The sequence below is a fragment of the Abramis brama genome, assembly GCF_963993115.1.
Source record: "Abramis brama genome assembly, chromosome: 9".
NCBI lineage: Eukaryota > Metazoa > Chordata > Actinopteri > Cypriniformes > Leuciscidae > Abramis > Abramis brama.
In genome coordinates, this window is record NC_139971.1 from 8,664,107 (window position 1) to 8,719,064 (window position 54,958).

The window sequence follows — 54,958 nt, forward strand, 5'->3', positions numbered from 1 at the left end:
GCTGCTTTGATACAATCTGTATTGTGAAAAGCGCTATACAAATATACTTGATTTGATTTGATTTAGTAGCCTACATATTTTGCGTTTTGCAAAAATATTGCCTCAGGTAGCTACGTTTTTCCAATGAGCCATGTGTTTCATTACTTAGCTTAATGTAGGCTACGCCTTCATTAGTGGTCAGAATCGATTTCCAAATGTAGTTTAGTGAATCACAATTCATCTTGGGTGCATATACAATGACCCTTTAATACGGTCAAGGGATCTGATTGTTATCCAATCACAGCAAACACATTAATGGAAGGTGAATAAATTTGTGGCCTGTGAATTACACAAACAATAAGCCCTTCTGGGATTGTCTATGCTGACTACTGAAACATGAACCACTTCAAAAATCACCCCAGAATGGCCCTTATCTCCTGTAAAATCATACCGTAAAGATTTGTATACACCCCTACACACACTTATTATTATATTCATAGCCTACTGTACTGTAAATACGTGGCACTTCCCATTGGATAGACAGAGCTGGCCATCCACGTGTCCAGTTGCGGTAGTGTGGATTTCCATTACATTGCTCCCACTGGGAGGTTAAAAGCAGTTGTGTGTTTGCCCAGAAAGTTCAGCTTTGTAAAACAATGAGGTGAAGGCTGACTGACTCACACTTGCTCTTATTTGTTCGGTCTGTTGTTTTCGGGTTTCTCTCTCTCTCTCTCTCTCTCTCTCTCTCTCTCTCTCTCTCTCTCTCTCTCTCTCTCTCTCTCTCTCTCTCTCTCTCTCTCTCTCTCTCTCCCGACCTTTGAGGTCTTAGTTCAGTATTTAAATGACCCTACACCTCTCAGCAGCATTTGATTTACATATTTTAAATCCTTGACTTTTCATTTATACATTAATGTGACTATGATCAGACATGTTGTGGCAAATTTATTCAAAATGAATCAAACCCCGGTTTTTCATTTAAGCTTTTGAAACATTCCTACTAAATATTCACTTTTCTTTTAAATCAATTTAACATCCAATAAATGACTTCACCTTTATGGACAGATTTGAAGGAAGAGGAGGTGAGGAGTGGTATTTCTGATCCTTGGTTTATCTTCTACAGAAGCTGGAGAACACTATTTATCTCCCTCTTTCCCTCCTCCAGCTCCTAAACAATACACATCCCAAAAAAAACGGATCCCTTATCAGCACACAAACCCTAAAAAGAGTGACAGACACAGTGCAAACACAGTCAAGATGAGGGGCAGACTTTCCCCGACAGTGATCTGCAGACAGTCCTGGTTTTCCTCCTAATTATCCTGAAGGGATGTCTTGCTGTTTGAACACCTCTCACTAATGCCATGTTTTAGAGCAAGTTAACTGAATTGCAAAATTCTATTTGTAAACATTCAAAAATTAGCTTCAGTTGACACCAAAAGAATCTCTGTTGGTATCTTACCACCCTTTAAAAGAACAGCTCACCCCAAAATGTCAATATTTAGTCACCCTCATGTGGTTCCAAAACTGTATGACTGTATTTCTTCGGTGGAGCAGAGTAATTGTGCAAAATTCCGTCCCTTTTGTGAAAAAGAAGTACACTTCAGCAAATTCTTCATTTTTTTTAGAAAAAGTACTAATTACAAAAATAACATATTTTAAAAGAATATACTTAAGTATACTTAAGATGTACATACTTAAGATGTTTTTTTTTTACTGTTATTTGCATGTTACTTGCAGATAAATGAAATTGTATGATACTTTAAATTTATATTAAATGTAATTTGCTGAAGTTTAGTGCTTTTTTGACCCACTTACGTACATCTTTATGTAATTGCATAGTTATTTTGAATGTTTTTAAAATATGGTTAATTTGTTCTGCTGAATGTAAGCATGAAGCATGACAAGAATTTATGCTAAACTAAAAAATACTTTAATGTTGTTTCTATTGAAATTTTATGTAATGCATTGGAACATATTTGTAATTACAAATTTGTAATAGTGTAATGATCGAATACCACACTACAGTTAAAATTAGATTACACTTTATTTTAAGGTGACATTGTTACAGTGTAATTATTAATTATATATTTAAGTACTGAGTAATATTAATTAACAACATATACTTACTATAGAATTTGGGTAGGATTAGGTTTTGGTTGAGAGTTAGTTGCATGTAATGTGCATAATTTAATGTTATATGGTAACATGTAAAATATGTAACAAGGACACTGTAAAATAAAGTGTTACCAAATTATAATCAAGCAATTTACATGTGCTTTAGTATGTAATGCTTCAGTATATTACAAAATTGGTTTATAGCTACACTTTATTTGGATGGTCCCATTTGATGGTGATGGTCCACGTTTTTTCCACCACGGGTTTAAGCATCCGCCCTGGACGGGAACCAACCCCAGAATATTTTTGAATAGCAATTGGGCTGATTTGTTTTTTTTTTGTTTTTGTTTTTGCACAAACCTGGCAACCCTGCCCTCTTCTGTTGACTATAAATAATGTTGCACCTATAACTCTCATTATTGAGTATTAGTAGACTGTTAGGGATAGGGTTAGTAGAATAAGGGGTTAAGGTTAGTAGAATAAGATGATTTTAGTAGATTTTATTCTGTTAGTAGAATGTACTTGCAAATTTACTTATAGTCAGTAGAATGTCTGTTGGGTGTAAAATTCACATTTTAAAAGTGTACTTACGTGTTTTATAAAATCATAGTCATGAAATTGGACTCTCTTTATGTACATTTAAGTGGCCTTTTATTTCACTATTATTATATTAACTGCAAGTACAGTTGTTTTTATAAATATTCTTTTAAGATTTTAAGTACACTATAATACAATTAAGCACACGTCTTTTTCACAATCCTTTCCTCCAACTCTCTGCCACTAGCTTAGGAACAAAAGTTCCTTGACGTTCACCTGGAAGCATGTCACAGCATCCAGACTACACAATTTATACTGCAAGACAGTGTGACTAGCAGGCAATTACATAATGCTAGCTCAAACAGTGTTAGCATTGTGCTTTGTGAGTGAGTGAGTGAGTGAGTGAGTGTGTGTGTGTGTGTGTGTGTGTGTGTGTGTGTTGACTCCAGATGTGAGAGAGCAGCTCTCCTGTTACACTCAGTTTTAATCACGGTAATCCATCAGGCCTTGCCACACTCCTCCACGTGTTGTCTTACTCTAAGAGGAAAAGAGAGACATATGGGACAGGGTGCAATTACAAACACACTTCTATTGTCTTTGTATTTGTACTTGACACCAGAACAGCTGTGAAATCAAATCCCTGTTTTTCTGATGAGAAGAGCAAAGTCATAGTTGACTTGAATATGAATACTGCCTTTTATTTATGGGAATTAATGCAGTGGAGCTGGGATGACAGCATATTTGCTGGTACATGTGTTAATTAATAGTGTTTCTATTATGACATAAGAGTGTAAACATGGGTGAATCTCAGAAAACCTGTATTCGGATCACATTTCACCTTAAAATCAGAAGACACAAAATATATTGCATAGTTTATTTTAATTGTGACATGAAAATAAAGCACATTTTCCCCAAAATTCTCATCAATGTAAATGTATTATTACGATTATATAATTTATGAGTGTCTTGTTTAAACTAAGTATTTATACTTTATGGCAGTTCATGTTGTACTCTTTTTGATTTCTGCAGATTTAAATTAAATTAATTTTGATCATTTTAATCCTCTTTTTAATTGTTGTATAACATGTTGTTATGTAATGAGAATAACCACTGAGAATAATGAAAAAAAAATTGTTTTAAAAAATCCACATGAGGTCATGAAATAAACTTAATTTCCTTTTTACAAAATATGACCTGAACAAGCTCTTGCCAGGTTTCATAAGATTCATATTTGTAGATTTGTAGTTATGTTTTTGCTCTCTCATTTCTTTAATGAGACCATTGCTCTCTGTTCACGTCATGGCCAATTTGTCCTTTAAAAAAAAAAAATCACTGTGAACTCATTTTCAACTCCGCTTGAGTCAGTTTTAAGGAGCTTTGAGAGATAATCTGTCCCCTCTGTTTCTTTTTCCCCTTTAAATATTCCATCCTCCCCTGCACAACTGAATTTGACTGGTGGTGCGCACTATGGTAATCCCACCATTTATTTCAAGGCCTTAGAGTAAATATTCAGTTTATTTTAACTGACAAACGATTACGTTGAAGATTTAAATATGTCCACAGATACTGTTGTCACGATATGTGTTGCTAGAACGCACATGAACACGAAGATGATGGCAATAAGGCAGTCTTTAATAAATCCACAGGCAGATCCACACAATGAGAGTAGCATACAACACATCCAAACATAGACGAGATGTACACATAGGCTGAATCCGATATCACCCCCTATACCCTCAAATAGGGTGCTATATATATACATCCATTTGTAGTGGTGTTCGAAACCATAGTGGATGTTATTGAGTGCACTTATTAAATCCCACATTGCACTGCAATAACGAGTGTACAACCGATGTACGCTCAACGGCAGTCTGAATTCGCTCACTCGTTTTCAGTCACTCCTTCAAGTGAACAGTATTAGTGGACTAACGTAGGGAACAATGATTGAGGGTTTAGGGAGCGATTTCGGATTCAGCAGACTGTGATGAACAGAAAGAAAGGAAGTCAAGTTATAAGCCAGGATAATTAATGACACACACCTGAACTGAATAACAAGTAAAATCAACATGACAACTAAAAAAAGTGAACATGACAACTAAAAGTCCAGATGGTGGTTTCCCTTGTGAAAAATAAGTCTTTAGTATACATTTAAAAAGAGTACTTATTATGAAAATAATATAGCCTACTTTAAAAGAATACAAAAAATGATATATATATATACAAGTTCAGTCAACTTGGATGTATAAGCAGTTTCAACTTAATTTACATTAAACTGACTTAAAAAAAAGTCTTTGTACAATCTTATATAACTTATAAAAAAAGTTGAAAATTGCTTAACTTATTTTGTTGAGTAAAAGCAATGTAAAAACATATGTTGTCATAACTTATTGATCATAAAATCTTTTACAGTGTATGTATATATATATATAGAGAGAGAGAGAGAGAGAGAGAGAGAGAGAGAGAGAGAGAGAGAGAGAGACTTTAAAAGATTCATTTTTTAAAGTCAGTTTAATGTAAAAGTTGAAATTACTTCTATATCCACGTTGATTGTATATAATTATATTGTAGATTGTATATAATATAATAATGATTAATATAATAATAATTTATATAATAATAATAATTTATATTACACTTTATTTTGATGGTCCACTTTAGATATTCTACTCAAAGCAACTTTGCAACTCCATGTCAACTAACTCTTGTTAGAGTATTAGTAGACTGTTAGGTTGGGGTTAGGTTTTAGGGTTAGTAGAACAAGTTGACATGTAGTTGCAAAGTTACTTATAGTTAGTAGAATGTCTGTTGGAGGACTATCAAAATTAAGTGTTAATAGATACTAAGCCGAGAGTCTACTAATACTCTAATGAGTTAGTTGACATGTAGTTACAAAGGTACTTCTAGTTAGTAGAATGTCTAAAGTGGACCATTGAAATAAAGTTTTACCATATATATATATATATATATATATATATATATATATATATATATATATATATATATATATATATGGTTAAGTGCATAGTATAAAAAATGAAATGTTCAGTAAGTCATGGCAACTTATCTTTTTACATTACTTCATCTCATCATTTCTTTATCTTTTTTATGTTATTTGAGATTCTCCATTTTTTTAAGTCAGTTTAATATAATTCAAGTTGAAATGACTTGATACAATACTTGTATAATAACTTGATATAATAATTCAAGTTGATACAACCAAGTTGATTATACTTTAAAATGTATGGTTGAAATAGGTCGTTTTTAAGCTGAAATAGGATGACATTTTTACAGTACTTTTTATGTGCAATACAAATGCACATCCCATACAATTAAACACAGTTTTTTTTTTTTTTTTTACAAATGTTGATATTTGGTATCTAATGAAATAACATTTAGACATTTTTACTCTAAATAATGTCTAAATGCTTTTTGGGGACACTGTATCTTTGCATTGCAGGTTATGTTTAGAACTCTTCTCAAGCTTATAATAAGTTGCAATGCAATGGAAAGGAGTGTGATTGCCTCCCCTCTCTTAATTCCAGCTGATGGCATTGTCCCCATACCTCTGTTATCCTGGGTCAGGCCCTGCTCCACTCAGACACAGATATCTTACCCTGCCACGTGTCAAACAGCCCGACGCACTCTCCACATCAACACTGTCCCAGCAGACAGCATCGGGCCTTGTGATTTCCATCATATTTTAAGAAGCACCCACACTTCCATTATGTCAGCGTTCTGAGAGAGTGTCCTTAATAATCTTTCTCTATTCACGTACAACGCGAAGAAGAAAAGTGAACACTGATGATGCAAGACTTCCAACCACAGAATGTGCAGTCCAGTGCAGCGGAGTCACAGGACGTGGTGGCCGTTTTGATAAATAGTGACAGCCTAAGTGCTCTGAGCTCCATTAGCTTGAGTGAGAGAGATACCACCATGGCACGGCTACCCAAACAGGATATGGTGTCATGACATGATCTCACATCACTTTAATTCACAGTTGGGTGAGCTCTAATTAAGGCCTCCATCTGTCACCCGCAATTTGTAAAGTCTTTAGGCAAGTCGCCCTACTTCTCAAGTAGATCGGTCCTGGAGGCTTGCTTGTAGCGGTGACGTAGCGGGCTGTTTTTTAAAGACGCATTTCGTGTCAGTCGGGAACACAGAGGTTTGCCTGAGCGCTCAGATAAGTTTAAAAGGGTGGCATGAATACATGGAGAGTTCTGTTTCCTGATAAAAATCTCATATCAGTCCTTGGGAGGCTCCACACACGTGCTGAGACAGAGAGAATATGGCACCTGAGAGGAATGTGTTTCAAAATGTGTTTATTTTCTCTGTCAAGTTTCAAATAGCATGTATTGATCAGTAAAACGTTCCAGCAGAACATGATGCTAGCAACACCAGGCTAATGGGTTTGATTCCCAGGGAATGCATGAACTGTTATGCAATCTCAGTTGCTTTTGAATTAAATTGTCTGCATAAATGTAAAAATGTTCATTTTTCCAAAATTGGATTGGATTGGGGTCTGACGTGCAAACGCTGAGGGTGATAAAAATCGTTTTGTCTGGTATGTATTTCCTTCTCAGGCTGGAGGGGTATCAGACTCACTCTGTGCTCTTTCAGACTAAGTGAGGCTTAGTATGCCAAATCCAAATCTGATAACTGCTCAAAATCTAACACCGCGGGTGAAAAGGTTTAAATGCCCACTGTAACCACATCAAACAGAAGGGATTCTAATCGGGCCTGTTTTATTTTGACCAAACGTTTGGCTTGAGAACTGAGCTCGGCCTATGATTAATGAGTCTTGGAATGAAAGAGGCAGATGATTTTAAACATATTTTTTCTATATTAGTATGCTATAAACATTTTTTTGACATTTTTTTACATTTGAGCTATTTAAGGAAGATTAAAAAAACATTTAAGCGGTTGGAAGTCTCATTTGTTGCCAGTCTATGTGTAAGTGTTGTACATTGTATAGCCACTAGATGGTAATAATAATCTTTTTCTTTTACAGGAATCTTGGGATGTGGGATATTCCAGTGTAAATAATGATGTTTAATAAAATACTAAGTTTATTGAAATCTGTGACAGATTAGGCCTACTTGTTTTTTATAATTAAAGTTTCTTGTCTGGACTTTGTTTTTCTTTCATTAAATTTGGAATGAACTTCTCTCCTTGACAGTAATATCCTGAGGTGTTGAGTATCATTGCAGCTATTTTGATAAATTCCTTTGCACCCTTATTTTCCACTGTTGCCATTGCTTTATTAGGCCATAATATCAGTGCCACGGGGAGACATTTTATATCAGCTTCGGCTGTTTATGATTCTACTTATTCTGTGGTTGAAATCTCATATGCAAGGATTTACATTAGCTATTTAAATATATTTGTAAGGAATGTAAAAGAAAATGTTTAGTCTAAAACAAACAATCCCATTGCATTAGACAATTTATACATGGAAGCTTTCAAAAATTCATAATGGTGTTTTCCACTAAAATATATTTACACTTATTGTTCCTACTAAAATTAGGCTAACCACTTTATAGCCACTGCTAATAATAATAAAAAAGAAAGAAATTCGGAAATGCCTACATTGTTTGAATGAAATCCTATTTAATCCATTGTTTTAATTTGCAGTCGGAAAAATTACATGGTATTTTGGCTCGACCTACGATTGCCATGGTAAATGTTTTCCGAGGGTAAGTCTCCAGATTGAGCGTTTGTGTTTTACTGCGCGCCTTCTATGTTGTAGGTGGGCGGAGCCACGATTTACGCAATATATTTTCTGTAGTAAGTAGGTGGAGCACATTCTTGGCGTCATTGGCTTTTCAGAAGTGTGTGGGCGGAACCAGTCGAGTACGTCATGAATACCCCGCCCCCGTATTAAACGGACACTGAGAGAGGAGAGCGAAAGTTCAGTGTGAGCCACAGAGATGTGAGGAGAACAGAGAGGAGCTGCAGTCGGATTAAACGCTTCACAGAAGTTTGGAGATAACCGAAGACACGGACAGATTTGTTGTTTCTCTTGTTGAGCTCCTCCTGATGCCCTTATTTGTACCAATAATAACGGTAATGACTGACGTGAAATATTAGGGTTTTTTTTAAAGTGATTGTGCACGCGCGCTTTTCAAAATAACATACGAACTTGGACATTAAGCATCCTTTTTGTATGATATGAAGACTTTGAAAGAGGATTTTTCAGAGAAGTTTAATTCAGGGGAATATCTATTTTTCAGCATTTTATTTGGATGACATATGAAATATTCATTGAAACACTATTAACATAAGCAGTGTCTATGGAGCTACATAATCACCCATAAATCCAAAAAAAAAAAAAAGAATCTTCTTTTGGGACTGTATATGCCAGGAAAGTTTTTCTTGACTTATTTCATTCAAAAAAAGGTGACTGAAAATCCAGCATGGGAGGCTCACCTTTAAAAATTGTGATTTCTCTCTGGTGTCAGCTGGTTATTGCTGCCTACAGTTTAGAGATTGGCTCTTATGACCCAGAGAGAGGAAGACCAGCTAAATGCGAGCCTATCGCCATCCCTATGTGCCAGGGCATCGGGTACAACCTCACCCGGATGCCCAACTTTATGGACCACGAAAATCAGAGGGAGGCTGCGATTAAACTGAATGAATTTGCCCCTCTGGTGGAATATGGCTGTGATGTGCATTTGAGATTTTTTCTCTGCTCTCTTTATGCCCCTATGTGTACTGACCAAGTGTCCACATCCATCCCTGCCTGCCGTCCGATGTGTGAACAGGCACGTCAGAAGTGCTCGCCCATCATGGAGAAGTTTAATTATGCTTGGCCTGATTCTTTGGACTGCTCTAAACTGCCCACCAGAAATGACCCCAACGCTCTGTGCATGGAAGCCCCGGAAAATGACACCAAAACTGAGACTAAGAAAGGAGAGGGCATGTTGCCTGTGCCGTCCAGACCCAGGCAGCCTGGCACTGGGAACGGACGGCCAGGGGGCGGCATGGGAGTTTGTGAAAACCCGGAAAAGTTCCAGTATGTGGAAAAGAGCGAGACGTGCGCTCCACGCTGCTCGTCCGCCGTGGACGTGTTCTGGTCCAGACAGGATAAGGACTTTGCTTTTATTTGGATGGCGGTTTGGTCTACTCTGTGCTTCATATCCACAGCTTTCACAGTCCTAACCTTCCTCCTTGACCCACATCGCTTCCAGTACCCAGAGCGGCCCATCATCTTCCTCTCCATGTGCTACAACGTTTACTCAGTCGCCTTTATCATTCGATCCGTCGCCGGGGCAGAGAACATCGCGTGTGACCGTGAGAATGGCGAGTTGTACATCATCCAAGAAGGCCTGGAGAGTACGGGTTGCACCATAGTCTTCCTCATCCTCTACTATTTTGGCATGGCAAGCTCCATCTGGTGGGTCATCCTCACTCTCACTTGGTTCCTGGCGGCTGGTAAGAAATGGGGTCACGAGGCTATTGAGTCGCACAGCAGCTACTTTCACATGGCTGCTTGGGGCATACCTGCCCTGAAGACCATAGTCATCCTCACCATGCGGAAAGTGGCGGGCGACGAGCTCACCGGACTGTGCTATGTGGGCAGTATGGATGTGGGGGCGCTAACAGGCTTCGTCCTCGTGCCTCTGTCCTGTTATCTCATCATTGGGACGTCTTTCATCCTGACCGGCTTCGTGGCGCTTTTCCACATCCGGAAGGTGATGAAGACCGAAGGCACCAACACGGAAAAGCTGGAAAAGCTGATGGTGAAAATCGGCATCTACTCCATCCTGTACACGGTTCCTGCCACCTGCGTCATCATTTGCTACTTCTATGAGCGGCTCAACATGGACTACTGGAAATTCCGAGGGCTCCAAAGCAAGTGCACCACATTCCCGGGTCGGAGGAACGAGGACTGCTCTCTGGAGTCTTCGGTGCCCACCGTGGCCGTGTTCATGCTGAAGATCTTCATGTCGCTGGTGGTTGGCATCACCAGTGGCGTGTGGGTCTGGAGCTCCAAGACGCTGCAGACTTGGCAGGGTCTGTGTAGCAGAAAGTTTACAGACAGGACTTGCAGGAAGCAGTGCAGCGGGAGCTGTAGCACTAGTCACTGCCACTACAAAGCACCTGCCGTCATACTGCACATGTCCAAGACTGATCCCTACTCGGACTGTCCCACGCATGTATGAGCACACAAGACTGTGATGTCCTGTACTGTGGACTTTGTGAGAATAAGACATGCAGTGCAGTGAAGCTTTACGGCGAACTAAACAAACTTAAAGCCCAACATTGCAGCTAAACAATGAATTAACAGTACTTTCTTAAAGGGAGAATTTTTATTATCGCTTGCTGTAGCAATAAATGAGACAGATACGCACATCCTAATCAGTTCTAAATATCTGCAATTGCTCTTGCATGGAGAAGTGCACAGTGTTCCCGTTTGAAAGCTGTTCAATGACTTGTTAATATGTTTAATTTACTTGTTCAAATGTTTCAGGACACATTATTTATTGTATATATAAATATATTTAATTTTTCTTGGTCTTGGTTTCTCACAAGATGGCATTGATCATTTGTTTAAAAGTGCCTTTTTGAAGAAGATAATAAAATGTTATATATTTTCAACAGTTGACTGAAGTGTATTCTTTGAAGTAGGCATTTCAAGAGTTAACTGCTAACCTAAATGTGTTTACTTGTACTTTTGTTTTAGTGTTGCTACACAAAGTGACACTACTATTTCAGTTTCATTCAAGTACTTGTGCCGGACGGCTGTGTTTGCATCTATTTAGAGGTGGAAGTTAAAGAGAAGCGCCTTGGTGAGACTTTTCACATCGACTGTAACAAGAAAATGCGTCAAAGCAATGCAAATATTTTGATGAAGAAAGCTAGGTTTGCATCTGAAAGGTCGCCCCAGTTCAAATGCAAATCGATCCTTGAGGGACCCTTTCAGGAGCCTTCAAAAGAGTGGGCTACCCCCGAATAACACAAGGCTGTGTGGCTTTGTACGCCCCTGACACGAATAAATCTATGTCACTTTTAAGAGCCTATTGGTCAGAGTTGTGACTAAGCTTGGATCCTGAAGATTAAGCTTGTAGCTAAGGCCTCATTTTTGTTTTTAGCACATTGTTTGTGAATCGCGTTATAGTCCATGTTCGCTGTTTTTTTTTTCTTCTTCTCCTTCTTTCAGCTGTTTGCTCTATTTTCTCTCTTTAATTCCCCTCCATATGACAGACGCAGTCGCTTTGGGCACGCTCTCCTTTGAGCGCGTTTATCAGAACAGAAATCCCTGGTGGTTTTCTCTCCTTCATCCTCAAAGGGAATCGTTGAGCAGAGTGACAGACAGTAGCCTGGATTTCTCTGTGCGAACGTTCACATCATCACCTTTAAACGCAGAGGTTGTTCTGGAATTATATTTCATTAATGAGAGGCAGCACATGCACACAAACACATCCAGATTCTCCTATTGTTGTGTGTCGCTTCTCTCTTCCCCCTCCACTCTTTGATGTGAGCCACTCATGCAAATAAAGGCACTTTTCTCCAACGCTTGATCCGGAGCATGTAGGGCTCCAGTGGCTGTTTGAATTGTACTTTCTTCACCCTACCTCTACCCATTTGTAACTGCAGATCTGGATTTTGATGATTCATTTGTATGCCATTGCATATTTGTTTCAGCTCATTTTCTTATTGCAGCCTTTAAATGTGTTTATTGGCCTAAAAACTTAAAAGCCAACAGGCTATGCATTATGAGCAAGCATATTACATATATATTTTTATTATATATATATATATATATATATATATATATATATATATATATATATATTGTAGCATGGGTGTATGTTAAGTATCCCTGAAAAGAATGGTCTATTTGGTCTTCCATTCATAATAGTTGAATAGTCTGAAACTGGTGGACACATAGGGATAGTAATATATTCAAGTGTGATATACTGTAATGGAAAATTTGGTGCTGGTGTACTGTTACATACTACACACTGTCAAAGTAAATAAATATACTTTTCAATAAGTTCTGGTGTAGTTTCATAAAACACTACAATCTAGTTTATTTCCGCAAACTTAGTGGAACTTCCTAAAAATGCAGTTGTGTCTAAATTATGAATTTTGAAATAGTTTCACTGAACTATCTAGACATGGCCCTAAACCGCCTTCGTTCTCCCAAGTAACACTGTGAAGTATAATTAATTTTACCGAATCTATTTGTTCTAACAATTCATGTAATTCAAACTGTTCTCAAAAACATTGTGATTCATTCGAGTCCCTGCGAAGCCCAGATTTTATTTTATTTTTGTAAAATATTTAATTAAATGTTGCTGTTCACTGTTTTCAACACAGTTATTGAAAGATTTCACATCATATATATATTTTTTTAAAATATATTACCCCCTGAGCTTAGTGAGTGCTTTGTTTGCTTACAACCAAGGTTTCCCAAGCATACTAAAGTTCATGGTCCATTCAGCTGGTCAAGCAAATATAAAAACTTTCAATTTATCAGGGCTTGGGGCAAAAAATGTGACCAAACATTTACCTCAAATATTAAAAACAAAATTATGTACACTTTGCAATATTTTATAATGTTCTATTCAAGCCCTAGAATTAATCTTGTGCATTACGTATAGCAATGATGATTTGATTTCACAAGTAATAATTGTTCAGTAATTGTTCAATTGTCCAAAAAATGTCCCTGACAATCAATTATAAGTGGCAAATATAGCCCTACAATAATTTCTGAGACTGCTGCAATATTTTACAGGCAGTTGCTGACAGGTCTATATGAGTTATAGAAGCCACATTGTTTTGTTGTTTAAACTGACAGCTGCATGTGTCATTTACCCATCGTCATCACAACAAAGCGGCTCCTCTGAGAGAGCTTTGGCAAGTGCACACATCCTTTCAGCAACCAGTGTTTCAGAGCAGGTCGCTGAGGTCTGCTAGCGTTTTATGACAGAGTGTTTTGGTATTTTTCAGCTCAGGTTGCCTCTCTGGAGGAGTGCTTTACCTCCATCACAATGTCAGTAAACTGCATCGGGTGTGTGTGTGTGTGTGTGTGTGTGTGCGTGCGTGCGTGTGTGTGTGTGTGCGTGCGTGTGTGTGTGTGTGTGTGTGTGTGTGTGTGTGCGTGTGTGTGTGTGTGTGTGTGTGTGTGTGTGTGTGTCTAAAGGCACCAATTAAAAAGACTCAGGCCAGTGGCTTATGTCTGAAATGCACCTGCCCAACCACAAATGTGAGGTCAACACTGGAGTAAAACATGCATTCACTCACATCCTCTCACTCACTTCCAACGGAAGTGTTTTTATCTCACAACTCTGACTCTTTTTTTTATTATTGTGAGTAATAAACTCAAGATTGCGGGGCGGGGCGGGGGGGGGGGGAGATTAAAAAGACCTTTGTAAGACAAATACCTTTTATTTTAAGTTTATATGTCACAATTCAGATTTTTTTCTCACAATTCCGAGTTTATATCTCACAATTTTAAGGAAAAGAAAAAGTGAAAAAAATGCAAAACTCGAGTTTATATCTTGCAATTCTGACTTTTTTCTCATAATTGTGAGATTGTTTTTGCAAGTTATAATGTCGGAATTGCAATTCCGAGGAAAAAATTTGTATTGGGACATATACATTTACCTTTTTTATTATTTTATTCCTTGCGGCTTCCATAACTTCTTCTCTCACAAACCTTAAATAAGCTTTCATGATGTTAAAGCCTATCAAACAAATAGACATTAATCAGGGTAGTGCCATATTATTTTCTGACAGGAATGAAAACGAAGACCTACATAAAACATCTTTCCAAATGCCTTTCAATAGAAACAATTTAGAAGGTTACATGTGATCTAGGACGTTTATACAGCACATTCCACTGAAAAGACTGTAAGTCTATCACAGAGTAAAATCCAGGATGGCGTCTAACCTGACTAAGGTCTATAGTTCACTCTAAAATTAATTTGTTTATATATTTTATTATCTAATGCACCTTTAAAGAGTTAAAGTGTTCAGACACTTTTTAGGCCCACCGCGGGTCGGTTAGCCACACTCTCTTCTGTCCGGCTGAGTGGAGTGTGAGAGACCCTGTCCGGTCATGTGTTTGATTAAAAGAGGATCTTTATGAGGTGTTTACCCACCTCCACCCAAACCCAAGCCATGCTTATCAGTCCACAACCATCCACCCACCCCTCAGGAAAGAAGAAAGAGAGAGAGGGAGAGCAAAGAGAATAAAAGAAGCCCTCATTACACTCATCCACCCCCTCCACCCTCCCCTGCCCTCCAGAGAACTATCCCTTTTCTGCACTGTTTTGATGTGTAAATGAGCGCATTGAAAACCTGCTGGCCTAAAAGAGAAGCTTTCCATGAAAATGCGCCAGTCGCTTCGCAGAGGGGTTCACACATAGCGAGTCTGCCTCGCTCAGCACTGATGCTCCTGTTTTACTAATATGAACGTATACAAACTAGCATGAGTACATTCATGTAAACGAAACATTGGAATGTAGGGAAATCGCTACTCAACTCATGCATAAGCAAACTGGATATAAACATTAAAGGGATGGTTCAGAGTAAAATCAACCTAGGGTCCTTTGCACCATGACCTCGAGCCAAACACTCCCCCTGAAGCCTTTTTCCCCTTGGTCGAACATTATTAAAGTTAGAGCTTATTTAGAGATATCAGCCGAATGGCTTAGTGCAGGCGCTAATGGATCCTAGTTTGTATCTCGTAAATTACCCCTCTAATAATGCCCAGAATGGTACCAAACTTCTACAGTAGTACAAATAGGTTCTGTACTCATAAAATGAGGCATTGGAAAGTTTGTATGTACATCAGGAGTTTATTTAAATAACACTTGCCTGATGGCTAATGCTACCGCTAACCCGGTCGTTGAGGTCACTTCCGTGATTTGGGAAAAATCCTGGCAGAAAGCGATGCATAAGGATGAAGTGTAACAACGCCCAGTTCCAATATTTTGTTGGTAGAACCAGTTTGCAGCAATTATCAGTTAACACTAATTTGTCAACACTTAAAAAATAATAAAAAATGCTGTATATACTGGCTTTCTGCCAGGACTTTTATGTGCTTTTCCCTAATCACTGAAGTTACGTCGACGTCCGGGTTAGCGGTAGCATTAGCCATCAGGCAAGTGTTATTTAAATAAACTCCTGATGTACTTACAAACTTTCGAATGCCTCATTTTATGAGTACAGAACATATGTACTACTGTATAAGTTTGGTACCATTCTGGGCATTATTAGTGGGGTAATTTACGAGATACATCCTAGGATCCATTAGCGCCTGCACTAAGCCATCCGGCTGATTTCTCTAAATAAGCTCTAAATTTAATAATGTTCGACCAAGGGAAAAAAGGCTTCTGGGGGGTGTTTGGCTCGAGGTCATGGTGCAAAGGACCATAGGTTGATTTTCAAGGCCGCATTAATGCACGGGCTTACCTGGGCTGAAGCCCAGGGGCCTCCCAAATTCAGGGGCCTCCCATGTTCAGGTTCATGATGAGCTGAAAAGGTCATATTGTTTTAACTTGTCAGATTTTGTCGCTAGTCGGTTGTGGGCGTTGGTAGTGCTGTCGCTCTAATGTTATTGTTATGGTGCGTTCACACCAAACGCGAATAGAGCGTCTGGCACGAGTGATTTCAATGTTAAGTCAATGCAAAGACGCGTTTATGCGCGTCTAGAGGTCCCGCGGCGCGAATGAGGCGTTAGACTGCTCGTCTGGCCACATCTATACAAAACACCATTACAAGTGATATTATACAACTATATCATTTTAATTTGACTAGGAATTAGGCTCAAAAGAAACAGTATGCTGTTGGGAGTGTTTTTATATTACCACACAGCAGTGTTCAGTGGATTAAATAATTTACTAGATTAACGATCGATCAATCTACAAATTAAACTCACTCATACTGTCATAAATTACTAAAACGTCATCCGAATTTGACAAATAATCAATTTTCTTGTCCCTAATAGTCAACATAATGCAGGGGAAACTGTAAAATGAACTGCAGCAGTGCTAAACTTGCATCATAAAACTACAACAACACTCGAACTATAAATGTATGAATTAAACTCACTGAGACTGTCGAAAGTTTCTTTTCCATGCATCATTTTATTATATCCATGTTTGTGGTTAGTTACAGTCAAATCATATAAAACAGTGAAATCGCCCTTGAACTCTTCTGTCTTGCCTGCACTGCACTCGAGACGGTGACGGGAGCTGAGCTCCATTGAAAGGCTTCTTTCCTATTGGTTGTCGCTCGCGAAAATCGCTTCTCATTTGCATAAAGTTGAAATTTAGTTGCAGTGTGTGGTTGTTAAATAAAGTTTCTTGTGTTTATGTGCTCAGTGATATGTTAATAACAATATTAAAATTAAAAACAATATAAAAAACTCACTGTTGTAGGTCTCGAAAGAAACTAATGCATTTTGTGATGTAGATTACCTAGATAGGCTATTACACTTTTTTAAAATGAGACTCTATAAATCGAGGGGATGGGGGGCCTACAAAACCTCTCAGCCCCGGGGCCTAACATTAGGTTAAGGCGGCTCTGTTGATTTTACTCCGAACCATCCCTCAAGGTCAACATGAAACTTTCTTCATGCACAATCCAGGTCTTATTGTAAACAATTCATTAGTGCTATTCCCCCAAAAAAGTATTGTTCCTAAAATACAATGTCTGTTCGTATTGAAACATTTATGTACAGTGATATGTCTCTAGTGTTGTAACTTGCATATAGGTTGGAGCTAAACTAGCAAGCGTAATAGTGTGACACTTATGATGTTAAAATTAATTTATTTACGACATAGCAATGAAGTTATATGTCCGTAAGCTAAAATCAGTGAGTAGATCTCAAATATATTGTGGCACCTATTTCAGTCCAGAACTGATTATTTTTGCTTGCACACACATAGCTGCAAGCGTATACAGCTAGCGTTCAGGTTTTCTTTAAAATATGATTAGTTTTCACATCACCTGCTGCTACTGATGGTTTACTTACTGATAGTTCACCCAGAAATTACAGATTTATCATCATACACGACAAACTTGTATGACTGATTTTCTTCTGCAGAACATAAAAGAAGATATTTAAAAAAAAATGCTGGTAACAAAACCAGCTGGTGAACAATGAAAGAACATTTCTGGGACATTTCTTAAAATATATTTTATTGGATTAAAAACTGACCCTATTTACATTTTTTATATATTTTGTGCACGATTCATCAATGCAAATTCTAACAAGTACACAAAAATGTTTGTCTTCAAAATCTTTTATCCATTTATTAGGCTTTCTCTGTTTCTGAAATAAATTTTCTTTTCAGCTGATGCCACAGATATTTTTATTTTTCCATCGCTCAACTCACTGCTTGTTTTCCAGTAAAAATATAAACATCCTTGAATCAAGATGCATTTACTTGAGAAGCAAAATTACTTAATATCTTACGTCATTTTGCTTCTCAAGTAAATGCATCTTGATTTAGCCTAACCCTTTCCCCCACCAAACACAGAATTTTTCGGCTCTCCGTGTTTTCACTGTGTTTTCACAAGAGTGCTGAATCTCCTGATCAAAACACATGTGAAGAAGATGCAGAAACAAGCAATCTCATATATGCCTATGTAAAATAACGTAATCATCAACATTAAACAGCATATAAATCAAAAATGCCTAATGTTACTGAATGAGATGTTGACCCAGGACGAGCTTTAGGACTGTGTTAAGCATTAGACTCGATGGTCCGAATCTGATCCAGATGTAGGCCTAGTCTTTGACAAAAATGTGATTTTCTCAGCTTTTTGCTCAAAATGTTTTAATGAAACTTGCCCAGTGTTGATAAAAAAGAAAGAATGCATGAAGCTGGAATAAAACATTTTATTTATTTTTTATTTTTTAAGCAGAGGGTCTGTTCTTTCTTTTGATATACTATTGCATGATCAGATATTCAACGCATTCTCATCCTAGGGCGTCATATACTGACGCTTTTGAAATTTCTTCAATATCCGACGCAAAGGGCACCCTTTAGCGTCAATATGAGACGCCGGTTATGGGTAGGTTTAGGTCTGGGGTAGGTTTAGGGTTAGACCGCTAGGAGGCGCCTCCTAGACTCATATTTATCTGCGTCTCATATTGACGCCTAAGGCTATGTTCACACTTAGCGTCTTTTTTCAAACTGCCAGCGTCTGTTCTACATTATAACCCTATGGAGTAAACCGTTTTTTCAAAAAAGTCCTGAGCGCTTTTTTAGACGCCACCGCCGGCGTCTTTTTCTGCAGCTCAGAGCGTCTTTTTAAGTTGAAAAAAGTTCAACTTTTCTGAAAAGAACGCCCTACGTCAAGCGCCTTTTTGACAGCTGACCAATGACAAGCGAGTAGCGAGACCTGTCGTTTCCATAACAACAAGAACAACAAGAAAAAATGGAGACGGTGCCGGTAGATAAACTAATCGTTCTTGTTTCGGAGCACACGTCTTTGTGAACCGACATTCTCCTCCCCGGTAACTTCAAAAGCCAACGCAAGAGTCAACTTTCTCTTTCTCGACATTTTTTGCATCACACAGCACTAGGCTACTGTTGCAGCTGTTGTTATAGCAACAAAAGACGCGCTCGGCTGCTATTTGTAACCGAACGCTGCCAGCGTTTTTTTTTTTGCTAAAAAAACGCTGTTGTCAACTTTTTCTTGTCAAAAAAGACGCTAAGTGTGAACATAGCCTAAGGGTGCCCTGTTGCTTCGGATATTGAAGAAATTTCAAAAGCGTCAGTATATGACGCCTTGGGATGAGAACGGGCTGAGATATTCATAACAAACTATTCTGGGTGTCATGAAATTTTTGTGAAAATGATCAAAAACGCTGGTGGATGCTGGCAACCTTTTTAAAAACTGCTGGCGGAGAAAGAGTTAAGAATGTTTAGATATTTTGTACTGGAAAACAAGACAAAAATACTAAGAACCAAATCCAAATACCTTCCTCCATTCTGGTGTGTACTGGCTGATTTCATTTAAAAATATGTAAAATGAAATAAGTAAAATGGGTTGTGATTTGTGTCTCACGCTGACTTTAATACGTGCACAAACTGAACAGAATGAATAGATATGATAGAAACACAGATTGCATTGCAGGTTTTGTGTAGCCTATCATCGCCAGTGCTTTCACACATGCACATATAGAGTACATAGTAGAAACCACAATGTACACTCAAACAAAACATAACCTTCTGCCAAAGGTGGAACAGCCAAAGTTCAGGTTTAAAAGGGGGGTCTCCTTACGATTTAGAAAATATGCACGAAATATCCCAAAAAATATTTTTTAAACAAGCATTGAGATCCTCAGAATAACATGTCTAGTCTACAACAAGTCTACCCAGATTCCAAAATACTAAAACAGTGCAGACTTTGTCAGAGTTTATGTTAACGAAAGACCCCCAAATATGTTAAAAAAAATAACCACATAAGAAACTTCAGGAGCACATTGAATTTTACAGACCATAACCCATCGACCTCATTGGTTCTGTCTTTGTGCTTGTTCAAGTGTTCAGTGCTTCTGTTTTGTAATCAAATATAAAGTTCTGAACTCATCTTGAGCCAACTTCTGCTCTCAGAGTAACACTGACATGGGTTTAATAAGCCACTGCAAACACTAAACCTGAACTTGGCCACAGCTTGATTTCACTGCATTCTGTATTAGCACGGGCACACTTGGATTTGACCCCATGCATTCCAAAATTCGCCAAAGGCCCAAGCCAGAACACAATTCATAATGAAACACAAGTAGGCTATATGTTACGTTCTCAACTAATTGCCACAAGGGGCGCTATTGTGGAAACTTTCTCTGTCTCATGCCCACTCTAAACTGCTTGTTCTATGAAGGGTCACAGGGATGCTGGTGTCTTGGGCTAAAGGCACCTATACCTATTGAGCTAAAGGCAACCTATGGACAGTTTAGTCTCACCAAATTCAACTGACCGCATGTCTTTGGGTTGTGGGGGAAACCAGAGCACCCACAATTCATATTCCAAAGAAATAACTTACCAACATGAATTACTTGCTGTTCCTCTGAAATGACTTTCCTTTTTATCTTACATCACCAATTAATTGTATTCAGTCACGTAACTGGCACAGAGACCTAGAGGGCAAATGTTTTTTGTTTTGTTTTTTCAACAGGTGATTTGTGGATTTTATGGGCGTTTCAGTTTTGTACTTAATTGCCATGATTATGTTTACATACATGATTGCCATAAGAGAAATATACAATATAACAATAGCAAATATTATGACTGTGTGATGGCAATTGCATATTGGGCTCTGGTGTGGCTCAGTTTTGAGGTTTCTGGTAAAGACTGGTGTTGATATGGTTTACTTAAGGCCGTGAATCCGTACCAATATTAAAACTTGTTCTGGAACAGTTCAGGGCCGGTTGTAGATTATTAACTGGCTGAGACTTGGGCCAGTTTTGGCACATATGTGGCCATTGTCTTTAATCCAGATCTGGCCCCCCCGATCAACATAATTCATTGGTGTATGTGGGCCGAGCAAAAAATGGTTGTGTGGGCCGGATATGGGCCAGAGAATAATTGCTATGTGAGTAAAAACAGTCAAAGATTTTAAAAGTGCCTTTCCCATACACAAAAGAAATATATTTGAAATATATTTTCAGTATATATTTTGGAATATATGCAAATATTTGAAATTGGCCCGATAAATATATTTCACACTTAACATCATATATTTTTGTTATATTTCAGAATATATTTCAATGTATTTTTTTTCTGTATGGGTCCCCAAAAGTGTCAAAATATGTGTGGAATATATTCCAAATACATTGAAATATATTCTGAAATATAACAAAAATATATGATGTTAAGTGTGAAATATATTTATTGGGCCAATTTCAAATATTTGCATATATTCCAAAATATATACTGAAAATATATTTCAAATATATTTCTTTTGTGTATGGGTAGGCCTGGTTTCATAGACAAGGCTTAGATTAAGCTAGGATTAGGCCTTAGTTCAATTAGGACATTTAAGTAGCTTTTATAAATGTGCCTATAATAAACATTACTGGTGTGCATCTTGAGACAAAACAATGGCACTGACTGATATTGTGTATACTGAATTTGGTCTTGCGCTGTCTTACTACATTAGTACTGAGTACAAAAATGACTGGCTGGCAGTGGTTGACAGCCTTGTTTTGCCCTCCAGGTGGGCATTCCAATAAGGGTATGACGTCAAACTATGAATCCTTCTTATTTTTTCAACACCTCTCCAATCATACTTTTCCATTCTGTTAACGGACACTTTTTTACAATTGAATCTGTTCGCAATGGATAAAATCAAGTCCCCATAGCCTTTCTCCTTTAATATCTTGTTTCATTCGTATTACAGAAGAAAAAGTTGTGAAAGGTTTAGCATTAACTGCTAAACATGTCTGCTGACATGTTTATAGCTACTGAACTGAATAACACTTCTGATTTAATGGTGCAGACATTTGAGGTAACTCTATCGCCCCCTTGAGTACTGAGGTTTCTTACCTCCACAGTAACTAAGGAATGTCTAAAGAATGTAAAAAGGGGCACTTGCTATGCATTCACATCTGTAATTGCATAGACATTGAGCATATTTTTTGCCTTATAGTCCATGATAAATAGTTTGTGTCATTCAAAGGAAAGAATAGAAGAAAATATGAAAGCTAATGGGTCATGATTTCCATGATCTCCAGACATGCAAAACCCACTAAATCAGAGATTTAGGTCTTTAAAAAATCAGCCTTTCCCCTTCTTAGTCACTGTGAAAAATGGTATTAAACAGAACATAAAGCTTAGTGCAAATTTCCAGTCTGTTTCATCATGCCGTAGAAGAGATGCCAGTGGTTGTCAAGAGATTTGCAGCATACTCAAGTACTCATCTTTACGTCTTCACTTCTCCTAGACCCTGAAAAGAACTCTTGTTCTATTTTAGTATTTAACAGCCAGCTTCATTTTAATATCAGCATGAGATATTGTTTGTTGACTTCTCCACATTTTACATGTTGCCCTCAGGAGTACAGAGTCAGTAGTGACTGTGTTCGATTGATCCGAGGTAACTTTTTCCTCCTCCTCTCTTCAAAGTGACGTGAGCACATAGTGATGGCAAGGGTTTGTCGGGGTGACAAAGTGACGGGCGCTCGTCGAGGCCTTTCATCAGAGGTTGTCACAAAGTGTGATCACAGGCGCTGTGTTATCTAGGTCAGGCGTTTAGACACGGAGGGCTCTTCCATTTTGATTCTAGTTGCTAGGCAGCACCCTTCTCTAATCTCCAGTACCAAAGACTCTCCAGAGAGAGCAAGAGAGAGGGATCAACAAAAAAAAGAAGGAGTGATGGGAAAAACAACAACAAAGGGCTGTAAACGGTGTCATCGTCTGGTTTTTGAAAAAGCACTGAGTGGCAAGGGGGGTCAGCAGTGTAAAAGTGCAAAGAAAAGACACCCATGCATCCTTGGGTACCTCCTTGACTTACAATCAATCTCGCTCAAAAACACACAAACAAAAAGCCCCGATAATACTTAAAGTGAAATCGAAGATCAAACCGGTGTGACGTCATTTCGAACAAAATCAGGCCAAAACAGAACTCATTTGGAGTTCATTTCGGGAGTTCAAAACAGCTTTCCAAAATGAATTTTCTGGAAAAGTTTCTCCCGCTGGTTAACACCTTAGAATTACCGTTGGTCCATGTTGATCATGTAAGTAGGTGTGGCTCTGAGGCTCCGTCTTCTTTGACAGAAATCTTCTCTGGTACATTTTCTTTGTTCAGTCCAGCAAGGTATATGTGTTGTTGTTGTTTTTATACATTTTTAACATAAATGTCATAAATGTTAAAAAGTGTAAATGTACATTATATATATATATATATATATATATATATACTGTATATACATACATTAGGATATATGAAATAAAGTATTGGGAAACTTGTGAATTCAGGGGTTTCAATCAGACCCATTGCCACCTATATAAAATCAAGCACCTATAGCCATGCAGCCTGCATTTACAAACATTTGTGAAAAAAGGGGGTCATTCTGAAGAGCTTAATGAATTCAGGTGTGGTACTGTGATAGAATGCCACCTTTGCAATAAGTCAGTTTGTGAAATTTCATCCCTGATAGATATTCCATGGTCCTTCGGATGAGACGTTAAACCGAGGTCCTGACTCTGGTCACAAATTGGCAAGGGGCTCACGATACAATACATATAACGATACATGTGTCACGATACGATATATCACAATATATTGCGATACGATACATATTGCGATATATTGCGATCATTCTATTTTAAACAAAAATGTAAAAAATAATAGAGGTGAAAATACAACTTGCTGTGTATCACCTGAGGTATTCTGGTATGTGTATCACATTATATTGATAACTATAAATTGTTAGCATAAAAATAATAACTTCCATTTCAATTTATTAGCAAAGCTATTTGCATTGCAGTGTCACTTAACAGTACACACTGAAATGTATGAAGTGCATATTATGCTACTGAACACTTAGATGCCACACTTGTAGATGCCACAATTTATAAAACTGAAATAGTATGTTATAAATAAAAAATGAAGCGCATTAAGTAAACATTCATAAAACTGAAATAGTCTGTATGCTTATATTCAACAATATCATTGATCTGCCTGCATTGACACCATTGAATGAGAACTGAACTGATCGATGACATCACTGTTTTCTCCAGAGCTGCTGTATAAATAAACTGAATTAATAACTAATGATTTTTACAACTTAAATGAATCAAGTACTGAACAAACTTAATATGGACAATGACACTATTTTCTTCTAGGGCTGCAGTAAGCTTTAACAAACGTTGTTGCATTATTTTCCTGTTATCACTGTAAAGCTGCTTTGAAACGATCTCTGTTTTGCAAGTTGCAAGTTTTGTATCTGCAAGTCGCGATCACAGCGCGCGCATCCAGTTTTCACCATACGTCTTAAGCCGGGGTTTTCACACTACTGCAAACCCTTACAAATGAAATGTGCCTTGCGCCACCGTAGACAGAAGCTTGGCGTTATTATCCAGTGTATTTTCCGCCATGCTCGCTCCCGCTTACTTCCGAGACATTGCCCGTGTGAATGTATGACAGGCAACATAGACAGTGAGTCAGCGATCTACTGGAACTGAAGAGGTCATTTGACACACTTGGATTTGATGAAATGCTAATGTCATTTTAAATCCGTTTAAAACATGATTTTAAAAAAAGTATCGATACTAGAGGTTGGAATATCGATACACTATCGTGAAAAGTTAGCTGTATCGATATTTTTGCACAGCCCTCACTCTGTCTCCTCTCCACCAGTAAGCCGGTGTGTGGTGGGCATTCTGGCGCAATATGGCTGCCGTCGCATCATCCAGGTGGATGCTGCACATTGGTGGTGGTTGAGGAGATTCTCCCCTTCCATGTAAAGTGCTTTGAGTGCCGAGAAAATTGCTTAATGAATTATTATTATCATTATTATTATTAACTCTAAATGGTGTTGTTGGAAAGTGGAAACGTTTAGGAACAGAAGTAACTCAGTCACGATTCCCACAAAGCGGAAGACCACACAAAGTCACAGAGCGGAGTCACCAACATGATCTCATGACCAATACGTACGAGTGATAAAAAGGTGGCTAATTCGTATGAATTCGTACGACCTCACTCGTACGAATTTGTACGATTTGTCTAAACCCACGTGATGGGTAGGTTTAGGGGCGGGGTCAGGGGTAGGTCATTTGTATGAATTCATACGATTTAGCAAAAATCGTACTAATTCGTACGAGTGAGGTCGTATGAATTCGTACGAATTAGCCACCTCATAGAATTCGTACGAATTGCCGTGAGATCAGGCTGGAGTCACCGAGTGCTGAGGTGCATGGTGCATAAAAGTCACCAACGCTCTGCTGATTCCATAGCTGAAGAGTTCCAAACTTCCACTGGCATCAACATCAGGACAAAAACTGTGCGGCGGGAGCTTCACGGAATGGGTTACCATAGCTGACCAGCTGCATGCAATACCAAGCGTTGAATGGAGTGGTGTATGTATGTCGCCACTGGACTCTGGAGCAGTGGAAACGTGTTCTGTAGAATTCCGAATCACACTTCTCTGTTTGGCAGTTTGATGGGTGAGTTTAGGTTTGGCGTATGCCAGGAGAACATTGACTGCATTGTGCCAACTGTAAACTTTAGTGGAGAAGTGATAATTATGGGGCTATTTTTCAGGGGTTGGGCCCCTTACTTCAGTGAAGGGAAATCTTAATGCTATACTTTGTGGAAACAGTTTGGAGAAGGCCCTTTTCTATTCCAGCATGACTGTACACCAGTGCACATAACAAGGTCCATAAAGACATGTGTGGCGAGCAGGACGAGTGCTTGTGGCGGTGGCGTGATTACTGATGAGCGACACCTGCGCGACCGCCGCGACGCACCGGCCTCGTATCTCTCACGGTCACGGAGGAGCGGAAGCATAAAAGGAGAAGCGACGACAGTGAAGATCGAGAGAGGACCAGGCCTGGACTATTTTATTTGCTGTTTATATTATAAGGCAGATTATATCCACATTATTCCTACGCCCCATGATGCTTTGCGCGAATAATGGGTATAACGAATAACTTCCGTTAAACTGTAAACAATCAGTGAAAGACTAGCTATGGACGCAATAATATATTTTTTAAAACTGTGTAAAATGACATTACACTATTCTACTCACCCTTCCACCATTGAACATTAAAAGGACATTTAAAGTGTAAAAGCATCAACAAGGTAATTTCAACAGACCATGAATAACCCCAAAAGCGTGAATCTTTCCACAGCAAAATCAGACGGTTAAATATCACTGTGGTAATCTGTATTATATAACATACATTGCCTTAATAAAATATATATACTTAATATATATATATATATATACTTAAGCATTGCGTGATACTATTTCAAAGTCATTTTGACAGATAATAAATTGTATTTACCTGTGAAAACAAACCTGGAAAGAGACGTGAGGATTTGGGGAGAAAAAAAGAGAGATTATTCGTGCATTCCAGTTAATTATAATGGCATATATGGTAAATTAAATCAGGAGAACAGACGACAAATGTGCAGTATATGTTGACCTTTTTCATACTATTACCACGAAATGCAAAAGGAAAAAGGAAATAATCATGAGGATTCATAGCTCATTGAGTCAAACTGACGGATAAGCTTTATTTGTAGGGCAACCTTATGATTTCAGTCTTTTTGAATGGAAGTTCCCCAAACCGGAAGTGCCACCCATAATTCAAAACGCAGTAAGGTCATCAGGAATAAGGTGGATAAAGGCACATATAATAAAACATTATTATATGTGCCTTTATCTGCCTTTACTTTCATTTTGTATTTGTTTATTTATTTGTTATTAAAGTCTTTGAATGTTTGCCGGTTCCAACCTCCGTCTTCCCATAACAACAAACTTAGCTACAACATTTTTGAATGAGTTTGGTGTGGAAGAACTTGACTGGCCTTCACAGAGCCCTGACTTCAACCCCAACAAACACCTTTGGGATGAACTGGAATCCAACATCAATTCCTGACCTCACAAATGCTCTATTGGATAATTGGGCAAAAATTCCCACAGAAGCACTCTAAAATCTTGTGGAAAGCCTTCCCAGAAGAGTGGAAGCTATTATAGCTGCAAAGGGGGACTAACTCCCATAGCGCATTTGCATAGAAAAACAATGGAAAAGTAGCACATTGGAAAGGAAAAACACGTTCTGTGTGAACGGCCCCTAATGCCGATGAATACTTCAATCAAGACCTCTATATTTAGTTTTTCAGCGACATCTGCATGAACATGCATAAGAGTCAAATAAGTTCTGAGACATGCTGGTCCTCAACCAGTGTAGTCACTGCAAGCAATCTTTTGAAATAGCCAATATTAATTTCTGAAAGTCATAAAAACCTATTCAACAATATATAAAAAATAAATAATCTTTAGAGTAATTTTATGAATAAAGGTGGAAAATAAAATAAAAAACATGTTGAAAAACAAAACTTTATTGTAAATCTTGTCATTCCAATGTAGTGAAACAGCTGTCAGCAAGGGATGCTGCAGCACCCTCAGCACCCCTAGTTCTTGCGGCCATACTAACTCCATATTAATGTATATGTATTTAGAATGTGATGTTACAGTTGGTGTAATGGTCAGGTGTCCCAAAACTTTTGTGCATATATAAAAGTCATTAATATATACTAAATAGGCTCTTTTCTCTGACCCCAGTTAATGAGTTTGAAAGACTCATCCTGTCTCACCTAAAAACAATAATCAACCCATATGCAGTTTGTATAATGGACATATGAAATTAAATATTGCCTCACAACAAGAATATTCTCATTATATGTAATATCTATAAATAATTCTAAATGGTCACTGTGATTTTGCCAAGTAAGACATGTTCTTAGATCAACATCTTTTGTTGATCCTGGAACAATATTCCTGTGCGAAAATTTTGTCCTAACACTATCCATACACTGTAAAAAATTTGCTGTAGGTTTGCAGCTGTTTGCCAGTAACTTACTGTAGATTTAAATCAATGTTATTTACTGGCAACAGTTTGCTCAAAGTTAAATGAACATTAAACATTAACAACTTTGTCTTTACAGAATAAAACTATAAAATAACAACCTAATGCAAAGCATTCTGGGAACCAAAATCTGAAGGAAAAAAAACAGAAAAAGGTTGATGAAGATTTCTGGTTCCCAGAATGCTTTGCATTAGGTTGTTATTTTATAGTTTTATTCTGTAAAGACAAAGACTTGTTAATGTTTAATGTAACTTTGAGCAAACTGTTGCCAGTAAATAACATCAATTTAAATCTACAGTAAGTTACTGGCAAGTAGCTGCGAATAATACTGTAATTTCTACAGATTTTTTTAACAGTGTACCCCTAAACTTAACCCTATAACTTCTCCCCAAAATCAGAGGGAAATGATTGGTGAGTAACACTGATGTAGAAGCACCTAACCCTGGTTGTAATCCTAAACTTGTCGTAAACTTGTATCTCAAATCTAATTGGTTGATTGGAATGTTGATCCAGGATCAACAAATTGAGCAATGATTGACAGAACTATTATTAACAGAGATGCTGAAAGTGTTAAATGGCAATGTGAGCTTGTGCACTGCATCATGATGGTTTGATGCTAACCCTTCAGGGGCTCATTCTGAGAGAAAACCAGCCAGATCCTCACTCCTCTCTTTCTTTACATCTCTCCCTCTCTCTCTCTCTCTCTCTCTCTCTGTCTCTCTCTCTCTCTCTCTCTCTCTCTCTCTCTCTGCTTATCTCTCTCACTTCCACTGTCTCTAGAGATAGCAAAAATATATTCTGTATATGTAGGCCTATGTGTGAGAAAAGCAAGGCAAAAAGCCATGGAGTGCAATGTGCTTGATGATGATACTTTAATCTTTTTTTCTCTTTCATGAAAATTTAGTTCAAAGCAGACTATTTTAAAACCATGAAGAGGAGATCAACAAAAAACTGTATTCAGAAGATGGAAAAACTGAATTCACTTCAAACAAACAGAATTGCACCATTGTGCCTACTTATTATACTGATACAAGAATCTCAATAATTTGGTCTTTCAATTTGATGATAAATATTTGTTCATACTGAGAATCGATCCCTGACTTTTGACTTCTTGGCAAATCAGTTTGAGACATTATTGAGATCTCTTCAAAAACTCCAGTGGAGACCTATACCTATATATGATTTTCTCACGATTTTGTAACTTCGCTATAGTGGTGAGTTATCTGCATCAGGGAGAGCTTGACTCAAGAAGAGGCGACCTTTAGCCAAGACATCTCATCCTCATCATCAGAGAGAGCCGTGCTGATTGAACTCCAGTCCTCCTCGCATTTGATCTACACTTCTTCTCCCCTTCAAAGCATGCACTCTTTTAATCCACTTACTTTTATTTTCTAGTGTTACCTTCCTCTTCAAGGTCAGGCTTATCCATGTCTGAAGCGCTTATGAGCACAAAGCTTCAAAATATTTTAAAGAAATTTTGGTCATAGAATAATCTAAAAGAAATTGTGCATGTTTTTGGTTTTTATATTTCAATGATATAAGAATTTCCATGAATAAGGTACAAATTAGGGCCTATAAGTGTCAGGACAGTGTGGCTTTCCAACACACATAACGCAGGAGATACAAGGATTGAAGTCTTAAATACACACATGGATAATCAACGGAACCAGAAACAGGTGTGTAACTCAATCAGAAACTATATAAAACAAACTAGTCACAAAAACTCAGGAACATAACCCTGACAAGAAGACGCTACAAAATCATTTTTTTTTTTTTTCTTTGCAAACTAGGGTCATTGGAAAAACGTACCTGTACCAAAATTATATTCTGTTGCTTCCTGCAAGTTTGTGACACTTTCAAAGCAGGTCTAAAAGCGTGTTCAGTTTTATCCGAAACAGTTGAGTGTGAATCTGGCAATGTTTATTATATTGGCAGTTCGGAAATGAAATGTCAAAAGGGGTGTGAAGCTGAAGTTTAAAGTCGCAATGGAATGAAAATTCATACAATCTATTTTCAAGTTGCATGTTATAAATATTATTGTGCATAATTCATCTATGCATATGTTTCATTTAAAAAAAATGTTTGACCTCATAATTGTCACATGCTGACTTGACTTGGTAATCCAGATGTAAGAGACTTGACACAGATGAACGAGAAAATCACATTTAATAAACACAAGGAGCTATCACATGAAACACCAGCACAAAACTTGGTAACACTTTAGAATACTGTTCCTTCATTAATGAATAATTACACAGGAACAAACGAGTAACGCATTATTAACATTCTAGTAACTACTATTAACTAACAAGAAACTCTGATTAACAAATTAGTAAGTAATAGCGCTCAGATGAATGTAGTAGTTCATTATTAGCTAATCAATAACTACTATTTTTTCATACCTCCAGAGAACTACTATCTACAGGTTCATAATTAAAGGCACAATATGTATTTTTTTTGCTTTAAAAATGTAAAAAATCACTATATCTATGTTATATATTTTTTAAAGTTGTGTATTTACATTATCCCGACAATTCCAATTAACTTCTAAATCCAGAGAAATTAATATTTTAATTCGAAGACACGGACCGTGTCTTTATTTCCGTTATGTCGCAGTCAATGGCGTCATATCCGCGTTGTCCCTGGTTTCCGCTCGTGCTGCCATGGTAACCAGAGCTATGAACCAGAGCCCTCTGATAGTAACCAAGACGACAGACGTGGACCACTGTTACAGTAGTTCGCAATGTCTATCTGCACGCTGTTGTTGTTTCGTTCAAACATTATGGACCATGGCAAGCAGACTTTGGATAAAAAAGGAGAACTAAAACGAGAATCAATATCAGCGCGGTGTTTTCGAGATGCCGAGAGCTCCCATAGACAGTATACAAACGAGAGCTCCACGTCCGAGACTTCGACCGCTCCTACATGTACTTTATTAAACAGGTGAGCATAAAACTAATCAATGTTATATAGTTCAACAATGATAAAATGTCAGAATATGATCTGTATGTTATTCTAATGTTGATCTAGCTTAACGTTACTGCTAACGTTAGTCTCATACAGACAAACTAACACATAAGTTACATTTCAACACATTCAAATGCAGTTTAGTGTGATAGTGTAATGTTAGACCAAGTGAAACAGCGCTGCGTTACCTCACAAGTTTAATTTGTCTAATAAACTGACCTGTGAGTAGTGATTCTGCGTGTAGTTCGGTAGAATGAAATGTCCATATTCCTTTTATATCCGCGGGACATGCGTCGCGTTTGGAGCGGTTTGGAGCTGATAGCTGTCTCTTAGCAATCCCGAACTGCTTCATATCATGGTCATGACAAAAACATTGATGTATTCAGTCATCCATAAACATTATTAGATCGGTCGGCTTGACGTTGACGACAAGATCCATAATTCTTAGCAAATGTTGCGTCATCAAACTACGCCTTTGTTATTGTAAATAGGTTAGCGACCCCTAGTGGAGAAAAAATCCCATACTGTACGTTTAACATGAATAATGCATAATTTATAATAAAAGGTAATGGTAACCCACTAGTATGACTCAAGTATTACTACATCATTCTAAAGGAACTACTAATTATTTGGATCAGTATTCTAAAGTGAAAAACATGATAACTACCTAATATTGACTGAAGTCATTGTAAGCTTTTGAGATTTTTGTAAGATTTTGAATAGTAATTCCTTTAGTCATTACTAGTGTGTTCCCATGATCTTCACTTTAGAATACTGATCTAAATAATTAGTAGTTCCTTTAGAAAGATGTAGTAACACTTGAGTCATTACTATCAAAAACCTTACAAAAGCCTTAAAACTTACAATGACTTCAGTCAATATTAGGTATTTATCATGTTTTTCACTTTAGAATACTGATCCAAATTATTAGTAGTTCCATTAGAAGGATGTAGTAACACTTGATTAATTACTAATGAGTTACCATTACCTTATTATATATTATGCATTATTAATATTAATTATGAACCTGTATATAGGAGTTCTTAGTAGTCTTCAGTGAGGTATGAACCACATTCGACTGAACGCTATGACTTACTAATTCGTTAATCAGAGTTTCTTGTTAGTTAATAGTAGTTACTACAATGTTAATAGTGCATTACTCATTCGTTCCTGTGTAGTTATTCATTAATGAAGGAACAGTATTCTAAAGTGTTACCCAAAACTTTAACAGAAGAGAAAGAACAGATGAAGACTGAGGGTTTAAATACACAAGATGAAGAGTATCAGGTGAGACCCTAATCAATGAATAACTATGTCAACTAAAGAAACAGGAACTCAACACAGGTAAAACTAGACAAAAGAATATAAGAGTCATTGAAAATGTGAAAGTAATATTTAATAGAAATGGCATAACTGGCTCTTCTGGTGAAAATGACTTCTCTCTGGTGACGTATACAGGACTTCACCAATCATTTAGTCCACTTAAACTCTACCCATGTAAGCTTGCGTTCATCTGCCTCCGATTTTGAATGCCACGCCCACATCTCAACATACAATCAATAATCAATGTATAGAACCAAGTCCCCGCCCTACTTTTTTTTAAATGAACCATTACACTCAGTTGTACAACACAACAAGTGGGTTTTACAAATATTGAACCAATAAAAAGTATTTAAAAGAGGTTGTGACTGTCAGTCAAACCTCATAACTCCACCCCGCCTCCTTTTAGAATGTACCACACCGTTTGGAGAGATCTCTGCTTGTTTGCAATGCAATGGAAAATAAAGAACTGATGTTTGCGTAAGTACAGCGTTTTATTTACTCAAGAAACACTGTCCATGAAGGTGTCACAGTGTCTGGTTTATGTTTCCCCGGGTGTCCACTAGAGGTCTCTTCCCCATACTGTCACCATTCACTCTGGAACTGCAGTTCCCATAATCCTTTGTCTGTTCTCATCACTCGTGATTGCACTCAGCTGTTCCCTATCACATTGTTAGTGTCTGTGTATAAATACCCTGTCTGTTTTAGTCCTTGTCACGGAGTCATTGTTTTATTGTTACCACATGTCAGAGGTCTGTGTTTCTGCCTGTTTCTTGTTTTGTTTATTTGTATTTGGATTGCTAACATGGAGTTTGAACCTTGCCTGGATGACGATGAGTTGGATTATACTTTAATAAATCACTACTGCCATACTGCTTTTGGATCTACCTATTTTCCCGTGTGTCCCTGTGACAGAATGACTCCGTCCCCATATAGATCCAGCGGTATGAGTTTTTGTGATTTTCTTTCCTCAATCACGAAAAGGGAGAGGAGACAGCGGAATGGGAATCAAGCTGAAGAGGAGGAGCCACGCATGACGTTAGTTGAGTGTTATGCTTTGTGTGCTCGTATCAGGGAGGAGAGATCTGCGCTCCCGGTTAATTCCGGGGAGGGAACAGCACCCAGTCGCTCGCGGACAAGGAGGGAGAAGAAGACTTCCCGTCTCCCTAATGTCCCGGAGGCCGTCTCCGTGCAGTCCGCTGTCGTCCCGGAGGTCGTCTCCGTGCAGCCCGCTGTGATTCCGGAGGTCGTCCCCGTGCAGCCCGCTGTGGTTCCGGAGGTAGTCCCCGTACAGCCCGCTGTCGTCCCGGAGGCCATCCCCAAGCCGGCGCCACCCCAGAGTCTCGCCCTGCCGGCGCCGCTCCAGCAGCTTGCCCTGCCAGCACCTCTCCAGCGCCTCGCCCTGCCGGCGCCGCCCCAGCGCCTCGCTCTGCCAGGGCCATCCCAGTGTCTCACCTTACCGGTTCCACCGAGGCAATCTGCCGATCCAGAGACTGTTCAGGTCACGTCTGCCGATCCAGAGACTCTTCAGGTCGCGTCTGCCGTTCCAGAGACTGTTCAGGTCGCGTCTGCTGATCCAGAGACTGTTCAGGTCGCGTCTGCCGATCCAGAGACTGTTCAGGTCCCGTCTGCCGATCCAGAGACTGTTCAGGTCCCGTCTGCCAATCCAGAGATTGTTCAGGTCACGTCTGCCGAGCCAGTGTTTCCAGACAAGATAGCCGCCACCAAGCCTGTGTCCCCTGACAAGATGGCCGTTGTCGAACCTGTGTCTGTTCCTGAGCCTGAGCTGGTGTCTGTTCCAGAGCTGGTGTTTGTTCCTGAGCTGGTGTTTGTTCCTGAGCTGGTGTTTGTTCCTGAGCTGGTGTTTGTTTCTGAGCTGATGTTTATTCCTGAGCCAGTGTCTGTTCCTGGGCAGGTGTCCGTTCCTGTTCCTGAGCCGGTGTCTATGTTACTGAGCCGGTGTCTGTGTATGTTCCTGAGCCGGTGTCTGTATCTGTTCCTGTGCCTGAGCCGGTGTCTGTATCTGTGCCTGAGCCAGTGCCTGTTCCTGAGCGGGTGTCTGTTCCTGTTCCGTGGCCGCCCGAGGGGTCGTCTCCGCCGTGGCTGCCCGAGGGGTCGTCTCCGCCATGGCCGCCTGATGGACTGTCTGCTCCACCCTGGCTGCCCGATGGACTGTCTGCTCCGCCCTGGCCGCCCGAAGGGTCGTCTTCGCCATGGCCGCCCGAAGGGTCGTCTCTGCCCTGGCCGCCCGATGGACTGTTTGCTCCGCCCTGGCCGCCTGAGGGAAAGTCTCCGCCCTGGCCGCCCGATGGACTGTCTGCTCCGCCCTGGCTGCCCGAGGGAAAGTCTCCGCCCTGGCCACCCGATGGATCGTCTACTTCGCCCTGGCCGCCCGATGGGTCGTCTGCTTCACCCTGGCTGCCCGAGGGAAAGTCTCCGCCCTGGCCGCCCGATGGGTCGTCTGCTTCACCCTGGCCGCCGGCTAAGCGTCTGGTAGCCGCTCCGTAGAGGGGGGGTTATGTCACAGTGTCTGGTTTATGTTTCCCCAGGTGTCCACTAGAGGTCTCTTCCCCATACTGTCACCATTCACTCTGGAACTGCAGTTCCCATAATCCTTTGTCTGTTCTCATCACTCGTGATTGCACTCAGCTGTTCCCTATCACATTGTTAGTGTCTGTGTATAAATACCCTGTCTGTTTTAGTCACGGAGTCATTGTTTTATTGTCACCACACGTCAGAGGTCTGTGTTTCTGCCTGTTTCTTGTTTTGTTTATTTGGATTGCTAACATGGAGTTTGAACCTTGCCTGGATGACGATGAGTTGGATTATACTTTAATAAATCACTACTGCCGTACTGCTTTTGGATCTACCTATTTTCCTGTGTGTCCCCGTGATAAAAGGCTAACGTTTTTTTGTATTTGAAGAGCGGAGAATAGTCTTAGTCTTTGCCGTCTAGTCTATAAGCAAATATAGCCTAGTGTTTTAAATATATTGTGCGTAGCGCTTCATCTTTTGTATCATAAGATCCTGATCATGAGATTTTAACAACAAGAAAACTGAGCGCCCATATTAAACTTTGTAACCTGTAAGTTGATGAAAACGTAATGCGATGCACATACTGCCTCAGATGCGGCTGTTGCAGTGATAGAGAAACTATCTGTCATTCGCTGGTCAAAAACCTCGTAACTCAATTTGAGCTTGATTTTCATAGAATTTCATTTTATAATGACACGTGCAAGTGTCTGACCATAGCTATATAAAGCCACAATACCAACTTCGACGACAGTGTTTAATTAAATACAAAGTTTCCGCCCGACACCAATATGTAAATTTGTTGTTTTATCATCACCAACAACATCATACTTATTGTGTTCATACTTAAGCTTTCACATTAAATGTGAGTACTACTTTTAATATTGCCTAATATCTAGATTTATATGCCATTTGAAGCAGTGCATGTTTGTGCAGTTTTGTCATATTTTTATATAGGTGATGTGCCGTGGGAAAAAAATTGTCAAAAAGGGTTAGGCTTAGGGTTAGGGTTAGGGTTTAGGCTTAACCTTCAGAAAATGCTGTCCACTTTTACATTTATTTTATATGAGATTTAAAACTGTTTGCAACTGTTTACCTTCAAAAATTTGTGACATGTTTCAGAGTAAAGCCTGATTTATGTTAATTTCTAGCAAGACAAGAAATCAAAATAACACATTTGTAATTTTTATATACAGACCCTTTCCAAAAAATTAGAATATCATGGAAAAGTTTATTTATTTCCATAATTCCATTCAAAACGTTAAACTTCCATAGATTATAGATTCAGGGCCCACAACTTAAACGATTTCAAGTATTTAGTTGTTTATTTGTACATAATTTGGGCTTCCAGCTCATAAAACCCACAAAAACAGGATTTCAAAAAATTTGAATATTACATGAAATCACACAGTAATTACACAGTGATACCATGGTCATTGAACCAGGTTTTGGTTATTTTGGCAGTGTGGGCAGGTGCAAATCCTGCTGGAAAATGAAGTCAGCATCTCCATAAAGCTTGTCTGCTGAAGGAAGCATGAAGTGCTCTGGAAATATCCTGGTAGACGGCTGCGTTGAGTGGACAGCACAGTGGACCAACACCAGCCGATGACATGGCTCCCCAAACCAACACAGACTGTGGAAACTTCACACTGGACTTCAAGCATCTTGGATTGTGTGTCTCTCCATTCTTCTTCCAGACTCTGGGACCTTGGTTTCCAAATGAGATGCAAATTTTGCTCTCATCAGAAAAGAGGACTTTGGTCCACTGTGCTTTATTAAATCCAAAGTCAACGCAGCCGTCTACCAGGACATTTTCAGATGTCGAGCAGGATTTGCACCTGCCCACACTGCCAAAAGAACCAAAACCTGGTTCAATGACCATGGTATTACTGTGTAATTACTGTGTGATTTCATGTAATATTCAAATTTTTTGGAAATCCTGTTTTCGTGGGTTTTATGAGCTGGAAGCCCAAATTATGTACAAATAAACAACTAAATACTTGAAATCGTTTAAGTTGTGGGCCCTGAATCTATAATCTATGGAAGTTTAACGTTTTGAATGGAATTATGGAAATAAATAAACTTTTCCATGATATTCTAATTTTTTGGAAAGGGTCTGTAAATGCTAATGGTTGGTTTAATGTTTTTAAGTTTTTTAGTTTTTTAGTTTGTAGCCACTGATTATATTATATTTCCACTTAATTAAAGAAAATATACATTTTTCTTAGAATTTCTTTGTGAACAGGGCTGAATACTTGAGCTTGATGAGCAAACATAGGATTTGTGCCTCTACTTCTTTAAGAAAAGTAATTGGACACCAGAGTTTACCCCATTCGTGAAAAGTGCCATAAGTATCACTAAAGAATATCTTAAACGCCGCTCAAATCCACATATTGCTTGCTATGCCACAGCATGCCTTTGTGTTAACAGCACTGTGAGTTAGACTTTCATGTCCCTTTCTCCCATTCATTCTCTCGCCCCTTTCTTTCTATCTCTTGTTGTGGGGAGCCGTGTAGGGGTGTAGATAATGCTTTTAGAGAACTTTATAATGAAGTTAACCCTCTCTTTTCCTTATTCTAACCATCACCCTTTATTCCACCAAAGCCCCTGAAGAGAAGAGTAGGAGGTCAGAGGTCAGTATGCGTCTGTATGGTGAGAAAGGGTGTGAATGGAGCTGTGCAATTAAGCGAAGCCTCGACAGGAACATCGAAGCTAATATTCAGACTTCAGACCTTATATTTTGGTCTTTCATCAACAATTTAAAGAAAAAATATATGGAGGCAATTTTGGTTGATTGTTATTATGAATAATCAGGTTTCTTAAAATGTTATTAATGCTATTATAAGTGATGTTGAACCAGTTGCATAAACAAAGCCATTATGTTGTCTTAAGAACTATTAAAACCAACTAGCATTTGGGGGCTATCAGTCTTACAGACCAATGTACATTTTTATGTAACTGACTCGTCAACAGTCTAAAAAAAACTTGCAGACTCGCAGTTCCTGCAACTGGCCCGTTATGTGGTACCTAGTAGTATTGCTGCTATAGCCTCCATAGGCAGTTTGTTGTCAGTATAATTGCCAAGCCAAAAATGTATTGTAATAATAAGCAAAGAAAAAATGCATAACACACACAAGTATTGGGTAATAGTAAAAACAGTCCATTTTTAATTATATCAAACCATTTTTTTTCATACATCTCAGACAGCAACATGGTGTCGGCTCAGATCCGGGCAACATCTGGTACATGTGGATTCAACACGTACCATATGTGGGCCAGATCTGGGCCGACACTATCATGTCTGGGGTTGGATTCTTGATCATAACATTGCTCTTGCTTCGTCCACCATCTTGGATTATTGCTTTCAGTGAGCTTTTGCAATGCATGCCTATGAACAGAGTTGCAAATGGATGATTTAGTTTTGTTTGTAATTAGTTTTTATGAGGTTATAGGTTATATAAAGTAGCCTATATATTTGATGCTACCTATTTATGCTTAGAATTTGTCAAAATGAAGGTATTGGCTGCATAATTCTGCTGAACAGGACCTTATTTCATGTATAATTATGCTGGCCATCTCGTAGAACAGATTCAGGATGGGAGCACATCTATTTTATTTTAAAATGCTCTGTAGAATTTGGAACAAAGTGCATATGTTACTCACTACCCAGCAATATGAAGCATGTATTCTTTGTTTAGCACCCCTGCTGAAGATTCTTTGCCGAATGGTGCTTCCCTGCAGTGCAATTCGGGATGCAAATAGGGTAGAGAAGGAGGTTCTCATTTGAAGCACAGTCCATACGGAGCTCTGTGCACAGTGACCCGTAAAACATGCTGTGTGCTCTTGAATATGGTTAGGATGCTGATGTCTTCACGCCCCTTGTTTTGAGAGAAAAGTCCTTTCTGAATGGTGATAGTTTGAAATATGGTCCTATTCATCTGGAATGTTCGAATTTTGTTCTTGCTTCTTTGTTTGCCTCATCATCATCCCTTTCTGTGCATTCCTTTGCATGGAGTCACTAACAAACATTTGAGTAGAGTATGTTCAATCCCACCAATCAGAACAATAGATGGCTATAAACAGATGCTTATTTCAGTTCATCCCACCATTCCTTTTTTGACCAAACTCCATATTTTCTTCACCATATGTCCAAGATGAATTGTGTTGAGGTGTTTACCATTATATATATATATATATATATATATGGAAAGATAGACAACAAGACAGAAAACAGACTAAACATTTCAAAATCACTACTTCAAATAGCTGGATAGGTCTTTTCAGTTAAAAAATTTACTTGGTCAACCAAAAGAGTCTTATTCTTTGTTTCCCTGCAACTGTGGCTATTAATTACGCCTTAGTTTGGCCAGCATAGCTAAACATTTCTTTTAATTTATTTATGAAATTATGAAAATATTTAAAGTAGTGGCCAAAAGTGATGTTTTAATGACCCTACAAGTTTGATTAAACCATCAAAATATGAGGGAAATATTTTATTTTATTTTTTTCAAATAAAACACAAATCATGGTTAAGGTATTTTTCTCACAAAATAATTTCGCAAAAAAGGCAAACTACATCAGCTACAGGTTTTATTTTACTATGAAAAAAAAAAATGCATAGAAAAACAAAAAGCTCACAGGAAAAGGCATTCATTGACTACAACATACAGTAATTGGTTCTTTCTTGTTATTTGCATGTGCTTATTATTTCTTTGTATGACAGCCTGGCCAAAAATTAAGTCTGCTCAATCACAAATAAATACATTCCTAATGTAATACATGATTAAGTTATAAAACATTTAGTACTTGTAAGTTAACTATTTTTTTAGCTCATCTTTATAAAATGAGGACTATATGCCTCGTAAAGCTTTTACAAAGGAGATTTAAAGGCTCCTTTGATAAAGATGAAGCTCGCGATTATGGTAAGGGTCGTTACATTTCCAACACACACTTGAGGTGTTTGGCCAATCACAATGCACTGGGTCAGCTCACCAATCTCTGGGCTTTTCTGAAAGAGGGGCTGTGTAGAAATCGGAACTCAATCAGAGTGAGACTGGGAATAGAGGTGCTGCAATAACTGTATGTGGAAAATGTGTTTTATGAACATTAAAGTTACCCCAAACAAACTTAGTTTAGTACTGCATTACTAAATGTCACTCTAAATTCAGTTTGAAAAGAAAGAAGTAGCTTCACACAAATATACCTCGATAATATATACCTCTACGTGCACATACCTACTACTAATACATAGGATCCTGTTTACAGTGCCACAGAGTACAGGTCTGTCAAAACTACTGCCCTGGCTCAAGCGTTTGTTTGTTTGTTTTTTACCACCAGATATTTTTGGCAGCCTTTACAAACCGTTCAAAGGCACACTGTTGAGAAAGTGCATAAGCTGAATCATAAATGCCCAACAGTTTGTTATTAAAGTACAAACATCTGGAACTGCTGTTCCTGTACTTCTAGTGCATGCTGTACAACACAACATGCTATGCAAATAACAAAGAAGCTGTTTAGAAAGCCAGCGATAATTCTGTTTTGTCCTGGGATTTTATTAGGAGCCAAACGATGATGACCTTTGATCTTTTTCTGCGAAATCCACGGTTCCCAGAGTGAGACTGCGTGAGAGCGGCGTTCTCTCCTGTCGCGTTTTACTCCGTGCTGCCGGACATGACTCGCCATTCTGTACTAATTACCCCTTTCCTGCACTTCTTTATGAGCCGTGTTTGCTTTGTGCGGTGCATCTGGCTCTGTTTAGCATGCAGCACAGTCGCTTGTAAAGTCCGCCTGCTCTATAGGGGGCCGTGTCAGCATTAGTGCCTATTAGCGATTCCCAGACCCCAGAGTCTGCACTAACCACAACACATGGGACTGGGGCATGAGATAGAGAAGTCCTTCAGTCTATACTCAAAACATGGGATTTTCATTGATGATAGCTCTGTTCCAAAACCGAGTGAGCTCTCTTGCTGTGTATTGCTATCTACAGCATCCTAACAGAAATGGTAATTGATTAATTTGGAACATTTTACAACAAATTGGAGACTCAACACACAATTGATTCCAGTGAAGTTGTTGTTAAGCTCACAAGGTGATGTTTTAATAAGGAAAAAAGGAAACCGCACAAACAAGTGTTTGATAAGAGTCAATATGTTTATATTTTTAACTTTGAATATAACTGAATTGACATTTTCCATCTTGGAAGAATTTTACACTGAGCTCATTGCAGTGCATTTTGGGATTGCCTTGTCTGCGTAGGATATGTACAATGCTGCTTTACACTAAGTGTGAAACGTTTTGTTGGTTATTTGGTTTCTATTTCTGTGTGGTTGTGGGTAGCCACGCCCACAGTGAATCCTATTGGTTGAAAATTCTGCTTCACATAGCTGAATGGCATGCTGCATTCATGTTTTGTCTGAATTACCATACCATAAAGATGACAACTGTATCGTGAGCTGTACACAGTCTCAGACTTTCTCAGAAATGTTTTGATTATATGGCAAAACTCTTAAAATCACCATGAAATCAAAATGGACAATTATTTATTTGTGCACATCCATTATTATTTTATTTTATTTATTTATTTTAAATTCATGTGCACTCATAATCTTTAATCAAAATAAGTTTCCCTTCCTCTGTGGCGGCATCTCTTCTCTTCTTCGAGGATGTGTTCACTGCCGCGAGGGCGGGACAACCTGTCAATCGCAGCGATAACAAGCCACAAACATTCAACAATCCAATCAATTCCTGATTGACAAATCCAGTTCCGTCCTACATTTTTTCTTGTTCGTGAAGCCGTATCACTTGGCTATACGTCACAATTGGGAAGAAAAGACTATCACAACTTCCGTATCATGCCGACTTTAATGCTTAAGGGGGGTCATTCTATACATTTCTCTACATTGACATCCATTCACACACATGCAAATGACAGGAAACGCAAGCTCATGCGAATTTCCCTTCATATCACGTGAAGACGTGTGACCAATAAAGATTGATACTTCACATTGTGACCTCTCAGCTGAATTAAAAGAACACAAACCTTAAATCTGAAGGATTGCATCATTGAAGTAAAGTAGAGTAGATTGCATATTGTTACATTTTGGATGTATTAGATGTTGAAGTATGTTTTTAGTAGATGTTTTTAAAGAAGACACAGCAGAGTGCGACTGTTGCAGTGCCAGTAGAAATTTTGCGTGCTCAAAGTCTATTGTGACCATGGCTTGACGTAACTTAAGGGATAATTCAACCAACAATTCTATCAATTCTAAACAATTCTATCATCATTTACTCACACTCATGTTGTTCCAAACCTGTGTGAAACACACAAAAAAAGATATTTTCAACAATGTTGGTAACCAACCAGTTTTGGTGACCATTGACTTGCATTGCAAGCACAGAGACATTTCTCAAAAAATCTTATGTTATGTTCCACAGAAGAAAGAAAGTCGTACAAGTTTACAATGACATGAGGCCTCTATTACTGGCTATAATAAAATTGCATATCAGAATAAAAGCCATTTTGCTTTACACGACATCACAACAGTCAAGTGGGACAACTTGTAACGTTCATAAAATTACATATTTCCAAATAGCAATTACAAGTTTGACAAACTTATGAACGTCCTGGTTGCATATGCAACCCACCGAAGGAGGGAACGGAGGACGTAGTCGACGTCGACTGAATGGGGATCACGCTTAGGAAGCCTGTCTTCTTCGTACTACTATTTAATCAAGCCAATTCAACATTGGTGTGCGTGATTACACGCTCCGCCCTGCAGCACAGGTATAAACACGGAAGTGGACGCACGCACCAGTTGCTTTTTCGTTGTTTTTTCCTACAGGACCACTGGGGAAGCGTTCCCTGTACATGGAAGTTCCCTGTACACGCTGCGGAAGCCACATCCTGCCCACAGGGAGGTAACATGTGGAGAATACACATATGAACTGGGCGAATTGACGGGCAGTACAACATATGGAATGTCACTGGGGAGGCTCCAGCCTATAACAGGGGGGAGCTACTAACCAGACAGTGACAGCAGAAAGCTCTGCCTAGGGAAGACACAGGCTCGCCACAGGGAGCCGTATCATGGAATAATACACATATGGGATCACTGTAGGGATCGCAACATATGGACCCAGCCTAGCACAAGTTCGACCAGTGCATACGAGTGGTAGGCCTGGCTTTAGATGCTCCGCTGCGTCCGTCGCCGGAGGTTGTGGAGGAACTCAACAGGGTTCGGTTTAAGAGGGAACTCTACTGGAGCAAGAATTGCGCACGTATCCAGTCCATAGGAGGGTAATGGCGCAGCAAGCCGACACTTCGAACCGGGCTCAAGTGAAACCAAGATGAAGGCAGCCACCATTTCAGTGGGCCAAGCTCGCTTGGAAACAGTCTTCCCTTTCTGCTGATTTCCTTAACAGACAAGAGCTGGTCTGAGGTCCTAAGGCGTCCGCAATTAAGCGGACGGACAGAGAAAGCCAGGGCTGGGTCTGCCTCCTCCAGGGCAGCGCTTGCAGGCTCACCACCTGGTCCCACCTTTAGGGAGAGGTAGGAACCTTGGGCACATATCCAGGCCGGGGTCTCAGCTCGTGAGAGTTAGCCGGCCCGAATTCCAGGCACAACTCATTGACCGAAAGCAAGCAAGTCCCTACCCTCTAGTAGAGACCACGCAAGCAGGAGAACTGTTTCTTTAAAAACAGAATTTTTAACTCACTGCCTGCAGTGGCTCAGGGGCGGTTTCTGCAGTGCAGTAGCACCAGAGATAAGGCCCAAGAGGATAAAGAGGGGCGCAAGGCAGATTAATTTTCAGGAACCTGATGATCAGGACATGCTTCCCATGCTACTGCATTTTGATGTGCGTCAAAAAATAGAGGTAACCTCATTTTGAGGGTGAAGGACACAGCCCTCACTCCAACCCATCTTGCAGGAAAGAGAGCACTGAAATGACCGAACGCCTTCAGGATCTCCTCACGGAGAGAAGACTCACTCAACGAACAGGTTCCACTACCTGTACCTGTCTCCACTGGGCGGCAGGGGATGCGTGAGAAGGCGGATGACCGGGTCCTAGAACCGCACCAAGCTGCCGGCTAGCGACCAAGAGGGGGCTGAGGGGTGCAGGGCTATGCAGGGTCACACATCGCCAGACTGGCCCTCTTGGGACCTAGGGGGAAGTTTGCTCTTTTTCTGAGAATGTGGGTACCACTGGCCCCAGAGGCGGCTGCAGGCGGACGCCCTCGGCGACGGCAGGCGGAGGATCTGCACCCGGCGGACGGGTGAAGGCAGCAGCGCGCTGCCGGGGCAGGATGCGAAGTGCTCCTCATTGCAGGTGCTCACTTCAGGAAAGAAAGGCACTGGGGCAGCGGGCTGAGAACCAGCCTGGCCTGCCCCGAGAAACCCGAGACGGTTCGGGACACGGTGGAGGGTTCCATGCGAGCCCTACCGCCTCGCCAGCCTTTTTCAGCATAGCTGTCATCTCTGGATCTGGCTCGGGCAACGCTGGTCTCCCAGAGGAAGGCAGCGCAGCCGAGTCGTCATCTCCAGAGCCCAGCTCCCCTTCTGATGCTGCGATGGACATCCTGTCCTCTGGAGGGGCCCCGAATGAAACGGCTGGTCGGTCCACTACAGAGGGACCAGCACGTTCATCGGGGAGCTCCACCGGTTGCGGTGTGAAAGAGGAGTGAGGGATCCACGGGGCTATGCCGGGCGGATTACCCCTTACTGTAATCCTCAGATCACCCAGCCCAGACGGCACCCCAGCCCTCTTCTGGGAAGGTAGCCCAGAAGAAAGACTAGGGCGGGGGCCTGGAGGTGGGGACTGCACCCTCGCTTTTGGCGAAGGCGAGTCTCGATCTCAACACTGAGATGCTTGTCCACTTCCATGTTTATACCCGCACTGCGGGGCGGAGCGTGTAATCATGCACGTCAATGTTGAATTGGCTTGATTAAATAGTAGTACGAAGAAGACAGGTTCCCTAAGCGTGATCCCCATTCAGTTGACGTCGACTACGTCTGACATTCTCGACTGAAAGGGAACTGCTTTTACAAGTCTTAACTTTTAATTAAGGTAATCTAACTGCTGGGAATGCAGAATTAAATATTTTCACTTTCAATTTATACAGACAAATGATTTCACTGGAAACCTGTCACATTAAGTTTAGTTAGGACATGGAATCGTAAAAAGCAGCATATTGTTGACTGCTACAACATGGGGTCTAGGTAGGTAGGTGGGTTTTGGAACAGTGCCATTGTGTGGTATTTTTGATGGTATGAGACATTGAACATAATTGAGGCATCAACATTGGCAGCACAATGCTTTCACAAATTCAGTGCTGTTGAACCAGGTCTATGTTTGGCTTGGCTCCGTTAGAGGGTCATAGCAGTAATAGTCTCCCGTCTTCTTTCAGCAACTCTATCATGCCCTCTGAATTACAGTTGATAGAGTAAGCATGTGTGAGAGACGGGCTGAAGGACAGTGTGTGTGTGTGTGTGTGTGTGTGTGTGTGTGTGTGTGTGTGTGTGTGTGTGTGTGTGTGTGTGTGTGTGTGTGTGTGTGTGTGTGTGTGTGTGTACTTGAACAACTATCTTTGTGAGGACCAGTTTGAGTTTTAGACCATTGGAGTGAGGACAAAGAGAGTAAAGTGAGGACATTTTGGCCCTGAGACCCCTTTAAAGGCCTGTTTGAGGGTCAAGACTTGGTTTTAGGGATAAGGTTATAATTAGGTTAAGGGTAGGTTTAGGGTAAGGGTTCAGATTATGCACTTAGTTGTGATGGGTAAGGTTAGGGTAAGCGGCTAGAGATTGCATTGTGTCAATGAATGTCCTCATAAAGAGAGATGCATAAGAATGTGTGTGTTTAACCAACATTGTGGGGACCAAAATGTCCACACTGGGGACCAGCCTGTGGTCCCCACAAGGGAAATGGATTAATAAAAGGGATAGTTCACCCAAAAATGAAAATTAGCCCATAATTTACTCACCCTCAAGCCATCCTAGGTGTATATGACATTCTTCTTTCAGGCAAATACAATCCGAGTTATAAAAAAAATATCCTGGCTCTTCCAAGCTTTATAATGGGAGTGAATGGCTGGTTTCTGTTCCACACGGCTCATGGGGGTTAATAAAATATCCATATTTAAAACATTATAAAGTAAAATAACTAGCTTCCGGCCAAACTAACATATAGATTCCACTTAAGTCTAAAGCACAACTTATGCGAGTAATGCGACATACTGATATTTACGCTACGCCAATTGAGCTTTAGGCGTAAGTAGACTGCATTTGATAGAATTTTACTTTTCAACATGTTAAATATTAATATTTTTCTTACACAAACGCATCGCTTCGCTTCAGAAGGCCTTTATTAACCCCCATGAGCCGTGTGGAGCACTTTTATGATGGATAGATGCACTTTGATGGACTTAAAAATATACCAATTCACTCCCATTATAAAGCTTGGAAAAGCCAGGACATTTTTTAATATAACTCCGATTGTATTCGTCTGAAAGAAGAATGTCATATACACCTATAGGATGACTTGAGGGTGGTTAATCATGCGTTAATTTTCATTTTTGGGTGAGCAATCCCTTTAATAAACATATTAAATTATGCTTATTGTAAAATGTAAAAATGCAGAAAGTTTTCTGTGATGGGTATAGGTTTAGGGGTAGGTTTAGTGTAGGGGTATAAAATATACAGTTTGAACAGTATAAAAATCGTTATGGAGAGCAAAACCTAACGTGTGTGTGTGTGTGTGTGTGTGTGTGTGTGTGTGTGTGTGTGTGTGTGTGTGCGTGCAACCATGTGTGATCCTGTAAAAGTGCATGTTTGGACACAAAGGGTAAAGAGGGGTGGTATGCTGAGAGAGCACTCGGACTAAGTCCACCGCAAAGCACGAGATGAATTCTGCTGGAGTCTCAAGTGTCATAAAGGCGGCGTTGGGCCAAGAGTGTGTGAGTGTGTGTGGGTGTACGATAGGGTCAAGGGATTAACAGCTGGTATAAGAGTCTCAGTTCCGCTAGACACACACAAAACAAACGCAAACACTCTCCTGTAACACAATCAAAGCTATGGCAAGAGATCTGCTACTAAAATAAATGCAGCGGGAGGGGAACAGTGAGACAGGGAAAGACAGAGTGTGTGTATTTATGTTTGTTGAGTAGAAAGTCAAACTGCTTGCACGCACATAAAGAGAATAAAGAGACAGAAACAGGGAGTTCAAGCTACATTTCTACAATGTCCAAAGAAAATGTGAGTGATGCTGGAGTTTATTTTTCAGTGAATACTCATGTCTCTATGATATTCTGGTGCCTATATATGACGGAGACCCCACACATGGGCTCTGTACACTTGCCCAAATCAAAGCCCTGCTCAATGCTTCATGTCGGGTGGTTCTCTGCCTCCATGTCGTGCATTAAAATCGTGTAATGCACACTTAGCTGCAGGGCTGTAGCTAGAGGATTTGGGGCCCCCTGAAAAATATTGATGTGGGCCCCCACCACCCTCCACCAATATCATATACTGTACAATAGATGAGCATGGAGGCCCACATATAACAGAAGATGGTGATGTTGTTGTAAAACCTTTATTTTAAAAGTTAAATGTTTATATAAAAATTACAACTAATAAAAACTAACAAAAAGCAAGAAATTGTTAAATAATAATAAAACCAAGTTTTTAAAAGTAACAGCAAAATAATGTTTTTTTTTCCCATCAATCTGTTATAATTCATAAATCAAAAAGTAAACATTTAGAAATTGACAAGAATGCAGTCAAAATTAAAAAATAAAATCATTTATTGTCTTTTTTTTAATAAAAATAATATGGAACTGTTAATATTATTAAATAAAGCTAATAAATGTATTCATCCAAGTGCAGTGTGTTGTATTCATGTTTTCTTGATGTAATAAATACATCATCAGCCGGCAGGTCAGGTGCATAATGCAATGCGTCGTAACTCGTGCCAATTTATTAACTCTATTTACAATAGTGTAAAAAGACAGGAATTTTGACCACATAATCACGCTGATAATGAAAAGTGACAGAACCCGGCAGGCTGTAGACAGTAGTTTTCTTATTCCCAGCGAAATAACAATACAACCTGTCTTTAAGAACGTCTTGATCGACTCGGATACAACAACTCTCCTGGCCTCCCTCTAGTTCTTTTCATGGTGTTTCTGGTACCCTGATTTAGGTTTTCTTTTCCCCGACATTTTTCAGTCAGTCTCCTGCTCTTCCACCAAGTTCATCGTTAACTTCAGGCAGCTGCCGCCTCAACTCCGATTGGTTCTGTTCACAAGCTGGGGTGGGACTTACAATTTTATTGGGTCCATCTGATGTTTGTCACTGACTGAATAATTAATAAATAGGCTACTTTAGATCGGACTAAACCATTTGTAGGGAGGTAAGAGAAGCAGATATTTGGAAAAAATATTTAACCAAATTGCATGTTTTTGTGGTTTTCATTTAAATCTCAGGCATACAACTAATATAAATATTATAATTATTCATACAACAGGGGCCTATATATACTGATCAAAAATTGCACATTTTAAAGTGGCCTTTTATTGTGGCCAGCCTAAGGCACACCTGTGCAATAATCATGCTGTCTAATCAGCATCTTGATATGCCACACCTGCGAGGTGGATGGATTATCTCGGCAAAGGAGAAGTGCTCACTAACACAGATTTCAGATTTCTGAACAATATTTGAGAGAAATAGGCCTTTTGTGTACATAGAAAAAGTCTTAGATCTTTGAGTTCAGCTCATGACAAATAGGGGCAAAAACAAAAGTGTTGCGTTTATAATTTTGTTCAGTGTAATATAACTGCTGGATTTTGTGGGGGCTCCTAATTGTCACCACCTTTCACCCCACTAGAGACGGCCCTGCTTAGCTGTATCTGTAACTAAAGATGAACAAAATTTACAGGAAATACCATATATTAATACATTGTACTCTAACCTATTAAAGGGATAGTTCACCCAAAAACTAAAATTCTATCATCATTTATTCACCTTCAAGTTGTTCAAAACCGGTATGAATTTCTGTCTTCTGCTGAACACATAAGAAGATATTTTGAAGAATGTCCGTAACCAAACAATTGATGGATCCCATTGACTTCCATAGTATTAGGGGGGGAAAAAATACTATGGAAGTCAATGGGGCACATCAACTGTTTGGTTACTCACGTTCTTCAAAATATCTTATTATGTGTTCAATATAAGAAAGAAAAATGATGACAGATTTTTAATTTTTGGGTGAATTATCCTTGTAAGTTTATTTTAATTAAGTTTAGTTTAAGTTTAGATTTTCAACACTCAAATAAAAAAAGTTTAAATACAAACAAATTTTGGTAACATTTTATTTTAAGGTGACGTTACTATATGTACTGCATAATTACAAGTAAACCAATCCCTAAACGTAACTCTATAGTAATGTATAGTTAATCAGTATTACTTAGTACTTATTTAAGGAAGTACAATGTAACTACATCAGCTTAAAATGAAGTGTAACCCAAATTTTTAATTATATAATTGTTATTCCAATTCGTTGAACGGTGGCCATAAAAACATGGTTTTATGACAGATTGATTTAAACATACATTAAATATAATGAACATGTAATATTAGCAAAATGCTCCTCTCTAAAGTTTTTTTTTTTTTTACTTTTTTTTCTTGTGCTATGGACAAAGAGGCTTTTCTGAGGCAAATGTAAGGTTACGTGACATATTCACAAGCTGTTTTATTGACGTCTTTCTGTTGGAAGACTGATTGAGGGATTACATGAGACATAATACATTTTAGTAAGTTGTACTGTTTATTTCAACATACCCTTTGATGTCCATGTTTACTTTATGCTATAACTTGTAGAAAGCCGGGAGACGTGATCGAAGGATTTTTTGTGTATTTTAACACTGTGAAGAGGTGTGTGTTTTCCATGTGGGAGTGGTGTGTGAGCAGGGGTTAAGGGGGCATGCCTCCAATTTATTTGGGGTGTTAGTTTTTAATTAAAAGTGTAAGTGATGCCCCTCGGCGAGGGCAGAGCCTGTCTGTGTTTATCTTCAGGATGGGTGTCAGATGAGACTTCACGAAGGGCATCTGTCCATGTGTGTGGAACAGAAACGGAGTTAAAGGCTTCACAAGGCCACACTGGAGCAGCTGAGGGTGCGAAATCACGTCTCTCCTCCTCTTTTCTCCTTCTCACTTCTGTTTGTTTTCTCTTCCCCAGCCGAGCGGAACACCTTCACGGTTTTGCACAGAAACTCTTTTGTCTCAACCCCTCCTCCCTTTTCTCCATGTCTGTCCACAAATAAATTAACAGAGAAATACAGTACCTGTAGTAGGACTGACCGATGAATCATATTTTGCATTAACATTCTATAATGCGTTTCATTACGCACACATCATTAATATTGCATAACGCTGCTTATATGACATAGTAGATGAACCGCAGTGACCGTTTAAGGTTGCTGAAGCTGTGTAAATGTTACAGATCCAATTTGGAAGGCCATCCATCATCACCTCTCTGGCTATTTAGTGCTCTTGGGGATGGACCGGAGTCTTTCCCATGCTGCCTCATGTGAGTGGGCTTCTGTATGACTAAGTGGTGGCTACCGCCAGTGTGGTTGGAATGGCAAAGGTTGGTGTGCGCATAAGGAATGGGGCCTGCAGAGGTTTTCAACTGGCTCTTTCAGGCAAAGAAACACAGTCAGTGTGTGCCTAGATAAACTCAGAGTCTGTTTCGTACAGCCACGGATATTTAGAGCTCATTGGTGATTCATAATTGTTGATTGTGTCAGAGATACAGCTCCTGTTTTCTTTAGTTGAGAACATCCTTAAAGGGGCCTGCACTTATAAAATGTTGCCACCATTGGATGTGGTACAATGATGTAGGGTATATGTATATATACCCTAACTAATGTTCAAAAGTATGGAGTCAATTAGATTGTTTTTGAATGAAAATAATACTCATTATTCATATTGCATGCATCAAATATGACAGTTTTGAGACTTTTTATAATGTTATAAAAGATTTACATTTCAATTAAATTCTGTTATTTTGAACTTTCAATTCATCAAAGGATCCTGAAAAAATTAAGCACGGTTTCCAGAAAAATAAGAGAAGCAGCACATTTATAACAAATTAAAAAAAATGATATTATATCAAATTATATATATATATTAAAACTATAATAATATTTCACAATTTTACTTTTTACTGTATATTGTATCAAATAAATGCAGCCTTGGTAAGCATAAGAGATTTCCTTCAAAAACATTTTTAAACTAATCTTACCATCCTCAAACTTTTAAATGGTACTGTATACCATAGTACCGAATAATTACCATATTCACATACAATAATATCTGTCAAAAAACAAACATGGTACAACTTTATGAGGTTTGCTCATTGTTAGCGACTTAAAATAACATTCTGTATGAACATTCCACTTGTTTTTCTGATTTTGATTATGATTTATTCGGAAATACAAACATTTCATGTGCATCAGCATCTCCCAGTCACAGACAGCTGTATGTGATGTGGGTCTTTCTAAATATGGTAAAACATTTGCTATTTGCTTTAAGATATTACCTCATTCTCCCATATATTCATTTGAACTAGAAACTCTTTCAAACAGGAAATGTAGCAGAATCAAAAATTTAGATTTCCATCTCTGTAGGTTCCATATTACAGTTTTTTTGGTAAATTGCTTACACACTAAAAGTGGTACTTGAGGCCCACCCAGACAACATAGTTTCGGCCCAGATCTGGGCCACATCTGGTATGGGGGTAATCCACATGTACCAGATGTGGCCCGGATCTGGGCCGATACAATGCTGTGTCTGGGTACTCAGTAAAGCCATTCACTTACCTAATCTTGAGACCAAGTCAGCAAAACTTCAAGCACATTATCTGCTTTAACACAGTTTACAATTGTAAAAACAAACTTTTTGCAAAATGCTAAACACAGTTTAGACACACTGCTGTAGACACATCATTCAAAACTAACAGGTTAATTTGGGAAATAATTACCTACCATTATTATCCCATGACCATGTGTGAAAAAAAAAAAAAAATTGTTTACCCCCTTGCATTTCTGTTTATTTTCTAAATATATAATGAATGTGCATACAAGTCAAGTCATCTTTAGTTCTATATAGCACTTTTTACAATACAGATTGTTTGAAAGCGGCTTCACAATAGTAACAAATTTAAAATCGCCTGAGAAGCAGCTCTAACAATCCAATAGTGTCATTATAAGTCAGTTCAGTGTTGATTCGGTTCAGTAAAAGTTTAGCAAAACTTTACAGGTTTAAATCTGTGTATAGTTTGACGTGCGGCTAATCATTTGATGTTTTTTGTGTAGAGTTACTATGCAAAAACACAATTTTTACAGGAGATAAAATAGTTTTAATGAAGTGTTCGCTTTTGCAAGAGATGTGTGACATTTTGCATGTTGTGTGCATGTTTTGCGTGTAGAGTTTGGAGAAATGGAGCTTTAGGGGCTGTTTACATGACACCGTTTTCAACTAAGGGTACGTTTACAGGACAACCATATGCTTAAAACGGAGAAGTTTTTCCTTTGAGTTTTCCACGTACAGACGACACCATTGTCAAAACGATCCCCATTCACACGGATCTGCGAAAACGACTAAAAACGCTGTATTCTGATGCCAGGGCATTAGATGGCAATGAAACACAATAGATTGAACACGTAATAAGCATGTGCATGACGTCATCGTCTTCAGAGATTTGCGTTTTTGTTGTTTACATGGAGACCGTTTTCTAAAACTTGCACTTTGAAACCCATTTTCAAAAGTTTGGGTTTTCAGGTGTCCAAAACACCACTGTCATGTAAACGAACGGCTAAAACGCATAAAAAGTTTTACGTTTTTAGTTGAAAACGGTGTTGTGTATACATCCCCTTAAAACATACAACTTTTTATGTGTTTTGGCCTTTCGTTTACACGACAACGGTGTTTTGGGTGCCTGAAAATGCAAACTTTTGAAAACGTGTCGGCGCCGATAGCCTCGTGGTTAGAGTCGACATATAGTGCAACTGCACCTCAGGCGACCCGAGTTCGATTCCCAGCTTGAGGTCCTTTGCCGATCCCGTTCCCCTCGCTTTCCTATCAAATTCTCTACTGTCCTGTCCAATAATGGCACAAAAAAACCTTTGAAAACGTGTTTCAAAGTGCAAGTTTTAGAAAACGGTCTCTGTGTAAACAATAAAAACGCGAATCTCTGAAAACGATGACATCATGCACATGCGTATTACACAGTCTATGATGGCATTACATGTTCAGTCTATAGTGTTTCATCGCCATCTAATGGCCTGGCAGCAGAATACAGCGTTTTTAGTCTTTTTCGCAGATCCGTCTGAATGGTGATCGTTTTGACAATGGTGTCTGTACGCGGAGAACTCAAAGGTAAAACTTCTCCGTTTTAAGCATATCGTTGTTGTGTAAACGCATCCTTAGTTTCAGGAATTGTAAGCAATTCTTTTTATATAAAGTTGACCTTGCTGAGCTCCTGCATCCGCACCCACGCCGTCCTGTCGCCGTGCCCAGACCGGGTCTCCTGTCGTTGGGCTGTGGCAGCCACCAGACCTGTCTGGCTGTGATTACCTTCACATCTGTAATGAATTATAGCTCTCTCTGCCATTCAAAGACTCCTTTATAGGCCTGCTGGTCCCTTGCTGCTCCATATTAACACACACACACTCACCTCTTCACACTCATGTGAATGCCAAAGTCTCAAACACACTATTCACCGAAAAAATTATCCTATGTAAACAAATACCTTTACAAGAACACAAAAATCACAGATCTACACCCGCATCCCCCACACACCCACACACACCCACTCCTGAAATAAAAGGTCTCAGTTACACAGTCTTACAATTCAAATGAAATAGCCTCCTTTTTCCTGCAGCTCCTACTATACAGCTGCTTCTGCCCGTTTCTTTAATGCCTCGTTTGAGCTGCTTTGTGTTTGTGTGGGTAGAGATTCCTCTCTATTGTCACACACTTTGATGTCTTCATCTTTAATTCCCTCTTAACTGTGCCGCATACACACAATGCTCAATTCAATCTTTATTAAAACGGTGTAAGGACAGCATACTGCTCTGCATCAGAAACAAACCCAATTCAAACATTTCCATGTAGGACAGGCTTCCTTTTGCTTATATAAACTACCATTATATAAACGATATATAGCTATATATGGCTGTCTAGAAGGGAATATTAGCCAACAATACTGTGTAGTTTACTGTCTGCTTTAAATAAAAAACTATGTGAATACATTAAACAGTACAGTTTATACACGAGACCCCTGGTGAGAATCATATACATGCATAATACAGCACATTAATCTAGTGAAATGAATACCCATATAGCTTTGAAAGCATGCGAGCAAGGCAGCACTGTATTTGAAATGTTTTTGTGTGTGTCATTAGACTTGAAATTAGGAGTGTGATTCAGTGTTTCAGTTCAGATATAGCTTTCGATTTACTCTACGGATCGTGTTGAAAGCGCAGCAGTCATAATCTGGAGAGATTTAGTCTTTCATCCCATGAAAGACGTTTGTCTCAGCGGCTCCTGCACTGGCCCCCAGTGCTCCTCCTGTACACGCGTAATGGGGCCCTGATCATGAAACCTTTGTAGAAGCAGTTTACAGATTTATAAAACCCTAGATACATCAGATCTGTGCAAAGCTCATTTGATAAACCCCAGTGATATTAATAAATACTGGTATATATGTGGGAAGTGCGGTACGTGCTTTTCAATGCCCGTTTTGTGTGTAAACATTTAGACATTAAGGGCTCTCAGACTACATTTTGCTCAAGCTTATTTCTTTCAGCTTTAAAGATGAGCACCACAAAGTGCTTGATCTTCAAAGGAGGATGACCAGAGCAGGAAAGACAAGAGAGTGATAATCTCTCTCAATTTC

At 39.2% G+C, this 54,958-nt stretch overlaps 1 protein-coding gene across 1 annotated transcript; it reads left to right on the forward strand.

The window, feature by feature from the left end:
* The first annotated feature begins 8,554 nt into the window (after positions 1 to 8,554).
* On the forward strand, positions 8,555 to 11,218 carry fzd9b (frizzled class receptor 9b). Its single transcript, XM_084124984.1, has one exon. It carries the CDS (start codon positions 9,042 to 9,044, stop codon positions 10,788 to 10,790), a length of 1,749 nt encoding a protein of 582 aa, XP_083981110.1. The 5' UTR covers positions 8,555 to 9,041; the 3' UTR covers positions 10,791 to 11,218.
* The last annotated feature ends 43,740 nt before the right edge of the window (positions 11,219 to 54,958 follow it).

Coding starts and splice junctions, on each gene's coding strand:
- fzd9b (XM_084124984.1), top strand. CDS start 9,042: ATGGGAGGCTCACCTTTAAAAATTGTGATTTCTCTCTGGTGTCAGCTG.